At 36.3% G+C, this 70895-nt stretch overlaps 9 protein-coding genes and 1 pseudogene across 9 annotated transcripts in view; 5 read left to right on the top strand and 5 right to left on the bottom strand.

The window, feature by feature from the left end:
• LOC147569820 (RPM1 interacting protein 13-like) overlaps positions 1-2725 on the bottom strand; it is a 2952-nt gene extending 227 nt beyond the window's left edge. The window contains exons 1-3 of the mRNA XM_086672356.1: positions 2212-2725; positions 1615-1701; positions 1-149 (exon numbers count right to left, since the gene is read on the bottom strand). The exon at positions 1-149 is cut by the window's left edge and continues 227 nt beyond it. Of these exons, the coding sequence (XP_086528482.1) occupies positions 3-149; positions 1615-1701; positions 2212-2472 (495 nt within the window). The 5' untranslated portion in view covers positions 2473-2725 and the 3' untranslated portion in view covers positions 1-2. The remainder of the gene's footprint in view (positions 150-1614; positions 1702-2211) is intronic.
• Positions 2726-5738: 3013 nt separating this feature from the next.
• LOC147569819 (abscisic acid receptor PYR1-like) lies at positions 5739-6882 on the top strand. The gene has a single exon (XM_086656340.1). It carries the CDS (start codon positions 5873-5875, stop codon positions 6473-6475), a length of 603 nt encoding a protein of 200 aa, XP_086512466.1. The 5' UTR covers positions 5739-5872; the 3' UTR covers positions 6476-6882.
• Positions 6883-12041: 5159 nt separating this feature from the next.
• LOC147569818 (mitochondrial carnitine/acylcarnitine carrier-like protein) lies at positions 12042-15024 on the top strand. Its single transcript, XM_086656338.1, has 4 exons — positions 12042-12273; positions 12456-12507; positions 13613-14004; positions 14358-15024. The coding sequence occupies exons 3-4, from the start codon at positions 13613-13615 to the stop codon at positions 14857-14859; spliced, it is 894 nt and encodes a 297-aa protein (XP_086512464.1). The 5' UTR covers positions 12042-12273; positions 12456-12507; the 3' UTR covers positions 14860-15024.
• A 214-nt stretch (positions 15025-15238) lies between these two features.
• On the bottom strand, positions 15239-15791 carry LOC147569817 (uncharacterized). Its single transcript, XM_086656339.1, has one exon. The coding sequence runs from the start codon at positions 15771-15773 to the stop codon at positions 15393-15395; it is 381 nt and encodes a 126-aa protein (XP_086512465.1). The 5' UTR covers positions 15774-15791; the 3' UTR covers positions 15239-15392.
• Positions 15792-23880: 8089 nt separating this feature from the next.
• LOC147569816 (uncharacterized) lies at positions 23881-24812 on the top strand. Its single transcript, XM_086656336.1, has 2 exons — positions 23881-24195; positions 24293-24812. The coding sequence occupies exons 1-2, from the start codon at positions 23954-23956 to the stop codon at positions 24495-24497; spliced, it is 447 nt and encodes a 148-aa protein (XP_086512462.1). The 5' UTR covers positions 23881-23953; the 3' UTR covers positions 24498-24812.
• A 3215-nt stretch (positions 24813-28027) lies between these two features.
• LOC147569815 (phospholipid hydroperoxide glutathione peroxidase) lies at positions 28028-30991 on the top strand. Its single transcript, XM_086656335.1, has 2 exons — positions 28028-28515; positions 30378-30991. Exons 1-2 carry the CDS (start codon positions 28252-28254, stop codon positions 30618-30620), a joined length of 507 nt encoding a protein of 168 aa, XP_086512461.1. The 5' UTR covers positions 28028-28251; the 3' UTR covers positions 30621-30991.
• Positions 30992-35335: 4344 nt separating this feature from the next.
• Positions 35336-37178, top strand: LOC147569814 (protein neprosin-like). Its single transcript, XM_086663460.1, has 7 exons — positions 35336-35479; positions 35626-35712; positions 35888-36079; positions 36212-36379; positions 36470-36523; positions 36626-36772; positions 36850-37178. Exons 1-7 carry the CDS (start codon positions 35336-35338, stop codon positions 36877-36879), a joined length of 822 nt encoding a protein of 273 aa, XP_086519586.1. The 3' UTR covers positions 36880-37178.
• A 690-nt stretch (positions 37179-37868) lies between these two features.
• On the bottom strand, positions 37869-44333 carry LOC147569813 (pyruvate kinase 1, cytosolic pseudogene; annotated as a pseudogene).
• A 10616-nt stretch (positions 44334-54949) lies between these two features.
• Positions 54950-55741, bottom strand: LOC147569812 (uncharacterized). The gene has a single exon (XM_086663445.1). The coding sequence runs from the start codon at positions 55739-55741 to the stop codon at positions 54950-54952; it is 792 nt and encodes a 263-aa protein (XP_086519571.1).
• Positions 55742-65720: 9979 nt separating this feature from the next.
• On the bottom strand, positions 65721-67376 carry LOC147569811 (AT-hook motif nuclear-localized protein 21-like). Its single transcript, XM_086656334.1, has one exon. The coding sequence runs from the start codon at positions 66940-66942 to the stop codon at positions 66031-66033; it is 912 nt and encodes a 303-aa protein (XP_086512460.1). The 5' UTR covers positions 66943-67376; the 3' UTR covers positions 65721-66030.
• Between the last annotated feature and the right edge of the window lie 3519 nt (positions 67377-70895).

Genomic DNA, 70895 nt, shown 5'->3' with positions numbered 1-70895 from the left:
TGCTAACCAGTTTTCACAGTTGCTGGAACTGCTCTCCTAGACTCCCTCAAGTTCTTCCACTTCTCGTCATTTTCCGTTGCATCACAATGTCCTGAAATGCCATACCATACTTTACACGGAGCACTTGAATCACAGACATAACAATAGCACTGCAAAACAATAACCATGTTTTTAGCTGATTAATCTCCAAGTCATTAGCAAATTAATTTGTGCGGAAAAAGGTTGAAATACAAAGCACAAACGATATCTGATAATCAGTAAATCATCACAAAAGAGACAGGCTCCTTGATAGTTTACTAAATCTATTTGATGCAAGTCAGTGAGAAATTAGCAGTTTAGGAATTCAAATGACAGTTTTGAGTATTTTCGATCGCACGGTTTAACACTGTGATCATGAGAAGTAAGATGTTGTAGAACGAAGAATATGAGTAGCAGAAGACCAAGACAAGACTACAATTCACTGTATCCACTGCATGTAGAGCCATAATAGGCAATCAATCAAAAAGTGTCAAGATCTAACCAACGACATACGCCACCGACCAATCTAATGAAGCCCTTGAGAGCACACTTTTACTGAGAAACTACTCATCTCAGACCATTTCCCTCTCTTGCTATCAGCCCTGCCGCTCTTCACCTTGTACTTTTAATGGACTCCCCCAACTCTCCAAGTTCTATACTATTCTCAAGCCTTGGGTGCAAATGTGATGTTGGCAGTTTTAGAAGGTCTTAATCTGGGTTTTATTCATGCGCAATCTACTTGCATGATTCGAGTTCTTGCATACATTTACTTCTATAATAAAATCAGACATTAAAACAAGTATTTTTCTCAAATTCCGATTTTGTTTTGGGATACAAAGACAGGCATCAGTAACTAACTCCACTAGAGTAATAGAAGCATGCACAAAACAATAAAGTTACACAAATTTGAGTAAAATTTCAGAGTCAGACCTTAGAAACAACAAACAAGCCTCAGTCTAAATAGATGCATGCTTATGATAATAACAAAAACTCAAGGAATCTATGCCATAAAGGGTCATCAATCCTCCAAAAACCTAATTCTAACACCATTTCTAGGTTGTAAGTTCTAACAGGAAGAAGCTAAGTAGCAGACCAAGCAGATTCCATAAACCTTAACGGCGTACTTAAAATTTCTCCAAAATAATGGTTTGCATGATCTAAGGAAAGAAATCTGGGCATTTAGTAACAAATGTTGTTTTTCAGACTGATTATAAGATCGGCAAGTGCAAGCAAAGAAATCTGAGATAATTCTTTTTTCTCCTCTGCCTGTTTCCACGAGCCCCAAGGGACATCATCTGCTGCAACTCAACTATTTATCAACATTTTAGTTTCTGTTGCATAATTATATGGTCACTGGTTTCTTCATTATTATGTTTCATGATTATTCGTACTTTTCAATAGACAAAATTGCACGCTCAATCACAAAACACAAGCAATGCTTCAAAACTATGCATTTTAACTTAAGCACGACGAGGGTCGAATCTAAATACTCCATCGATATATTGAATTTACATGCTTTGGATCAATATATTGCATCATTTACTTGTAGAACGGAATGAAGGAAAATTTAACAGGCAGGATGCGATGTTAACAAACCTGTTGACAATAGCGACTATGAGGAGTCTTGTTGAATGGAAATTTCACACAGAGATGCCTCGAATGTGGATAATCCCTACATGCCACCTTCACCATCAAAAGCAACAAGAAATTGTTAAAGTACATCACTAAATACAAGAGATATCGAGTTAAAATAAGTAAAGTTTGGTAGTAGTGTTAATTTATCTCATTCTCTGAATCTGACTCGTCTAACTCAAATGTACCCAAAATCAGCAATTCAGACGAGTCAGACAAACACACATGTTTTGAAATCCGTCTCCTGTCAATTTAGACCTCGAGTCACATTTGACTTATGAAAATAGCACTACCATCCTTCGATTTCGTGGTCATTATGCATTAATTCACAAATTTCATTTAATAAAGTAGTTTTTTGTACTTGGGGATGTTATTTTGATCAGGGTTTCAAAATTCAAAATTTCCTATTCTAGGGTAACAACACTACAACTCACAAGTTTCAAAATGTAAAGTGAGGGTTATGTACTTAAGGCGATTATGAAAGAGGGTTTTCAAATTATCATCCAATTAAATCACAGATGAAGTTAGGGTTTCAGTTTAATGCTTTCTAACAGTCTTTACCTGACCGGTTTCAGCAATGACAACGAGATCTTGAGCGTCTTGGTCGACATCTTCGATAGAAAGTTTGTTCATAGACTCAAACGGATTAAAGTCTAAGATAATACAATCATCATCCTTGTTTATCTTCGTAGTTTTCTTGTATTCATCTTTCATGGCGGAATTTACACTAATCGTCGATAGAGGACTTCTTCCATCATCTTCTTCTTCTTCTTCATCAGATGAAGACAATATATCTATCACCGCAATTCCATCTTTTTCCATTCTCTTTGGGTTCCGGAGAAGAATCAACAGATTAGAGAAGTAGAAAATTCAGAAAGAGAGAGAGGAAGAGGAATAGGAGATGAACGTTGGAAACCCTAGATTGATTACTTTTCGAGAAAGAGGGACTCAAACTAGTACTGAAATTAGTTCGGCGAGTAATTGCGCCAAATGACAACATTTGAAAGAAGATCAATCGACGGATCGGGAATGCTGACAAGAGATCTTATTTCAATGGAAAACTCTGAGGGGCGCCTATAGTATCCCCGAGGGCTTTATTTTAACAAAGAAGAGAACTTTTGTAGAAATTTTACGGGCATCCACATCCATATCTGGCAGAGAGGGCATTATGTTTACAAAGAAAAGAAAATTTTTTCTCACGTATATTTCAGTTACAAACACAACTTTTGTCAACACTTGGTTGTCCAAGTGGTTGATAGTGTTGACCTAATCCAAAGAAAATTCAATGTGTATGTCATCTGAGTGAACCTCCTGTTAGTTATTATTAAAGCACCGACAATCTCATTGAGTTACTGCTATGTCGACTGCAAAGCCTAATGTTTGAAGAAGACCGACACGATTGTACCCCTCAAACGCACCCTTGGTGCTGATTTAGTTTATCAAATAGTATCCAAAACAAGTGCTTCTGTCGAATGAATGCTACATTCCTTACGTCCCACTAAAATGATTCGAAGAGTTTTCTCGATAGATAGAAAAAATGAAGACAAAAATAAGTGGGTAGAAAAATGATTTTAGAATAAAAACCTTCAACCAGGTGAAAACCATGCTGAAAGTTTCCTAGGTCCACAAAGATTTGATTCCCAACACATTCGAAATCCATTAGGTAAACCTAACTTTTTTTTTTTGTTGAAGGATTAGATAAACCTAACTTAATGGGTCTTTTATATTTAGACAAGTAAAAAATTTGAGTCTGGCCAGCAATTATATTGTTTTCAAGATTTCTAACACAAAAAGGAAAATAATTTGAGCATTGTTAACATATTACTAAATTAGATAAACCAACAATTAATTACCCCTAGGTCTCACTTTGTAGTTCACGCCAGCCTGATTAGACTACACTTTAACCTCATCTAGACAGGGCTTATTAGTTAAGTTCAACGTACTTTAACATGATTAAGACACTATTACTGATTAACCAGTGTTTGGATAATGACACTTTATTACTTGAACCTCTTTATAGGATTAGGGACGGTTGTTTAGTGTCAGCTTTCATTAGATCTACCACATTGCCTACCCTCTCATTAATTTAAGATTGCTCTACGTCACATATTTTTAGGAGCACAAAATAACAATGATTTTTATACTACAAGTAAATTGTTTGGAGTAGTAGTGATATTATCTTTTTTTCAGACTTCTATATTTCACCATTTTATACATGTCACCATCTTAAAATTTAGAGTAAAAAATGTAGGTAATTTTTGTATTTTTTGCTAATTAGATGGGGATGTTGGAATTTTTTTCTCTCTGTCGAGCGATAGATCACTGAGTTTATCAGCAAACCTAATTTCACTCAATGAGTACAGTATAATGTAATTCGATAAAGTCGATGTTTTGGAAAAACAAGAAAAAAAATAGTGGAAAACCATAAAAACATTCGCCAAACATCTCTCAACATCGCCAGCAAAAAGTTGTCGGCTAAAGATGGTCGACGACTTCATTATCTTCTCGTCTTCTATATCTCTCTCTCCCCCTTCTTTCCTTCTTCTTTCCCCTTTCTCTCTAAGTTCCGGCAAAGGAACTCGCTGGAACTCTTCGTCTGGATTTGGACTCCAGATCCATACTACGTTCCGGTTCTATCAGACGAACCTTCATCTGGTTTTTAGACGAGTTCCCGCGAAGAAGCCTCCTCTTCTTCGGAAGATAGAACATAGTAGCAAGATGGGGAAACAAAGGGATGGAGAGAGAAAGAGATGACGGTCGCAATATTGTTGGAGTTAGAGCATCTTCAATTCCAATGCAACACTCAATCTTAAAACTTTGAGTGCTACATATGATTTTTAGAATTTTTTTCTTAAAAACTCTCTCCAATGCAACACTCTACTTGGATCTCTAAGACGACGTGTCGAGAGTGGAATAGAGTTATCTCTAGAAGACACTCTATTTCTAGAGTGTCCTCTTGAGATATCTCTAATTGTCATACTCATCAATATTTGATTTTCAACCAATAGAAATCGAGTCTTCTATATTTTCTAAATGACTAATTATTTATATACAAAAATAATCGACCACATAAATAAGTAAAATAAGTTTAGAATTTTGAATTAGAGAAATAACAAAATTAAGGATCTCTATTTTCGCTAACTAAGAGTGAGAATCTGGATTGAAACATTTAAAGTGAATAGTATTTAGATGAAACAAAAATAAATGTTGTACGTCCAAGAATTTCTTTATTTCTTTATAACATCAAACCTTCACAAATATGAAATACTTTTCATATTTGTTGTTGATAATAGAAGGCCTAGGGTTTATTTACACGTGGCAGACAGTCACAGAAGAGGGCCTGCGCAAAAGGAACGTACCGAAAGTTTAATCTAAAACCAGGGCCCTAACCTATATCCCAAATTTTGAAGTGCCTAACCCATGCACCGTAGGTTGCGTAGGTTTAGATTCACTCTAACCACACACACACTTTTCTCTCTCTCTTTCCTTTTTCAAAGCACCCCACCCGCCCACTTGGTCCTATGCATGTCTTTCACTCTTCTTTTACCACCACGTATTACCCACAACCTTTCTGACCGTGGGCGCGTTTCACCCCTTGCGTATTTTAGCAAATATATCCGGACAACAGAAAAATAAAAAAAAATAGAATACTACTCATTTATCAAGACGGCCTCCCATCCCTCTGAGTGTCTCTGACCGAGTCAATCCCCATCCTCCGATCTGTCACTCAATAATGTTTATGTAAGCACAACCCCATCTCCCCCACCAGCTCCATTCCTCCCTTTTTCACTCACTTTTAACGTGGGTAAACTAACCAAACACATTATCTACCTCATATCACTAAACGCCGTTAAAAACAATAACTTAACCTGACTACATTGATTTCCTCACCCTCGTTTAATATCAAGTCAATGAATTTCACTTGTCTTGTCGTCATCACCAAGTTGCTTGATACCTCTCCCACACCCAAATATATATCAATATTTTTTATTTTAATATATAAATAATTTGGTGTATTTTTTATAAATACCCATAAATATATTCTTAATTTTTTAACTTATATATGAGCTATTAAATACAGACAATCATATTCCCACCCATTTCTCTCTCTCTTTCACTTTCTCTCTCTCTCTCTAGCATTTGCAGTACACACACTCTCTCTCTCTCTCTCTCTCTAAGATCTAGAAAGGGGGGAAAGAAGAAGAAGAAGAAGGCATTATTAATGGCGGAGAATCAAGAAACAACAACAACAACGACACACCAGGCAACAACTCTACCAGGATTAACAAGAGAAGAATTACAAGTAATAAATCCAATTATCAATGAATTTCATACCTACACTGTCGGTCCAGGAAAATGTTCTTCTTTACTTTCACAACGTATAAAAGCACCAATCGATATTGTCTGGTCAGTTGTTCGTCGTTTTGATAAACCACAAAGTTATAAACATTTCATCAAAAGTTGTTCACTTAAAGATGATCAAATTATGACCGTTGGATGTTTAAGAGAAGTCAACGTTATTTCTGGATTACCGGCTGCTACCAGTACTGAAAGGTTAGATATACTTGATGATGACCGACACGTTACTGGTTTTAGCATCATAGGAGGTGAACACCGGTTGAGAAATTATAGATCGGTAACGACGGTCAATGAATTTAAAAGTAGTGGGAAGATCTCGACCGTTGTTTTAGAATCGTACGTTGTTGATGTACCGGAAGGGAATACTGAAGAAGATACAAGGATGTTTGCTGATACAGTAGTGAGATTGAATCTGCAAAAGTTGGCTTCTTTAACTGAAGGAATGGCTTCATCATCATCATCATGATCTTTCACAATCAAAGGTGATTTTAAATCAAGGGTACTTTTCTGTATTTTGTTTTCTTTTCTGGGGTTTAAGTGGAATTTCAGAAACTTTCTGGGTTATTTTAGAGAAATGAAGAAAAATGACTAAAATACCCTTATGCTTTTCAGTGTGGGATTTTGGGGTTGTAGAAGCAAGCTTGGAAGGTTTAACTTGTATGTTTTGATGAAATGTACAGAAGAAAACTGTGGGAAAATGTCATAAATGCCCTTATCTTTTGTTGAAATCAACTGAAATTTGTGGAGTTGTTAATGTTGGTGAATGATGGGTAAAATTGTCAAAATTTCATGTGTGGATAGTTGTTACCTTTTTAAACTTGTTTTATGTCTTTTTGTTAGTGTACTTTTTTATTGTAAGGTACTTGAAGAAAATTATGTGTGTTGTGGGGTTTAGGGTTCTGTTTGGTTAGTACCCAATGGTGTGATTGGGTCTTCACGTTTTCAATCGTCTGTCAATTCCTTGGGAACTACAGTAAAAAGTAGTAGTTATATACCAAGTTTCATGGCTATTGTGTTGGGGGAAATGTCAAAATTGTCCTTGGTGAGATTGGAATGAGTGAGGTTTATTTATGGAATAGGCATTGTGAAAGGGTAGAGATTCATGTTGGAGGGGAAGAGCAGTTAGGTCAAGATCTATCTATCCAGTAAAGATAGGGTATGTGTTTTTAGAGATCAAGTAATTCCAGTTATAGTAACCCAATGTGTCTATTTAGGGCAAAAAAGATGCCCTTATTATCTAGTTATTTTATATAAGTGGCCTCATTGATTAAGACCACATGTGTGTTGGGTACATCACTATCTTGACCTGGGATATTACAGTAGTAGCATTCTGCGGCTGCCCTCATTACAACAATGAAGCAAACATAGCAAAATAATTTGTATATAATTCAACACATGATGTATACACTGATTTGCAGTACATGGGCGCTCCAGCGCCTTTCGGGATGCAGGAGCACCTTTCGGGATGCACTTGGTCGTGTTTTAGATATGGTCGTGTTTTAGATAGGGAGAGTCGTGAGTCCAAAATAATCAAAGCGGTCGTCATTGCGGGTCGCTTGTTTGGATTTTGTATGTCATGTCAATAATAATTATATTCGGAACAAATTTATAGAACGATTTGATTTGTAGGTTAGTTAAGAGTACTGATCATGTGCAAGGAGTCCTTTTTTTTTTTGTTGTTGAAATGCAAGGAGTCCTCAATAAGGACTAATAAGAATTCTATAATGTTTTGCCCGGGTTCTACAAAGACACATTTATGTATATGCATATGCAACAAATAAAGAGCACCACTAGTGCAACACTCTAAACTCCAAAATCAGGAGTGCAGAGAGGTCTCTTAAAGTTGTTTTTTTACTTGATGTTCAATGTAAAATCTTAATTGATTCCTTAAAATGATGCAGAAACATTTATTATAGAGTTTGAGACACACTTATAGGGTTATTTTCTAAATAGTCCTGAAGTTTGTGACCAGCTTCGCGCCTAATCCCATATTTATCAAAAATATCCAGATGGCTCCCTTTTTCAGTTACCGTTATAACTCCGTTAACTAGTCATCACTTCTCTCTCCTCCATCTCCCTCTTTCTGCCACCTCATCTTCTTGCCACCTCATCGTCTTTGCCGACGTAAGTCGTCGGCCGGCTGACGACCTTCAAACATTAAAAAAACAAATTTCCTCTCTCTCTTTTAAAAAAAAAAAAAATTTCCTCTCTCTAGATCTAGGTATGCGAACAGACCTTCAATGATCTTTTTTTTTTGATGAAAAACCTTTAATGATCTTAGTTATCTACTTTTGACACCATACACTTACAGTAATATGTTTTTTTCTTGAAAGTTGCAGCTCTAGATTATATACTTGTATGACTTTAAAAACATGGCTAAAAGGGAATACAGATATAACCATAGTCACCTGAGTTGGCTATACATGAGCTATAGACAGGATGAACATAGTTATGCATAATAATGAGAAAAATGTAGATGTGAGAATAGTCCTACATGTAGATGTCAGAATAGTCCTACATGAGAATCTAGCATTCTAACAAGCAAAAATATAATGTTTGGATTTTCTCAATTTATTACCAATTGATCTTGAGTTGGATGACCACAAATTTAACACCAATATCTTGAGTCAATGTTCATACAATTGTTATCTGAAATGTATAATAATAATAAAAAAAAAAGTTTCTCAGTTGTCCAGTCTACCTGTTTTTTGCTTTGCTAATGTAGAATTATGAAAGCAACATGCGAATGTATGAATATACAGTTGAGGGTGTTTTATATTTCGTTTCCTTTCTTGATTTAAAATGTAACTGAAAATGAAAGCTATATGAAAGCTATATGAATTACGATTTCACATCGGTACTATTTCCATAGTCCCGTGATATCATTTCAAATACAAGTTGATGGATATGTTCCTAGGATTAAAGTGGTCAACACTAAAAATGTTTGATGAAATCTTGATCACAAATAAAAAGGAAGCATATCCACAACCATAGAAAATTAAGGTGACCCACTAATCCTTTAAACCATAAACTTATTCCACACTTTTATTTAAAGTCGCTTTTAAGTATAATTGGTGCCTATCCATGATGTTGATTATCTCTGCAACTTGCCAACTTGTTACATAATTAACTACTCTAAATATGAAAAGACTCCATTTCCTATAGGGAGAATGAGGACAGAGAAAGGGACTTAATGGATCAAAAGCCTTTTGAGTATTAATTGTTGGGGGTAGTTAGTTTGGACTTAGGACCCATCAATTGTGACCTTTGGACCCTTCTTGTTTTTACAAGATAAACACAATTTTGTGGTTTTCTTTTCTTAAATCCTGAATTTTAACAAGTAAAACTAAATGATCCCTTCAACAAAAAAAAAAAGTAAAACTAAATGAGCATCTTTATGTTAAAAGTCAAGGTATATTTCTTACAAAAATTCCATTTCTAAGAACATCTCAAATACAAAAGTCAAAAGAATATGGAACCTTTTTATATTCTCACCATTCTAACCATCATATGTTCACATTGATTTTGACTTGGTCAAATTTTTTGACTAAGTCAAAGTGCTCCTCACACTAGTCCGATTGTCTATTTGTAACCGACCGATGAGGAGACGACCTTCAACAGAAAAAAAATCTTCTTCTCTCTTCTCTACCACCACCTCCACTACCACTTCTAACACCACCACCACCACTACACTCTTCTTCCCTCTCATTCTTTCTCTCTCTCACTCCCTATTGGTCTCCTTTACTGTAGAGAGAAAGAACAATAAATAGAGAGATAGAAAAAGCCCTAGTGTGTGAGTGATGATGGTGTAGCACTAGGTGGTGGTGGAGAGAGGAGGAGAATTTTTTCTGACAACGGTCTCTGGCCCACATTCTTCATCCAACAGAGATTGAGTCCGAACTGTAAGTGTTAGTGACACTTTGACTTGTTGAAAGTAATTTGATCTAAAATCTAATTGGGCTATCTATACTCTGTTCCAAAAACAGAGAAGTTTAGTTTCTCTCTACAGTAACTGCCTCCTCTCTCTCTGCTCTGTTTCTCTCTTTACCTTGATCAAATAGGAAGAGTTTTCCGGTGAAGGGTCTCCCTTCGCCGGAGTTTCCTCTTTTATATGTACATATTATATCTTCAATCCTTATTCTCTCATCTTCCATTTCTTTAGAGAGAGAAAGTAAGAAGAAGAAGAACCTTTACTTCCTCTGTTTGTCGCTCATCTTTCATTGAAGAGCATGATCCTCTCTGCAATTTCCCCCAAAATCACTACTACCCATAACCATTATAACTACCAAAATGATCTCTTTCACTCTCGCAACAAATTTATTCTTCCATCTAGTTACTTTTGTACACAGAGAACAACTATTCTACCTCTCTTGATTAAATGAAAATGAATGTAACTACTTCATTTTTCTATTATTCTTGGTTGTTTTAATTATTTTGTTGTGAGTTTCTGCTGTCTAACAAAGACGTTGATTAAGAAGATGAAAAAGAAGATTATGAACCATGCGAGTAGAAAAGACAAGATTATGAACCATGGTAGGTAGTGAAATCCAACTATTCAAGAGTTGATGATGGCGGTTTTTTTCTATGGTGGTGACGGTTTTCCGGTGATGACGACGGTTTTCCGGCGACGGTTTCCGGCGACAATGGCGGTTTGCCGGCGAATGTGACGCAGATTTAAATTATTTTTTCTTTATTCTGTATTATTTTATGTTTTGTTGACCTTTAGGGTCCTTTTATTCGTGATCTTTAGGATCCTTTCATCTTTTTCTTTCTTTTTCGTCAGAGTCTAGTCCAATTTCTTTCTTATTCACGAGGTACTTTGCACTTAAAGGTATGCAACTCTCATGAAGTTGGAAGAGAGAAATAACAATTTCATCCATGTAAACATTGTGATTGTATCACTTATGAATGGAAATCGATTCCCGTGGCTTCAAAAAAAAAAAAAAAAAGTAATTTGATCTAGTCAAAGTTTATGGAATGTAACATGGTAAAAATAGTGAGTGCAAGTAAAATTTCCCAAATAGAGATCTCTGATTGTTGTGTGTCTTATGTGATCCACACTTCAGCAGGCCCAACAATAGCGAAGCCAAGGGCAGTATACCAAAAATCAAATTTTTACTTACAAGAGTGACCTCCTTGCAACTATTCTTTTTAGAAAAAAAAAATAGAAGGCGAATGCACACCATAGGCAGAGAGAATTCGATTGGCCGACCAGAGAACAGACACAAAGAGAAGATGGACTAAGAGAGGAAGATACTTATGGCCTTATGGGGAGGAAAGAGTCTAAGGGCAAGAAAGATAGGGTTAGATATCCTAATCTCCTAATCTACTTATGGTCTTGTATGAGCTTGTGCATTTTACTAGCACTCTTTTTCCTTTTGTCTAATGTATACTACTCTTAGCTGCATATGTATTAACTAATGTTGGGGCCATGGGTGATTCACAAGGACACACCCAATACTTTTTTAATTTTCGTAGCATGGTGATGGGAAACCAATTAAGGTGCCTATACAAGGCCACTTTTTTTTTTTATTTAAGCCCGCCATTCTATAGACGCATCACTTTTCAACATGTTTTGTCAGTGACCGCCGCGAGCATTCTTTGATTGCTTCTTCTTTTGTTTTCATTTCGATTTTTTTCAAACTTCATAACAACCGTTACATTGTTCGTTCATTCAAGAAAGAGACTGAAGAAAGACTTCAAAAGATCTCTATTTCTAACTAGAATCCAACTATAAAATAATTTGTTTTCTTTTAATGATATTATTGTTCAATCTTGTTTTTGAAAAGTGTATATCATCAATATTAGATTGATTTCGAGTGGTTTAGAGTGATTCCGCAAGTAGTAACCGGATCTTTCAAATTTACAAAATTCGAGTGGATCGGACTCGAACCTCCGAGATAGAACCGTCCAAGAGTATGTTTACTCTGATAGTCTCCTGACTAACACAGATCATAGTCGATTTCTCAAAAAAAAAGTGGGGCCAGCTAGAGGCACTCACCATCTTATTTTGGTAGAACATCACCAACCAACCTACTTCCACTGAATCTGCTCCAATTGACTGCTTGTTTTGTTGTTTTGCCATAAAAAATAAATCATAATTTCCTAATTTGTCCCTCTTCTCTCTCTCTCTGTCTGCGAGATTTAGGAGTAGTTGATTTCCTCGCTTGAAAACCATATTCATATTCTTCCTTTTCCACCATCTTAATCACATCTTCGTTTCCTCTTTCCCTTGGCTTTTTTTTTTGTGTTTCAAAAATCTGGGTAAGTTTCAGTTTCTCTCATTATATTTGCAGCCACCACCTTATTGAGAAACACTAATGGAAACTCATCAAAATTTCCCAAATCTTGGAGAAAAAAAGAAAAGAAAATAGTGGGTTAACTTTTGGGTTATCTATCTGTAATTAACATTCATTTTGTATTGGTTTTTGGGTATTGTTTGTCAGATTGGAGTTGTGGGCTTCTTGCATACCAGGCTGCTCCTTCATTTCTTCTCTGGTAAAGGTTTCCCTATTTTACATTGATTTGTTAATTTATTTTAACAATTGGTCTAGGGTTGTTAGGTTGGGTTAGTATAACCTACATGAGCTGACTGGTTGAAACTTGAAACTGTGAAGATATAGTCTTAGCATCTGACTAAGCAAAGTAACACAAGCAAGTATATAATACATAGGCTTCTGACACTCACTGTCAATCGGTTTTGAGTTTAATACCGACAAACCTAATGGAAACAATCATGGAATAATAGAATGCGCGACATGATACACGTGCACTAAATGGCTCTTACTAATTTGTAACTAAATTAGGTTTAAACATAAATGTTGACCTTCAACCATTGTGTTTGTTGAGTACTGATTTGTCTACTAGCCCGAGTCTTATTTCGTAATTGTTGTTGTTCGTTTTCATACGGAGTGATACACCTCTAATATAATGATCACGATACAAAGGTTTAAATAAACATTTGTTCGGTTAGTACTATCTGGAATAGACATTAGTACATTACACCTCTTCTTGATAAATGTTTAGGCCAATAAATAGGGGACTTAAGAGATAATTTGGTGTATACAACTAAGTTGAGAAACAATAGAGTGCACATAAGGTTCTTCGGCAATCAGCATTATCAATTTTGTAAAAGCTTGTTCTTGGGTGTTGTCGACTAGTCATCAGGCCTCTTCGGTCTACACATGTCCTATGGTAGACTTGATTGTGGCCTGAAAGCTTATTCTACCACGCCCGGATGCATCAGTTTGTGTAGAATATTGTCTAAACGATGCCGATTACATCCTTGAAGTTTGTTACTCTCAACATGTTGATATGAATAACCTATTATGGAAATCCCTTAATGTTAACTTTCTTATTTTCCTTCTAGGAAGTCATTCTATATCTTTTCACATTTATTCTATAAAATGCAATTTCATCTGATTATGATCAGCTATTGTGCATTTGTGCTTCCACCTAAAGATAATCTCAACTTTATCCAAGTTATAATTTATTTGATTCAACTCGCTGAGTTATTTATGCTTAACGTGAAGGTTATCTGTAAGTAGTACGAAATGTTTATTTCTATTTAGTATCACTTTCTCTTTATGTTTGAATGTTGTAGATGGGGGACGTCGCCAAGGACTTAACAGCTGGAACTGTTGGAGGAGCAGCACAGTTGATATGTGGACATCCCTTTGACACCATAAAGGTTAAGCTCCAAAGCCAACCGACTCCTCTCCCAGGCCAAGTCCCCAAGTATTCAGGTGCAATCGATGCTGTTAAGAAGACTATTACGGCAGAAGGCCCAACTGGCCTGTACAAAGGCATGGGAGCCCCACTTGCCACTGTGGCAGCTTTTAATGCTCTTCTCTTTACAGTAAGAGGTCAACTGGAGACATTGTTGAGGTCAGAACCCGGTGCTCCACTTACTATTAACCAACAGGTCGTTTGTGGTGCTGGGGCCGGTGTTGCCGTTTCCTTTCTAGCGTGTCCCACTGAGCTGATTAAGTGCAGGTCAATTAGTACTTTGATTTTTCTTTCATTTACATTTCTTGTTCGGTAAAGTTTGGTTCTTGTTCTATTATAACAATACCCACAAATTGGTAAATAACTCATCTGTGGTTTCGGTTCTGGTACTCAAATAACACTGAATCTAGATAAACATATCCTGCTCTAACAATGTTTTCTTTTGTACTTGTTCAAAACAATTCTTACTCCGGAAAATGTTATAAGTTATACAAGAAAAAGGAAACAAAATCATGAATCTAAGCTGGTTTAGTTCTTATGATGAGTTTTTGTTTCTCGGAAATAAGAATCCTAATTTACACATTTTCATGTTTGGGTACGTTTGCGTAAAATGTGTACAGGTTGCAAGCCCAGAGTGCGTTGGCTGATCCGAGCTTGACTGCTGGAACTCCAAAGTATGGAGGCCCGATGGATGTTGCTAGGCACGTCCTCAGATCAGAAGGTGGTGCTCGAGGTCTTTTTAAAGGCTTGGTGCCCACATTAGCTCGTGAAGTCCCTGGAAATGCTGCTATGTTTGGTGTTTATGAAGCCATGAAACAGTTCCTCGCTGGAGGCCAGGACACCTCAAAACTGGGCAGGGGCTCTTTGATTGTTGCTGGAGGGATAGCGGGAGCTGCGTTTTGGCTCCCCATATATCCAACCGACGTAGTAAAGAGTGTAATTCAGGTAGATGATTACAAGAACCCGAAATATAAAGGTTCAATTGATGCTTTCAAGAAGATAACGGCATCGGAAGGAATAAAAGGTCTTTATAAAGGATTTGGACCTGCCATGGCTAGAAGTGTTCCTGCAAATGCTGCATGTTTCTTGGCATATGAAGTGACAAGATCTAGTTTGGGTTAAATTCCTTTATGATTCTTTTGTTTACTTTCACTGAGATGAATTTAGTGAAGTATTTACCACATTTGATGCACTCTTTCCTCTCTTAAATCCTTCAAATACTTTTATTGGGAACTTAATGTTCAAGTTTCAACTTCAAAGAATAAAAATAAAACGGAGTTTCTAATACTAGCTTCTTCTCTCATTTTTAGTGAACTTAACATTTTTCAGCGGAAAGGTCTTAATTGCGAAGCCACAAAAATAAGTATAGTTTAGACCAAGGTAAAGTATGCCGATCCTGTCCAGGGCATCTGAAAGGTCTTAACTGCGAAGCTTCAAAAACGAGTATAGCTAGTAAGGTAGAGTATGCCGATCCTGTCCTGGGCCTTGGACGAATAGACCATTTTCGATGTAAAAGATTTCATATTGCTGTATAATACATTGTTAAGAAGCATTCTATTGTGAACATTTTTCTTGTACAAAACACAAACTATTTTTTAGAGGATGACAATTTTTAGGGAACATTTTTTACATAGAGAGAATTTACCTAATTCAAATTATCCATCTTGAGAATAGAACTCTATAATTTCTACGAGATTGAGCTGATGAAGAGAAGAAGAATCATTGAACATCAACCATAGCATATGTTCAAATAAAATTGAATCAACATCAATAAAAATCACTCCTTTCATTTCATTTCCTTTTTCTACTCTGTTTCCCCTGTTTTTCTTTCTCATCATTTGTATCAAAATCTTAAATGGATATTCATCCAACACATATGGTTCCACTTGAAATTCTTTCCTTTCCTTTCCAACCACCACAGTTACTGGTCTTTCTGAATCCAAGAGCTCATTTTCTTCATTCAAATTCCGATATCCGAACTTAGAACACGAAGAACGCCTTAGCAAAATCCCTATGGGTAGTACCAAACAATCCATATGTTATATGTAGATAGAGAGGGAGATGATTTAGAGTGAAGATATGATTTCAAGAGTTTTAATTTGAATAGGAGTTGGAAATCTATAGTGGGTTTGTTTCCATGCTTTATTGGTTTTCTTCTAAAGTTGGAAATTAGGTTGGGGATTGAAAATGATAAAAGATAAGGAGAATAGGTCGTAGTAGAAATGGCCAACCAAACGGTCTACTTGATGTGCATTTATAAGATAAGTGTTTGTTCCTTCTCCGTTCCTTCTATAATGGGGTATTTCATTTTCATAAGCAATATTACAAGAAAATGACAAAAGGCTATTCTAGTAGTTCATTTTTTTTTGGGTTGAAATATTCTAATGTTTCATGGTTCATGGTCTTGTGACAAGTATTATACGTCTCTTCCAAGTTCTAATTATAGAAGATCGGCCATAGTGATTAAGTGAGAAACAACTGTAACAAGAAATAAAAGAAATTGAGTGGCTATTTCTTATAATTTTATTTATTATTTTAGAAGATAGCTATAGATAGTTTACTCGGTATCTGATTTTATTTATTTGACTTTTATTGGGTGGAGAAAGAGCCGTTGGGCTGAATTTCTTGGAAGTTAGGTCTAAAAGGAGGAGGAAAGTCCAATTAGAATGCCGACTATACTTTGTCCCACCTCCTTTCTCTATCATGAAAACTATGAGTCTGTCTATGAGTTAAGTTTTGCTAGTATTAGGTTTTCACACCATGAGTCTAGGGGTGGGAATTCTACCCGAAAGCCCGATACCCGTCACGTTTACCCGCGCCCGATAATGTCCATGGACGCCCGCGCCCGAAGATGGGTACTACCCGCCCAGCCCGATGATTTTTCGTGGGCGGGCTCGGGTGAAAAGCTCTGCCCGCCACCCCGCCCATACCCGAGCCCGATATGCTCACCCGACGGGTGCCTATATATGCCAATCACTTTGAGTGTCGATTATACTTCACTATAAAGCCCAAAGTAGATTTAAGGTTTCTCCCAAGATATATAAACAACACATTGAAACAACCCTAATAATTTACCACATTGAATCTGAGAAATTCGGTAGCATAGAGAGAGAAAAAGAATCTACGTTGTCTCTCTAGCCGTTTCTCTCTTATTTACTAGACCTTCTTGTGCCAACCTTCTTCTCTATTAAATAAGTTATTGGGATCATCTTCCACCTCTATGTAGTGGTCAAATTTTAAGATTATTTTGATGTGAAGGAAGAACAAAGAAGAACTAATGAAACATACAAAGACAAGAAAAAAAGTGGAAGACAACCAAGTCTCATGTTTGCATATATAGATCTATATCAGTTGTTGATTTCTTATGTTACGGAATCTGAGTATTTCTTTCATTCTTGATTTATAAGTTTTGTAAAGATTTGGTATCAATTTGTTTAGAGAAGCTTATTTGAACAATATCAAATTACTAGAGTTTCCTGATTTGGTAAAAAAATATCAGATAAAGAAACCCGATGCCCGATTTGCCCGAAGCCCGACTTGCCCGATGCTTTAGTGGGCATGGGCGGGCTTTGATCATAGGAGATTTCAGAAAAGCCCGCCCGAATCCGCCCGAGAACCCGAGTGGGCAGAGGAGAAACTTACCCGACCCGCCCGAGTCCGACTCAGAATTACCCGCGGGTGCCCATACCCGCCCGATTCCCACCCCTACCATGAGTACTGCATTTACTTTTGCTAGTATTAGGTTTTCACTTTTTAGCAATGCAATTTAAAGATTTAGGTTTTGCTTGTATTCCATTAGAGATTTTAGAGTGCCAATTTCACTCGTATTAGCAGTAATTTGAAGATCGTTGCCATAAACTCGCCATTTGCCTTTCTGATTATAACAACCAAATTCCCTTTACCTTTTCTTTTTTTTTGTTATATCTAACATTTTTGAGTTGTTCGAATATTTTTAATTTCTGAAGTTCATTGTAGCTTCCTTCAACAAAAAAGAAAGGTTCATTGTAGCTTTTGTGCTTCTTTAGGCACCCGTTAATTATAGACATATTCTTAAAACAAGAACGTTGTTTGCCAATCAAAAAAATATATTCATTTAAATATCAAGTTCAACAAAAAAAAAGTCCATACTTTACAATTAAATTTTTGGGTTATTTTCTAAATGGCCCCCAACTTTGTGACCAGCTTCCTGCCTGGCCCCCCACTTTACGAAAAATACCCATATGGCCCCCTTCCGTTATAACACCGTCACTCTCTCTCCTTCATCATGTTTTCTCTCTCTGCCAAGTCACGCCACATCATCTGTTACGCCACCTCATCACCTTCTCCGGCAGAGGTCGCCGACCGGCCAAATTTTCGGTCGGCGACCGCCAAATTTCCGGCCCAGATCTGGGTCTGTCCGTGATGAACAGACCTAGCTCCGGCGAAGGTTTTCCTTCGCCGGAGTTTAGAGAGAGAGAGGAGAGAGATTTTTAAATTTTTTTTTTAGAGAGAGAGAAAAAAAAAGTTTGAAGGTCGCCGGCCGGAAATTTGGCCGGTCGGCGACCCTGCCGGTGAAGACGATGATGTGGCCCCCTTCCGTTATAACACCGTCACTCTCTCTCCTTCATCATGTTTTCTCTCTCTGCCAAGTCACGCCACATCATCTGTTACGCCACCTCATCACCTTCTCCGGCAGAGGTCGCCGACCGGCCAAATTTTCGGTCGGCGACCGCCAAATTTCCGGCCCAGATCTGGGTCTGTCCGTGATGAACAGACCTAGCTCCGGCGAAGGTTTTCCTTCGCCGGAGTTTAGAGAGAGAGAGGAGAGAGATTTTTAAATTTTTTTTTTAGAGAGAGAGAAAAAAAAAGTTTGAAGGTCGCCGGCCGGAAATTTGGCCGGTCGGCGACCCTGCCGGTGAAGACGATGATGTGGCTAGTTTTAACGAGGTGGCAGAGAGAGAAAACATGCTCGAGGAGAGTGAAAAAAATTGGAAGAGAGAGAGTAACGGTGTTATAACGGAAGGGGGTCATATGGGTACTCGTAAAGTAGGGGGCCAAGCGGGAAGCTGGTCACAAAGTTGGGGGCCATTAGGGAAATAACCCTTATTTTTATTGTAACATGTAAATACGTTTTATGTTCTTCTTCTCCCTCTCCCTGTATCTATCTCCCTCTCCCTTTATATGTCTCTCTCCATCAACTATGTTAAAAGAATTGTCTTAATGAGGTATAAGGATTCAAATGGCTAGCGGGAGTAATCAAATTATTAACTATGATTCAAAAGTGACACCAGAAAAAGTTAGTTTATTTTATGTGTAACATTTGTATAATATTTGGTAGTTTATAGTTTAAGAAATCTCCTACAATTGATCAACTTTTTAAGAGAAAAAATGTGACGAAGCAGAACGACTTTCATCTTCTAATTGGGCTTGTACTAACTCTTTTTGTCTCTAGTGCAACAGTAGAACGATCTTTATCATCTATGCACATAATTAAAACAAGGCTACGCAACAAAAGGATGATAATTTTCTCTCAGATTCTTTGATTTTGTATATAAAGAAAATTGCTCACAAGTTTAGCACAGAAACCATCATAGATGATTTTAGAGATTTGAAAGAGCGGTGTTTTCCATTTCGATTTTGTATTCCCATGTAATTTTTTTTTATTAGTGTTTAATCTTTATGACTTAATAGATATTTTTAAGTGGTAATTTTAAATGAAATTGTTATATTAATTTTTCAAATTTGTTTACGACTAGAATGGTTCGGCTTCTCCCAAACAAAAATTCTGGTTCCGTGTCTGGGAAAGTGATAAGAAAGAACATTATAGCACAAAACTCTTCTAAATAAAAACTCTAAATTGTAATTTGTTTTGAAATTGAGTGCCATATCAAACGAATTTTTTTATAAGCTTTGTACTTTGATAAAACTACATATGACATCATTCATCCTTTAAAAGAACAGAAGAAAACACCTCATTTGTATGTTGAGTTGTACAAAACATTTTATGAATTCATTACAGGTTACATTTAATTGACGCGGTTGTCGCAAACTCTACATAGAATTAACGCAGTTGACGCAAACTCTCTTTGCTGATCGGACAGTTTCTAATGGTTAACATAGCATTTCTCATCACCATTCTTTGAAATGTAATTTTATAACTTCTTAGGAAATTATCATGAAATCATTATATTCATTAAATGAAATTACTATACAGTGTAATATAAATTAAAGAATTTTTGGGCTTATAGTCCAAAAAACGGATCCTAATAGTAGATATAGTCCTCTCTAATCCTATAAAGGATTTCAAAACCAGAAAAATAATATAAATGGATATCTAGTCCAGTTGCTCTAATCTAGAGAGAAAACACAAATCCCTAGATTACATATTAATTTATAATACCTATACTAACCTTTTTTATATATAAAATCTGATTTACATTCTAAAATCTAAAATATTTTTTCCCATTTTTATCTCCACATTCTCTCTCCAATCACGTTTAAATTCAAAGTAACCACTATCTTCAATATCTTCCGTAACTGAAATCTGGAAACTTTCTCTCTCTAAAAACGAAAGCTCCAATAAACCTCCATTAAACTCACTAGCAGCAGTACAAACCTCCATTGTTTCATCTTCATTACAGCAGCAGTCTAAAAATCTTAATTGTTTATCAGGTTTTAATCTGTGAAACTCTTTGTTCAAACCATTGATAAGATCTAATATTGTTTCTCAGGTTAAAGAATCATATTCTCTCTCTAAAAACATCAGATTTTGACAAAAATCTTGTTTGAATCTGTTTAACTTTAATTACTATTTTCATTAACATACTCGATTTGATGTTTATATTTTCTCTCTAAGATATTCATAACTTTTATGATCTTGATGTTTAGTCCTTCTTTACTGATTTCTTCAAATCGATTATGTTTTGTTTCATCCGATTATTATACCATTTTTCATTAGATTTAAGTTTAAGCTTCTTGATTTTCTGATATTTCTTCACCTCAGATCTTTGGTTTCGTACAATTTTATGAACCAGGTGTCATTTCTTACCTTTATCATAACAGAATATACAATATAGGTAAGTTACAGTAAAATTTCATACTTTCTAGTACATTACGCAAACATCTTCCGAACCATGTTTTTATAAGACTATGTAAAATACGCGTAATTTGTTATACATTATATATAATTTATAATAAATTCTAAAACATCGTATAAGTGCGCATAAATTATGTATTATTTATTTACCATCACGCGTACTTTTCACACAAAACAGTAGCCTTATTAAGCTTACCAAACTACTCAAAACCTTCAAATATTGTCAAAATTTAACAAACATTATACATAATTTACGGAACTGTACATGTAGTTTATAATACAATATATATAATTTTTTTTAATGTATGTGTATTTATGTGTGTAGACTTGATATAACAGATGAAATTTCAAACAGAATCATCAAATCAAAGTAAGTCAACGTAACTAAAACTTGATGGCTCGGATAAAATATTTACTGAAGTTGGTCAGTTGTTTCCTTGTGGTGCTAAAGCATTTGGATATGCTCTTCGACAACATAGTGTAACTGTTGTTTGTCCTGCTCAGACTACAAATGGAGAGTACATGGATGCGCACCATTTTTGAACCAGAGAAGATTTTGTACGTTTTTTTAGTAACAGAATGTAAACGATGTGTAATGTAAAAGAAATTATGTGTAATTTATTGAACAAGGCTCACATACATTTGATAAATTACGTTGTATACATGCCAAATGATGGTTTCCTCGTCATAAATAACACATAATTTACGTATTTGTTTCATAATTTGTATTCGATGTGTATTTATGTATGAGTAAAAACGAAAACAAATGCTGCTTTAATGTTCCCATAAAAATATACTATTTCCAAATCCGAAAGTTAAGTGAGAGAAAGTGATATATCTGTTTTGTATATTAACCCCCCAAATCACGCTAAATTGATCCCAGAAAATATACTCTTTCCAAATCTGAAAGTTAAGTGATAGAAAATTAATTGATTTGAATCGAAAAAAAATTACATAGTAAGATAGAGAAAATTGATTTGGTTTCCAAATCTGTAAAGAAGATAGAGAAAATTGATTTGGAAATATCCGTGGTGATGGCGTTTTGTTTTGGTTAGTATTTTGGTTTTCGATTGATTCGGATAATAGGAAAGAGAAAATTTGATTTCCAAATCTGTTTAGAGGAGAGAGAAATTATGATTTGTTTCAATCCATTTTTTGCTAATAAATCCCCCAAATCACGCCCAAATCTATCTTTCCAAAATGAGCGAAATTTGAGCGTGGGACATTGACGGTTCTGTGTTTAGAAAGTGAGGGTTTTTATGTACATAATGTAAAAGGACTAAATATCCATATTTTGAGAAGATTGGATCATAAACCTTTTTTAACATTATTTTGGTCTATATACCCATGGACCCTAAATTAAATTAGACCGGTGTTACCGGGAAATAATATTAAATTTCAGGATGCAAAGTTTTGATGGAAAGAAAAAAGTTTGAAACTTTTTGTTTCCTCTAAACACCTAAACCCTTATACTTCTCGGCTTCTTCCCTCTTCTTCCTTTCGCACTACTACCATCAACTTCAACGACCTCCACCAGAAATTCTGACGACACCTCCACCATCTTTGGTAACAATTCTTCCTCTCTCATCTTATCTTTTTTTTCATCCTCCCTTTCTCTCTTCTATCTCTATCTCTGGCGAAGTGGATGAGCCCCTTTGGTGGAGCCCTGGCTTCAAAACGAAACCAGATCTAGTTTCGTCTGGAAACCAGACTAGGCGAGCATGGTTTCATACCACACGAGATCCGACGAAGGGTACCTCCCCTTCGCTAGAGATAAAGAAGAGAAAGAGTAGAGAAAGAGAAGATGAGATTCCGACGAATTTTACCAGTCATTGATTATACAGACGGCATAATTTAGAAAGTGTGTTTGGGGGAACATTTTTAATTTTCCACCCTTTAATATTTTATTCTTTTAAAAGTTTTTTAGAGAATAAAATAGCTAACATAGTAATGTCGGACTAGCCGATTTAGATAACATAACTAACATGTTATATTTGGGGTGTTTTTTGGGGAACATTGTTTGCACCTGTAGATTCATGCTTCATCTCCTTATTTTTTTCTTCAATAAAACGAATCAATTTTCTTTTTTTTATTCGTGGTTAACAGAGATTGAGTGGAGCGGTACGAGATTTAGTCTTCCACAGTAGAGGTCTATACAAAGATTTGATGCACGCCGACCGTTCAAAAGAAAAAGGCCACGGCTTTGGGGAATAACGAAAATTCTCCGGGGAATAAAGTCTAAGGGAGCATATTTACTTTTAACCAAAAAATTTACAAAGTTGTATCTTGCCCCCTAATCTTCATCTTCATCTTCATCTTCCATTAAGTTTATCTTCTTCTTCTTCTCTCTAAAAACCCTAATCCAAGAAACTCAATAATAGTACTACAAATCAAAATTCTTAATAAATCAAGAGAAGAAGATTGAGGGATTAGGGTTACAAATTGAGTTTTAGAAGTAATATTCATACACCTTCAAAATTCCAATTAGTTTGAAACCTACAAAGTAATGTTATATCAACATTGGGTGAGTTGATTGACAATGATTTAGTATCCATTCCAACACGAATTTGATGGAAGAAGAACCCCGTTGGTCTTTAAATTCCTCAATCTTCTTCTCTTGATTTATTCGTGATTCTAATTTGTAGTACTACTATTAGGTTTTTTGGATTAGGGTTTTCAGAGAGAAGAAGAAGAAGATGAACTTAGTGGAAGATGAAGATTAAGGGGGAAGATACAACTTTGTAAATTTTCGGTCTAAAATGTAAATATGCTCCTTTAGTATTTATTCCCCGGAGAATTTTCATTATTCCCCAAAGCGGCGACCAAAAAAAAAAAGGTTGGGTAGTCGGTTAGTCACTTGATCATGTTCAAAAGATCGTATAGCTTTATAGGATATGTAATATTCACCCACGTGAAGTACGTGTCAACGGCGAGAAAGAAAAGCTAGGTAAAGTTTCAAATGCGAGTCCACTCCACAAACCCAACAAGTGTTAAGTTACGTGTCAGACGGACCTTGATTTTAGTAACCACGTATCCCCCAATTCCTACAAAACCATTCAATTCACAAATCTAACCAACCACACCACCTGATCCCATCAGGGTTTACAATCAAGAAAAGAAAATACACAGAAATAAAGAAACATGGATAAATTCAAAACATCCCAAATCCTCTTTCTCTCTCTACTTCTTCTATCTCCTCTTGTTATATCATCATCCTCAGAAGATATTAATGGAAGAGAAGATAAACAATCGACTAATTCAAAGAAACAAAACCCTAATGCTGCTGAAAGAGCTATAGGTATTTTACCACCTGTTGCTCCATGGATTACTATTACATCTTGGTTTAAATATGCTTGGATGAATCTCAGACCACCTGATTCTCAGTAAGTTCTTTTTTTTTTTTTCCAATTTAATTTTGATAAATTAATTTGAATCAATAATTCTTTAATTAATATATAGTATATTTTTTTGGGTATATAGGCCAATAAAAAAAGAAGGTTCGGAATCATCAGGAGGAAAGGTGAAAGAGGCAATTAGTAAGAGCTTTGAAGGAACAAAAGAAACAGCTGAGAAAACAGCAAAAGTTGCTGGAGATGTTATTCATAAAACAGCTGAGAAAGTAATCAAGAAAACTGTTTCAGGGAATAAAATAAAGTCATCATCATCAACCGACAAAGACCTATAATTAAAACCAAACGCTAGCTTATTTTCTAGTCCCTCCCCCCCTATGCCTAAAAATGTTGATTGATATGCTGCTTCCTTCCCAAAAGTAATTTACATGTTTTATAAAGTTATGTTGGAAATTAGGTTTTTCCGTTTGATGTATCAATCTACCTTGGTTTAAATTTAGGTCTTGCTTGTGTTCAATATCATCATTACTGTTAGAAGTCTCTATCGATTAAGACGAAATTAGGTAATATGCCCACCTTTGTTTAATTTTAATTCGTAGCACTCATGATGTAGAAGGATTTCTTCTTATAGTTCATTTGTTTTTTTTTTTTTTTTTATGAGAAGTATAGTTCATTTGTTTGTTTCCTCCAAGTCAAAAAGAAATACTATAATATTTTGTTGCCAAATTTACATATTTCATTGGCAGTATTGTAAGACCGTAAGCCCACATATCTTATTTGGGGCCAGTAATAGCTTACATTTTAAGTCTACCACCTTTTAGTATAACTGTCTACAAGATAAGGTGTTGGAATCGTCTCTCGGAAAACAATTTATTTGACATAATTTAGGCACACGTAGCATGTCCCTGAGATCTTTATCACGTCTTCAAAAATATATAATTGTAGTGTTCGTCTAAATTCATGATGAATTCAAGGTCAAATATATAATTGTAGTGTTCATCTAAATTCATGATGAATTGCGTATTCTAAGTGCTTCTGTCTAAACATTTACAAGTTTTTTTTGAAGTAAACATTTGCAAGTTTTTTTTTGAAGTAACCTTTCATTGATATGAAAGAGTTCAATACAATACAACAAGGACTGAATAAAATAAAAATTTAACAGAAAGGGGCTAAATATAGCAATAGCCGAAATTATGAACTGTCATACATTTACAAGCTTCGGTCTAAGCATTTACCTCAAATCCTCAATGGGCTGTCATACACACCAGCTCTGTCACTCTCAACTAAAAAAACACCACCGTCGTTGAATTTCACCCGAAAAACAGAAGTCACCGAAAATTTTGTACAACCCATTGGTTTTTGGCTTCGCGCAGTTTTAAAGGCCTGTGTTGTAGGTGGGAGAAGGAGGCGCCAATAAAACTTTTCGCCAGACTATTTTCCAGAATCTGACTTCTGTTTCATATTTTTAAATTTAATATGGTAGTAATATTTATTCTTTTATATGAAATTTTATTCTTTTATATGAAATTTTATTCTTTTATATGAAATTTTATTGCCAGAATCTGATTCATATTTTTAAATTTAATTCAAGTCATTTCAGAATCCGAATTAGGTTTGAGATTGAACCAACTACTTTTCGCAATTTTATTGCCATCGTTTGTCGGATTAGCTGAGTATTTATACTCGGGCTATGACGGCGATCCCATTTTCCAGGTGTCTGATCTGTTTCTACGTCGTAGAATTCGATCGGATATGGTCTCTTTATATGGAGAATACTGGCGGGATAACCCGGAATCATTTTTTGATTCCACTTGCATACATCCCTGTTTCTTCTCGAAACTTTGGATATATGTTTAATCCATCGTAAGTGTTACAGGAAGTTTGACACAAGTTTCATCTTTAAATCAACCAGACGGACTCTCAAGACCAGAAATCACAACATTCTCAAGAAGAGCTGCCAGACACCCAAGCTACAGAATGAAGACTGCGCTACAAATCGAAGCTCTATTATGCACTCCTCCAGTTCTGTTATTTTGTTGTACTTCTTTACTTATTGTAGTGTTGTTTTCTTAATTGATTATTGTAATAGAATCTTTTAGTTAATGTATCGTCTTTCAACAAAAAAAAAAAAAAAAACTACTTTTATCTAGACCCATGTTAGCCCAAGTGTCAGACGGGTCATTTTGGCGTCTGAGTATCATACATTTTTATTTAAAATAATTACATTTATGTCATTTTTGTAACTTTTTGTTTTTTTATTTGCCAACCTCATCATTCTCACACTTTACTTTTTCTGTCTCTCACTTCACTCTCCATTCCCTGGCTTTGCCTTTCTCTTTTATCCACCTTATGTTTTCTTCATCAATTGATGTTCTATGCAAAAGTAGGTGTGAGAGTTATTCATTGAGAGCTCGAAACGTCTAGGGCGGATGAAAAGATACTCAACCTGAAATCCGATATGGTTGACGCACGCCTGACCTGTCTATAGCCAGGGACGAAACTAGAACTAAAACCCAAGACTAAAAAATAAACAGATAAATCTTAAAGCAAAGTTTACAATTTATGTTGTCCCAAGGGATTGAACCTCGGTCACTTGTGTTTTTTTTTCTGACAGCCTCGGTCATTTAGATTAAAACAAACAATACTACCAAAAAGCCTTCATCACGTATTCTTTGTACTAATATTGACAACATACAAGAAGAGAGATAATTTGGTGTGGATCTCTTAAAACAATGTCCCTTTTCCAATTGGTTGCTAAAATGATTGAAAGTGTTGACATAAACTCGCAAAATCCTGGAGATCTCAGTTTTGATTCCCGGAAGAGGTGGAGGTTTATTGAACTTGGGTTAAAAGTATAGATAATGTAGTTAGATGGAGTTTAGATCGTTTATTTAGTTAGGCTTATTAGTTGAGTTTTCGATCCGTTTGTTTCAATATCTGATTCTGTAGATATTGTGCTTATCATATCTTTAATATATAAAATGTTCGTTATAATAAATTTCCTAGTCACTCTCTAAAAATGAAAAAATTGGTTAAAAAGATAATATTTGGATGAAGTCCCAATACTTGTTAGACGGATCCCTAAACTAAAGATATTGGTGGGCTGTTCAACAAAAAAAAAAAAAAAAAGATATTGGTGGGCTGTGGTGGATCCGCCAAAGAGTATGCGACGTGGCAAACGCGGCTGGTAGGGATTTTTTTTTTTTTTGATGAAGAGAAATACCATTAAACAAAAGCGTCTATTACAAACCAACTAAAATTCAGAAAAAAAAGATGCGACATCATTCCAAGTTTTCTTATGACCGTGAGTTCGACCCCATTTAGCTAAAGCATCTGCATAAGTATTACAATTCCTAGACACATGTGAGAATATAATTCCTGTAAATTTGTCCTTGATGTCTTTAATCTGTCGGATGATACTTTGAGATTGCCATTGAAGACTTCCTCCATTGCCATTGAGAGCTTGGATTATTGCCTGATTATCACTTTCTAAATGCACATAAGATAATTGAAGTTGCATCGCACATAGGAGACCAGTTAATATCGCTAAGCTTTCACATTCTTCTGCATGTTGCCCTCGTATAGTATCTGCTACCGCTATTATAAAGTTGGCATCTGCATCTCTACTAGCTCTATGGCGGTTCTCATCAATGGGCGTCCGGGCAGTACTTTCAATGTGAGCAGGGGTATTAGGCAGGGTGATCCTCTCTCCCCATTTCTGTTTGCCATAGCCATGGAAGGTCTTAGTCGTCTTCTAGAGAAAAATCAAAATGCTTCCTCTTTCATTGGCTTTCCCATTCCTCACGCGAACTTCTCGATCAAACATCTCCTTTTTGCGGATGACTGCATCATTTGCGGGCAAAACTCTCTTGAGAATATCTTGTAAATTGTCGTACCATAGAGGGAGGAGAAGAGAACGAACATCTTTCTTCCTTAGCCTCTTTCTTTCTCATCTTCTTCTTCTTCCACTTCTAACTCTCCCAAAAATTAGACAATTCTGAACCCTAAACCCACCACCAATTTGCTTTTTATCAGAGAGAGAGAGAGCTGATACCTCACTCAACTCTCTCACTTTCTCTCTCTACACAGATGAGATTTTTTAGAAGACTTGCGGGCATTTTGGGATTTGGAAAGGACGATCACCATGATAATAATGAAGATGAAGATGAACCCAGTAACAATCAAACTCATAATAATCGTCACCATAATCAACACAATCGTAACCTAAATCGTGGGGACGAACCAATTCGAACATCTAAAGGAGGGTTTGGAGTCAAAGTTCCAGTTGTTGTCGATCGACCTAATCTCGGACCCATACTTGTTCCTTGCAATCACGCCGATGGTGGAGTTCAAGTAATTCATTTTATCTCTCTCTCTAATTTCTATTTCTAGATTTTTTAGGTTAACTTTGTGAATCTGTCTTTGAAATTTGATTATACATTGTATTCAATTATGGACGATCTGTTGGTTCCATTAGATCATCATCAATATAAAATGATTACAAAAACTCAAAGTGAATTAGTTTTCACAAGATGAATTCCCTACTAAGAACCCCCAAATAATATTTTATTAATGGTATTAGGATTTGATGAATTTATTTGCAATTATATGCTTTTTATTTGTGTTAATTTTTCTTAATCTCTTTATGTTACTGTATCTTTGGAATAGTTATTATTGACATTGCTTTAAGGCCCTAGGGTTTTCAACAAACTGAGACTAGTTGTTATTTAAAGTTGAACTTTGTTACTAGTGAAAATCTTTTTCCAACATTCTATTTCACCCAAGATTGGGTAATTTACATGTGACCGTGGCGAAATAAAAATGAATTCTCAAGTATCTCTTGAGATACTGATTTGGTTTACTATTCGTTGTTAAGCCGAGGGACAATGATATGTTTGATCATGTAATCTATATCACTTATCTAGGAATTGGGATAATGTCTTCTTGAAGTTGCTAATTCTAAATTTGGATTATGTGGCCTTTATCTTAAAGTTGGTTTTTTTTTTCTATTTATGAAGTCATTGGGTTGCACATCATATTCGATATCTCGTAGTCTATTTGGTCAATGATTATCTAGAGGTGTATTAGGTTATCAGGCAGAACTCGTATAAGACTTGGATTTTAGCCTAACAGTGTAGAAGATACGATTAGTTATTGCCTGGTGAAATCTTATAAATCTCATAAGATGAAGTCACTTCTTGTTATGACTACTCCTTGAGTGCTGATTCGTTTATTTATGTGGTTTTACACCTCAAATGATGTTCATCCAGAATTAGAATGTTTCTCTTGTCAGTTGATTCCTTGACAAACATCTTTGAATATCATATTGTCGGTCTCGTAGTAATTATTAGCCTTCAGTCGTTCCCAGACACCTGAACCTAGTAATCCCTGCCGTCTTTTTTATGAGTTTAGATGCATAGTTGATGTTTTCCCTGTATGATCCCAAGTAAAGCTCTCAATATTGTTATGGATGGTTATTCTTCTGAGTTCTGAAGTTGTTTTTAGTTTTAAATCTCCTAGCAATACCATTAAAGATCAATCAACCAGGAATAAAGTAGGTTATCTACAGGATCAGAGTTGCGAGACATTATGTCCTTTGGTTTTCCCTGTTAATAGGGAAAGATTATGATGCCAAATTTACTTCAGACAACATGTATGTGGTGTTTTTTTTTTCTCTCAAGTTAGATCTGAAAATCATACTCGAGGTCTAAACTGACTCGAGTTCGTCCTGAAAAGAAATTGAATTACTTGTTTGAGCCTGAAAAAAGTGAAAAGAGAACACCAAACCGTTACTTGGGTTGTCAATATTCACTAAATACCAAGGTGAACTTTAATATAGAAATGTATTCCAACCAACCGAGAGAAACTTTATCATTGTGTTGTCTTGTAGAGTAGTTTTTTCCACTAGCTTATCTACCCATTAAATTAAAATGAACAACACTCTTTTGGACAAATGACACACGGATGAATAACTTGCTTTGCCTAACAGATACTGCTGGACGTACTAATATTCTGGCACATTATACTACAGGTTATTGAACTATATAGTATCTTGTTGGTGATTTTGTACCACCACATAGCGTTCAGAATGAACGGTTAGATGATCTAATGTTGAGAAATGAACTGTTAGATGACATTCTGTCGAAAGATTTTTGTTGACTTAGCATTCCCTTTCATTTTCTTCTGATAATATTGTATCATGCTTGTACATTCAGGGTTTAATGTGGTACACGAAGCGCCTTCGGATAGATGAAGACGGTGATGTTGCAGATGAGTTCCTTGACGAGGTCCTACCCCCGGCAGAAGTGTTATTAAGTACCAATGACAGAAGACAACTACCAAACAAGTTCGAGGTGAAGTACAACACAAAGCCAGCTAAAGTGAGGAAGCAGATGATTACAACTGATGGTAGAGTTCAACAGAGTGTTGAGTACCATGGAAAGCTACAATGGGTGTAAAATTTTCGCATCAGAGTGGGTTTCCGAAGCTTCAACTCTCTGTTAGATAGTGTCTCTGTCTTGAAAATTGTGGAGTAACAAACGGAACGGGTTCTCTAATCAGTATGTGGTGTTTTTTCATTATTTTGGAATGAAACGAGAAACCAAATAACCAAATTATCCTTATATCTTTTTTCAAGTGTTTTCTGTCAATCAATCATCTTCGGTCCATTTCGATTTGATTACAAATATAATGTGGAAGAAGTGTATTAATAGTATTTATTTGATTACAGACCTTAAAGTTTGTTACATCTGATTACTTACGGAGTCTAATGCACTGGAAATTTTCAGTGTTATGCTGCTTGAAATTATACTAGTGTCTTTTATCTTCAGCTAGTTGCCTTTTCTAAGTTTGTTATATCTTCTACTTGTGTTTTGAGAACTTCCAAATTCTAGTAAAAAGTTCTTAATCAAGTAACAGGCGTAGCGAAAAAGGTGGCGGTGCTGCTGGTGTTTGTTGGCCGATTTTCCAACTACCTCCGAGGAGAAATGTGTTTGAGGAGTAGTAATATAAATGTGGTGTGTAGAAGAAAAAGGTTTACACTCTCATTACACCTTTCATCCTTACTCTTTCTGCCTAGGCATTCCATCTTCCCTTGGATTCAAAAACATTGTATCGCCTATTCTAAACGTGGGCAGTGGGCACCTGCCCTTTACCTAATGAATATGTGGAGTCAGCTTGGCTTAAGATCGTCTCTAGACCAACATTCCTTCACTAGCATCTCTCATCTTCTATCAGAGTGGAAATGGCAGAAGCCAAGAAGGTTTACATTCTGCATACACATTTTTCTTCGACTCATTACTAGATTTCTCATATAACCCACACATATGCTGGTGGTGGGTTGAATCATTGCCGCTAACTTAACCTAGAAACTGATTTAATGAGTTGTTTGTGTTATTATTGTTGTTACCCTCTTGACCAGAATCTTGTTGTTGTTGTCGTCGTCGTCTTTGAAGATGTAAATCAGGACGATGAAGTTGAACCATACGCCATGCAGTATCAAAACCTAAAGTCATACCGTGTTGGGTTTTCCTCCTAGTGGGGAAACCTAGTTGGGTTTGGATTAGGAAACCAAACCCGGGTCCGAGTCGAGTTTCTTTGGGTCAGTTACTTATGACGGTGGAATTAGGATTAAGGGGGAGTCTATAAATACTACCTTAACCTAATTTAGATGTTCTGAGGAGCACCAAAGGGGGCAACACAATTAGAAATGCACAAGAGAAGACGGGAGAGAAGGAGGTTGCTGAGAAGAGCGGGGCAGAACTTTTTCAGCACGCGCAGTCTTCGTTGTTCGGAAAATCCGACGGTGAGTTATTCTCTGATTAAGCTGAAATTTGGCAGAACTGTTCTTGACATATTCATCTAGTATTTTTACGGAGGGATCGTTGATTGGTGTCCGGAATCCTAGTGAATTTAGAGTCGTTTTGGACTGTAAATTTCTGGGCTGTTTTGTTCTTTCTTGTGAGGGTTTCTCCGCGTTTCTTCGTGTTTGAGATTGATTCTTTTGGAAGAGTCTGAGTCTCGGGTGGATGTAGTCTGTAACTACTTTGCTTATTATAGTTGATTTGGTTGGACTACGAGTCCCGTGGTTTTTACTTCTCACATTGAGGAGGTTTTCCACGTTAAAAACCGTTGTCTTATTTACTTTCAGTTCTTTGTTTAATGCTCCCACATATTCTTCTGTATTATCCTCGTAACTAACACAAAGGGGAAAAACTTTATATTCCGCTGCGCCTTAGTGCCTGTTTTTCCCAACATACCGTACAGGGGAATGATGATGGGTGCAGCCAGTGCAACTACAACTAGGGGTGTACTCGAGTCGAGCCGAGCCGAGTAGTAAGATGTTCAAGCTCGGTTCGTGTATTTGACTGTTTGCTCGAGCTCGAACTCGTTAGAGTAATTGTCCACTTGTTCAAGTTCGACTCCTATAAGTTTGAAAGAGCTCGAGCTCGAGCTCTCATTGTTTTAAGCTTGTTTATCAAAATACTTCAAATTAAAACAACTTCATAAATTATCAAAATACTTCAATAATCATTTATCCCATACAATAATAATGGTTGATATTTCATGTACAAGTTTCAATAGTAACACGTAATTATGTACTCGCTCGCGATACACTAAAGATTGATCAAGCTTAGCTCGTTTACATAACCGAGTATGATTTTGGACTCGTGTTAAGCTCGTACTCGTTAATCTTCCAGTCGAGTATGAGCAATAGTCGAGCCAAACTCGAGCAACTCGTTTAAAGCTCGGTTCGTCTACACCCCTAACTACAACCCCTTTGCCTCCAATAACTTCTTTTTTTAAGTTAAAAGAAAATTAATATCATTTTTTTTTATTATAAGTTATTGTATTTCACAAAGGAGTCAGAACTTAGAGCATCCAACTTGCATTGTGCAAGTGAGGTCCCACTTTATTTCAACAAAAAGAAAAAAGTGAGATCCACGTTCAAATTGTCAATTGTCAAACTTTTATATTCAGTAATAATCTTTAGGGTTTAGAAAGAATAGATTACCATAAGAAGGAAGGCTTGAATCCCTTAAGATAATCGATTTCCTCTCTCGTGTTCTATCTCTTGTTCGTCTGTCGTCTCTCTCTCTCTCTCTCTCTCTCTCTCTCTCTCTCTCTCTCTCTCTCTCTCGCTCTAGCCTTCTAGATGAGAAACGTGTTAAATAGTTCTTAGGGTTAATTCCATTTTGCCCACCCAAAGATGGCCAACTCGCCAAAATGGCCCCCTAACTAACGTGTAAAGATAACCAGCTTTCGGTTTAGTCCCTTTTTCATTGTATTTTAATCCGTTAGACATTAGTAAGTTAGCATTTTCTTGCCACAAATACCCCTGACCGTATCTTCTTGTCAACCCAAAACATTTGGAATTCCAAAACTATTATAACATATCAAATAAATTCACTTTTTTCAATTTTTTCAAAATTTATTTGTTTTCCTCTTTCTTACATCGAGTAATGGAAAGCATTCGATAAATGGATGTGTTACTCAAGATCTCTCTCTCTCTCTCTCTTATCAAATAATAACTCTTGAACCAAGAAGAAGCCATTACTGAATCTTCACAACCCAAACTCAATTCACATATATATACTCTCTCTCTCTCTCTCTCTCTCGAGAGAGAGAGAGAGACATCTAGGAGGATGTTTTTGAAAAAAATCCTATATGGGTTCTATTGTATCTTGTTCTGGAATGGAGACTGAAACTCCTAAACCTTTCAGTAAAAAGGTAGTAACAGATTTACTCCTTATTTTTTTTCATGTTGAAAGATTATTTAATACTAAAATCAACCCCATCATTTTTTAGTCCCTTTTTCATTTTTTACTCTTTTAATCCGTTAGACATCAGCGCGTTGGCATTTTCTTGCCACAAATACCCCTGACAGTATCTTCTTGTCAACCCAAAATATTTGGAATTCCAAAACTATTATAACATATCAAGTAAATTCACCTTTTTCAATTTTAGGAATACACTCTGGATGACCCTCAAAATGAGAAGTACGTTAATGGTGATGAACGTAAAAAACTAAGCATTGACAAGATTACTCAAAAGATGAGTGTTTTAGCTCATCTTATGTAAGGAATGTCTGACTTTGGTTCCGCCAAACGTCGTGTCGTCAAAGGAGGTTATAAAAGCGGATACTGGGAAAGACAGTGATGAGACACAAAAATGTCTCATCTGAATCTCTTATCTAGGACTAGTTAGTCTATTTCGAGCAGTTACTCTGAAGAATTGTGTGTATTTCTTGTCCAAGTGTCTTCTACGGAATTGAGCTAAAAAAATAGACAACAACAAGAGAGGCATAAGAAGGGCATTTTGGTCATTTTTTAGATAAGAGTAATCTGATTATTTGATCAAATTTGTTGCTCGGATGGAAAGTAGAGTCCAAGACGAACCCGTAAGCGAAAACAGAAGTCAAATCGGAGTCTGGATGAGCAAAATAGAGCAAATCAAAGTGGGTCAAAGTCAATTGACTAAATTTGAAGTAAAGAGCCTTCAAGGGACACGTGGCGCGCAGGTGGGTAGTAGATCTGGCGGCGTGGATGAGTTGCGGGATACTTTCGGGCTACCCGAGTGTGTTCCGAGCTGTACTCAGTCGTGCTAAATCGATTGAACTGCTTTTGTTGTTTCCACGCACTTGGCTTCATCCTAGCGCGTGTCATTGGTTCTTAAACCGCCCGCAAAGTACTGAATCGTTTCTATTTGACAGCACGCCCCTAAGGGCAAGTCCAAGGTGGGGTTGGGGCTCCCAGCCCCACTGGGAGCCCCAACCCCAGGGCTCCCGGGTTGGAGCATAAGGGGGGTCTGGACGCGGGCGTGTGAGCGGAGCGCATTGGAGCGTCACGGGCGGTTCACTTATCTTCCAAATGTGTTAAAATATTTCTCAAATAGAAAAAGGCCTAAAAAACCAATAAAACATAAATTTCTTAATAACTAGTAAATTTTTTGAATGGTAGATCTGTAAAGGATCTCTATATCTTCCAAATGTGCTAATAATATTTGTTTGAAATCGTAATAATAGGAATTAACAGAAAATTTCAAAGATTCGACAAACAAATACCATAAATATTCTCTTAGAGCTCTCTCACTAAATATATATATATATATATATGTACGTATGCATACACATACATTATACCTATACCGTATGAAACCAAGGCTTCAAGCAAACATGGGTATCCAATTCTTGTTAGTGTTGGCACTTATAGTTTTATCTTTGAATCCTCATCATGTAGCCACTTTATCTATAGAAGAAGATTTGGAATTCCAAACACAACTTAAGAGTTTGAACAAACCCCCCATTAAAACTATTCATGTACTTTTCTCCACTCATTTTCTATTCTCCCTTTCACAAGTTGTTTCTATTTTATTTATTAAATAACAACTAGTATTACATCCAACTTTTGTTATTGTTATGTGTATGAACTAACATTAGGTTTCTCTTATTTTGTATATTGAAAGAGTGAATGGGGTGACATTTATGACTGCGTCGACATTCACAAGCAACCTGCATTCGATCACCCTTTGCTAAAGAATCACAAAATCCAGGTTAATTTATTATCAATCAATTTAAGTATATCATGTTTGTTCTCACACCCAGCTTACACTTAGCTATGGTCTAAAAATCTTTTTAAGTTTTTTTTTCCTCAAAGAAATAAATCTATATATTGTACCAAACGTGAAAATAAGTTGACCATACGTGTATCATGCATTTCTTTTTCAGATGGAGCCTAGTTCAGATCTAATTAGAATGAGAGATGCAACTTCCTTCAAAACTAGTAAAAGTAAGGAATCAAGTTTAAGAAGTCGAATAGAAGGATGTCCTGAAGGATCGGTTCCCATTCGAAGGACAAGCAAAGAAGACCTAATTAAAGCAAAATCTATTCAACCTAATGAATATGTTTCTGATGAAATTGTAAGTATTCGTCAATCAACTACATTTACAATTTTTATTCATCAATTAGTAGTTTCACTATTAAGGAGTATTTATTTATTGATATTGGTTGTTAACTTTAAGTAATATGTCTTGTTTAACTAAAATATTTAGAGAGCAGAGGTTGTGCACCAAGGGGTTGGGGACACCTATTTTGGAGTCAAAGGAGCCATAATTGTGTACAATCCCATTTTATATGCCCAAGATCAATACAGTTCTGCAGAAATTGGTCTTATTTCGGGACCTGACGAACAATACACCGGAATACGTGCTGGTTGGATGGTTAGTGTATACTTCATCTCTTAATATAAAGATGCCGATGTTGTTTGTGATGGTGGGCTATATTGGATTTGAACTTTTTAAATATATCAGGTGAATCCACAACTTTTTGGCGACAATAGGACTTGGTCGTTTATATATTGGACGGTAAGTTTGAACAGAATTGACACACATTTTATTCAATGAGGTTTAGTTTGTTTTTATTTTCTAATGGATAAGTTGAAAATTTGATGCATGGGTTTGGAGCAGACTGATGCTGGTCGAACCACAGGTTGTTATAATGTTCTTTGCAATGGTTTTGTGCAAGTTTCCAATTCCATTGTTCCATCTTCTCCAGTGGCAAATATATCTGTTAAAGATGGAGTTCAATTTGAAATTCAAAATTATGTATTTCAGGTATTTAAATGCCTTACCTAAACATACATGTACATTTACCTCAACCAATTGTAAAATACATATCTCTCTCTCTGCAGTCGAATGAAACAAAGGATTGGTGGATATGATATGAAAATGAATTCGTCGGATACATCCCAAATGCACTTTTACCCTTAATTTCAGTGGGTGCGACAAATGTTCATTGGGGTGGACGTGTAAAGATTGGAAGTATGAAAAAAAGCGTTGCGATGGGAGCTGGAAATTGGCCAAATTCTAAAAGTTACAGTCACGCGTGTTATATCTCGCATATGAAGTATGTAAATGAGAAATATGAAGAAGTAAACCCCAATGAAGATAATATGGTAAAGCAAGTGGGTTGTAATGCATATAAGTTGGAATATGATGGGTACAAAAAGGGTCTGGAGCATATAACTACCTTTGGAGGACTTAGTAATTTCACTTGTTAATTTAAATTTTAAGTAACATTTTTTGCTACTTACTATCTTATTTTTGGAAATGACAAAATATTTATTGATATAATATATAAAAATGATACTAATTACTATTACAAATTTACATTAAGAAATTCTCAACTTAAGAATAATATATCGAAAGCAATTTTCTCCTCAAAAATGTCTCTTGGTGTCCAGTCTTCCTAACCAGTCGTGTCCAGTCATCTGGCGGACACTACGATAACTACCTCTCAAACTTATTCATGAAAGGGATCAACATAAGTTTCTCATTATCTTGTTGTGAGATTTGTGTTGTGAACAACTCAGGAAATAGTGTGGTCTATAGTAGGTTTAGGGTTTGATGTGATTTCTTGCCTTCCTGGCAGAGGCAACAACATGAAAAAATACTTAGAATTCTCATCGCCTAAGTTTATGGAGCTGTCTCTAGATTTTGTTTTCCAATAGTGTTCATGTTGATTATAGGTTTCTTCCATTTACTAAACAAAGTATGAGCCTATGCCTAGGAGGATCTTGATCCATTGTCAAAATTATTGTTTCTCCAGGTTAGTTCAACCGAAGTTTCAAAAATAAATACAAGTAGAATAACTTAGAACACTTGGGAAGGTAAATCAGACAATAACATGGAGAACTTCTAATCCTTGAGCTCAATGATCGATCTTCACCACCGAAGAATCACCTACTTTCTGGCAAACAAGTACTCGGTCATGGGACTTGATAACCCCGGAAGCTTTGCCGTGATCAAAAGCAACCTTCAAAATTGACTCGTTCGTGGCACTTGTTGATTCAGCTGGGTGCCTAGGATCTGCAAGCATGGGAAAAGACCTCTGACAACAAGTGATTGCCTGGCCTCAAAGGCGCCGGTGAAACTCCAACGAAGTTGATTGATTTTGAGCCGAGAGACAACAACTGATAGCACAGACATTGTTGACCTGTACTTTGCGATTAATCTTGCAGCCTGTAAGAAGTTGAACTAATCGAATATCAATCTTATTAGCTAGGTTATTCCAAAAGTACAATTACAATGTATATGATATCCTTATATAGTCTTTAGAGAGAGAGAGAGATTAAACAGTATTAGAGAGAGAGAACTAACTAACATTAACTAACTAATGGAATAGTTAGTTTATATTAACAGCCTAGATAAGAGCGCCCTTAACACGAGTGCCTTGTGGTAAAATAAGAGTGCCTTCAATTATAGCCGAGTGTGCCTCTATCCGTATGTTAGTTATGGTAGTTAACTTCATCTTCTCCAACTCTTTTATCAGCTGCATCTTCCTCTTATCCTCTATCTCTCACAGCCCCCCTCAAACGAATGATTCGATATTGGGGAGAACCATGAGTTTGCTTCGAATGAAATCAAATTGAGAGGAGAGAACACCCTTTGTAAAAATATCAGCCAAATTTGCTTCAGATGAAACAAATTGAATCTCCAAAGTTGAACTCATAACCAAATCTCGAATGAAATGGTAATCAATCTCAATGTGTTTGGTTCTAGCATGGAATACTGGATTAGAAGCAAGATATTTGGCCCCCATATTGTCACAGGAAATTCGAAAAGGAACAGAAACTGAAACCCCAAGTTCCTCAAGTAGATAGGACATCCATAAGAGCTCAGATGTTGCAAGAGACAGAGCTCTATATTCTGCTTCTGTGGAAGACCTAGAAACTGTTGTCTGCTTCTTTGAAGACCATGAAACCAAAGAAGAACCAAGAAAAACACAATACCCACTTGTAGATCTTCTAGTATCGGGACATCCCCCCCAATCAGAGTCAGAAAAGGCTTGTAACATAGAAACATCTCCTGACTTAAGCAAAATACCACCTCCAATGGTGCCTTTCAGATACCTTAGGACCTTTTTGAGAAGGATTAAGTGAGAAGTCCTAGGCTCATGCATAAATTGTGATAAGTAATTGACACTATATGTCAAGTCAGGCCTAGTCATAGTAGCATATTGCAGACCCCCAACCATGCTTCTATAGAAAATAGGATTGTCAATAAGCTCACCATCTAGCTTAGAAACCTTCTTGCCAGCTGAGATAGGTATTAGACTGGGTTTAGAGTCAGAGAGTCCTGACTTTTCCAACAACTCAAGTGTATACTTAGTTTGAGTTAAAAACAATGAAGAAGGCTCTCTACTAACCTCAATTCCAAGAAAATAATGAAGATGTCCAAGCCTCTTCATAGCAAATTCTGTGGCCAGGACAGCAAGCAGTTGATCAAGCAAGGAGTCTGATGTACCAGTGAGGATGATATCATCCACATAAAGCAAAAGCACCATCATTTGTTCACCAGATTGAAACACAAACATTGAGGTGTCTGAAGCACTTTTGGAAAATCCCCAATTCAGAAGATATGTAGCAAATCTTGTAAACCAGGCTCTTGGAGCCTGTTTAAGCCCATAGATGGCCTAGTGCAGATGACACACATGATCAGGATATTGGGAATCAGAGAACCCTGGTGGTTGTCTCATATAAACTGTCTCAGTAAGATGCCCATGAAGGAAGGCATTTGAGACATCCAACTGCTGAATAGGCCAATGTCTAGAGATGGCTAAAGTGAGAACAACTCTAATGGTTTGTATCTTAACAACTGGGCTAAATGTCTCCATATAGTCAATGCCCTCTTGCTGATTATACCCTTGAGCTACAAGCCTAGCCTTGTACCTTTGGAGAGACCCATCTGAGTGACATTTAACCTTGAATACCCATTTACACCCAAGGACATTCATATGGGTGGTTCTTGGTATGAGTGACCATGTTCCATTTTTGAGAAGAGCTTGAAATTCCCCTTCCATGGCCTGTTTCCATTTTGGGTCTTTAATTGCAGTTTTATAGCTTTTTGGTTCTGCTATAGATGAGGAAGAGTGAGTGTTCACAGTAGGAAGAGCATGAGGTACTGAGAAATGAGCTACATGGTTAGGAATGGTCTTGGGTTTAACAATTCCACTCTTGAGTCTTGTCTGCATAGGGTGTTTAGTGATATTGGGTCTTGGATCCTCCTCTTCTCTTAAGCCAGAACTTTCTTGAGAAGGTGAACCAGTAGGAGATGAACCCTGGTCATCTATTGCAGGAGATATGTGTTCTGATGATGATACAGTAGGTGAAGGGTATACTTGATCATCTAAAGAGTATGTGGAGTGATATGAAGGAACAGACATATCAACATTGATTGGAAGAGGTGGAAGCTGTAATGCTTGATAAGGAGAATTTGACTCTTTCTGTGATTTTGAACTTGAAAGGGACTTGTCTATTTCAAAAGGAAAGGTAAACTCATCAAAGATAACATGCCTGGATATGTACTCTCTACCTGTCTCAATGTCTAAGCACTTATATCCCTTGTGTGTTGGGCTATACCCAATAAAAACACACCTTGAAGACTTAGGACTTAACTTGTCAGGCTTAATGTTTCCTAAGTAAGGATAACATAGAGAACCAAACACTTTTATCATAGCATAGTCTGGACTTTTATCAAATAACATTTCATAAGGAGTTTTATATGAGAGAAGCTTACTTGGAGTCCTATTTATGATATATGTGGCAGCAGAATAAGCATGGAACCAAAACTCCTTAGGCATAGAAGCCTGAAACAGCAGTGTATTTCCCACAGAGGTTATCTGTCTGTTCTTCCTTTCTGCTCTCCCATTTTGTTCAGGAGTGTAGGGACAAGAACTTCTAAAGGTAATTCCACATGACATAAGATGAGCATAGAAGTCCCCTTTACTGAGTTCAGGAGCACCATCACTTTGAAAGCACTTGATAGATAAAGAAAAAAGTCTTTCATTTTGTGTCTGGAAGTGTTGAAAGCATTTCAAGCTCTCTGACCTTAGCTTCATAGGGTAAATCCAAAAAAATCTACTATAGTCATCAAGAAAGAGTATATAATATCTAATTCCTGTCTTAGTAGTGACAGGTGATGGCTCCCAAATGTCACAGTGTACCAACTGAAGAGGAGCTGTGGTTGAACTTAGTGATGTAGAGAAAGGAAGTCTCTGACTCTTCCCTAATTGACATGATGAACAGACATCTTTGAAGTTCTTAGATGTTATCCTAATCCTCTTCTCCCTTTCTAGAAGTAAAATGACCTCTTGAGATGCATGGCCTAACCTATTATGCCATGTTTCAGCTGTTCCTCTAGCCAAATAGGCCATTTCTGTGTCTTCTTTAGGTGTGACATAAGGGTCCATCTGAAAATCAATACTGTAAAGATTGTTTACCATTGGTCCTTCTCCCAAGACATCCTTGGACCATAAATCTCTTATTAAGAAACCCCATGGGAGAAATTCAACACTGCAAAAGTTCTCTTTTGTAAATTTTGAGATAGACAAGAGATTCTTTTGAATTGTTGGAACATGAAGCACCTTCTTGAGATGAAATGTGTGTGAACCAGTAGCTAAACTTGCTTGTCTGTACTAGCAATATGTAAACACTTTTCATCTCCTATAAGAACACCATTCTTTCCTTGATAAGGAGTAATATGTTCTAAAACTTCTTGAGAATGTGTCATATGGCTTGTTGCTCCTGTATCAGCTATCCATCTCTTATCTTTATTGTTTATAGAGATATAGCTGCTTTCTTGTGACTCACTCTCAATTTCTTCCTCAGCACCAAAGTGAGCTTGCTCATCTTCTAGTTCAAGAGGGTCAGATTCCTCTTCTTCTTCCTCTTCTTCTTCATCTTCAATTTCTTGAAGATGTAAATTTGCAAAATTCCTACTTGCTGATCTTGAAGCTTCTGAGGAGAAGTCCTTAAACCTAAGCCTGCATTGTCTGGCTGTATGTCCCCACTTATAGCATATCCCACAAGGTACTGTGGTGAAATCAAAAAAATTATTCCTATTTTGAGAGGAAACCCTTAAATTGGGTCTGAATGGTGTCTTTTGACCATTTTCAAGAATTTGGGTCTGATTAGAAGGCCTCATAGATGATGATCTTGAGCTATTTCTATTCTGTACTTTCTTGACAAAGTATAGCTCACTTGAATCATTATTTGATTCTTGCTCCTTCAACCATTGTTCATGATGGATCAATCTGCTTCTTAATTCACCAAAACTCAGATTACTATCTCTATTTTGTATGGTAATAACAAATTGAGAGTATTCTCTTCCTAAACCTTGAAGAACTATTCTTATTGACTCACTTTCACTCACTTTATCATTCACAGCTACAAGAGAATCAGCAATATTTTTGATTTTACTCAAGTATTCAGATATGGGAATCGATCCTTTCTTTATATTTTGAATTTTATTTCTCAAAGAAGACTTCTGTGCTTCAAATTCTTGAAGAAATACTGTTTCTAAGTAGCACCATATCTCCCTAGAAGTCTTTAACCCTAGAATATCAGATGCTATAGAATGTGTAATTGTGGCTTTGATGCATGATTTCACAAAGCTATCGGTTTTTCGCCATTGAAGGTAAGCTGGGTTTGCTATATCTCTTCCTTCCTCTACAATCAATTGAGAGGGTTCACTATAGGTGCCATCGATGTAGCACACTAGGTCATTGCCAATTAAGGCATTTTCAACTTGATCTTTCCAAACAAGAAAGTTCGATCCATCTAATCTCGCAGATATTAAATTCATAAGATTTGGATTGTAAGATACCTGATTTTGATTTGAATTCATCTTTGATTGCTTGAAGTTTAATGATGATGATAAAGACTGTATCTCTGATTCCTTGATGACAGAAGATCAGCTTTCTTCCTTGTTCTTGATTTCGGTTTGCTCTTCGAAAATCAATTTTAGGGTTTTTTGCTCTGATACCATGTAAGAAGTTGAACTAATCGAATATCAATCTTATTAGCTAGGTTATTCCAAAAGTACAATTACAATGTATATGATATCCTTATATAGTCTTTAGAGAGAGAGAGAGAGATTAAACAGTATTAGAGAGAGAGAACTAACTAACATTAACTAACTAATGGAATAGTTAGTTTATATTAACAGCCTAGATAAGAGCGCCCTTAACACGAGTGCCTTGTGGTAAAATAAGAGTGCCTTCAATTATAGCCGAGTGTGCCTCTATCCGTATGTTAGTTATGGTAGTTAACTTCATCTTCTCCAACTCTTTTATCAGCTGCATCTTCCTCTTATCCTCTATCTCTCACACAGCCCTTCCAGAGGAGGTGAAGACAATAATTACGGATGCCTTCACTTTAATTGCAGCTCGACCTGCTGACGAAGCAATAGATTCCAAGTGAGTCATGGGTTCTCCGACATATGTCATAGATTCTCGAAATATAAATCTTGATTGCAAACCTTTTCAGCCTCAACACAAATTTTACCAACAGGGTACAATCCTCTAAAGGTCTCGGCTCCAAGAAGAATAGCATCAGTACCAATAACACGGCATTAGCAACATCAGTTGCCTCAGCACGAATTGGTCTCAGGTTGTCAGTCATACTGTCGACCACACGTGTAATGACTGCAGGTTTTCCGGTCATGTTACACTTGTAAACTGCAGCCTTTTGAACTAAGAAAACCTTCTCGAGTGGGACCTCGGAGATCTATGCCAAGGTTTCCTCGAGAAAGGATAATTCCATCTGCTTCATGGAGAATCTCGTCGAAGTGAGTTAATACCTCAACACTTTCAATCTTCGCGAAAATTTGAGTTTGACTCAAGTCACCTAATTTTGGGAGAAACTCGAGAGCTTGTCGAGCATCTTCTGCATGCCGCGTATACGATAGGGAGAGGAAGTCGATATTGTTTTTAACGCCCCATGTGCTTATGTTTTCTTTATCTTTGTCAGTCAATGTTGGCAAACAAACTGGTGTCCCCTTTCTTCTCTGCCTTAGCTAGTCCATCAAAATTGATGGGTAATCTTTCTGAACTTGCTTCTTTATCTTGATCCGGAGTCAGATTGACAAAGCCATCAGCTTTAAGCAAAATTGGTCCCTCACTCTTGTTAACAACTCGCAATTCTGCTCCAACGGTATCTAACCGCGCACCAGATATCCCAGCCTTGAGACATCCTGAAATAACCTCGACAGATCTCAATTTTGCACCTAGTGTTCCGACGATTCTTATCATTGAAGAGTAAAAGTTAGCTTTTGAAGGTTCAAGGATGGAAGCCATCCTGATAGGCTCTTCGAGGAGCAAGTGTGTTATATGCATTTTCGAAAAACTAAGATTTACAGTTCAGACTTGATTCGTTCACCGGGAGTTCCCTGGATCCAATCGGAGAAGATCAGCCGCTGCCGAACAAGAAGAAGAAAACAAAATTCTCTCCCCCACAGATTTTAAAGAGAGTATGAAGAGAGTTGAAGTAATTCTTATTCCACTTGTCTAGCAATAATCTAACTTGTGATAGTTTTATAGTTAACACACTGTTGACTTGTTGAGGTGGGTCCTCATTGGGAGTTCCCAAACTTTGTGGATTTCCACTTTACATTTGAGGGTCTTCTAGCCAGCCTTTATGTGCACTAATAAGGGTTTATGGGCAGAGGCAACAAGAGCTAGATGGTGAATTGGGTATCGGGATTCAGGGAACCACAAATTCCGATTCGATTCTTGGATATTGTTGGGACCCCCTCTCATGTTATTCCAAGTAAAGAGTTCTGAATCCTATGACTAATGGGTTGAAATTCTCTAACAGTTGACGTAATCCCCCCTATTTTCTCATTGACATCCAAGATAGAATTAATGTCCCCGACCAAGACCCGTGGTACTCCTTCAACGAGAAAAAAAAAACTCGTGGTACTATAGATGCAACTAAAGAGACTTAACTGCAACTTGTAGCCTCTTGAGTTGCAGGCCCATTCGTTTCCACCTTCTCATCAGTATGCATCATATTCTCCGCTCGTGTTTCTTATTAGTTGCATGGGTCCTGATTTTTTGTCTGATTCTCTGCTTCTAGCGGTGTAACTGTACGTTCTTTAAATTTGAAAGGTGACCGATCCAAAATTCGACATGTCTTATAGAGAGAAATCGGAAATGGTGTGTAGTAGAAATCAAACCGTTTTTGAAATCTACCCTGCACTTTTGAGCCATGGTACCAATTTGCAGTGGTTGCTTAACATTAAGGTTAATCTCAAATTTGATTTTGTCTTTAACTAGTTTGGATCATTTGAGTTTTATCACCTCTCCTAGAGGCAATATGGTGAAGGTCTGCCTCAAATTGTAAACATTTTGGAATGTTTCTCAATTCAACTGTGAAGGTTTCATCATTCATCTCAAAAGTTGTTATATTGGTATTTGTATGCAATTTTTTGAGGATCAGAAGGTTATGAGAAATAACATAGGGTTTATTATCAAACACAGATTCTATATGAAAGGAAAAAAACCATAAGCATTGCTTCAAATTTCGACATTGGTATATATGTTGGACTACAAATACTGCATACATTTGTAAGACAAAACACAATAGACACAATGTATTTGTTCAAATACCACTACAATTCTTCTAACAACTACATTGATAATATCTCATATTTTTGTTAAACTAACAAGGAAAATAACCTAAAAGCACTCCTACTTACTAAACCTAAGATGAACCCTCTAATGTTGATCTTGGTGCTGGAGGAGAGGAAGATGAGCCAGATGAAAGATGGGGTATTTCTTCATTGGGTACATCAACAACCATCTCAACCTCTCCTCCATTTGGATTTGGATTCGGATTTGGCTGTGCTTCATCTTCTTCATCATAGTGAAAATACCACCCCAATGCACACAAAAGAGCTAATCCTACCAGGGCTATCATGACCCAAAACACCCATGGCAGTACCAAACTTCTGGTGACTGGTGCATAAGTTTGGACCGGAATCCTCATTGGTGGTGCAGCTTCATGAGTTTGCTCCATGAGTTTGGTGATTGATGCAGGTTTTGTAGGCCAAAGAGGAAGAAACTTCAAAAAACCTTAAGAAATACAGCAAGAAATTCTAGGGAGAAGATCAAGATGTCTCAATTTATTAAGCTAACAGGACAGAGATATTGAAGAAAGTTTGAAGCTAAGATGTAGAAATTGAAGAAACTTTGATTGAAGCTGAAGAAGTAAAATGTTTTTAAGGAAAGATAACTACTTTTGGGATGTTTAATTATAGTTACTGATAGATAGTTACTGAAAGATAACTCTACCACCAACATTTTGGACAATCTTCCTAGACCTTGCTTGGTAAACTTCTCTTTTTTCAAGTTATTGTGCAATCCTCTTAAGATTATTAAAATGATTGATAAACATACTAGTGTGGGTTTAGTTGTATAAATTCTCCTAATGTGGTAGCTTACTTCATTCAATAACCAGAGAAAGAAAATGTTATAGGGGAGATATCAACTCCATTCTTAGCTAGTCTGGAAAGCAATATTTACAAGAGTGAGTCTAAAACAACTCTCATTTTAGAGAAACCACCAATCGTCTAATTTTGAATTTCTTATTGATAACATTGCTCAGCGACCAGCAGCTCGGCAACCGATGATAAACAGACAAGGCCTCACTGCGGTAAGTGGGCATGTATCTGGCACCCTCGATCAACAACAGCCAAGCCGAAAGGATGCTTTGAGCACCAGGATGTCGGAAAATGTACAATATGTTTTAGTCCAAATTCAAAAAAAATTCAAATGCGCCAAACTTATTGATGCAGGGAGATTTTCGGAAAATAATTGAAGAATCTTAGATATCTAATAATCTAGTTATTTTAGTTGTTTTACAATTTTAGGAAAGGATTATTTTCCAAATGGGCCCCAACTTCGTGACCAGCTTCCTGCCTGGCCCCCTACTTTAGCAATAATTCCCGTATGACCTCCTTTTTCCGTTATCTTTAACATTCCGTTACTCTCTCTCCTCCATCTCATTTTCTCTCTCTGCCACATCATTTGAGCACGCCACATCATCGTTTTCACCGGCAGGTCGCCGGCCGGAAACCTTCAAACTTTTTTTTTCTCTCTCTTCTCTATCTCTCAAAAAAAAATTAAAATTTTCTCCTCTCTCTCTCTCTCTCTCTCTAAACACTCCGGCGAAGGGAAACCCTTCGCCGGAGTTCGATTTGTTCAAGAATAGACGGATCTGTTCTTGAACAGATCGAACTCCGGCGAAGGGTTTCCCTTCGCCGGAGTGTTTAGAGATAGAGAGGAGAGAATTTTTTTTTTTTTTTTTTTAAATTTAGAGAGAGAGAGAAGAGAGAGAAAAAAAATTTGAAGGTCGCCGACCGAAATTTGGCCAGTCGGCGACCTGCCGGTGAAGACGATGATGTGGCGTGCTCAAATGATGTGGTAGAGAGAGAAAATGAGATGGAGGAGAGAGAGTAACGGAATGTTAAAGATAACGGAAAAAGGAGGCCATACGGGAATTATTGCTAAAGTAGGGGGCCAGGCAGGAAGCTGGTCACAAAGTTGGGGGCCATTTGGGAAATAACCCTTTAGGAAACTAGTATTTTATTTTTTAGAAGTTGCTATTTGAATTTGACTAGGATTAGGAAACCCTGGGCCTATATAAAGAGGGTCTAGTAGTTGTTTCATTCATTCGATTCAATCAATAAAATTTCAGTATTTTAGAGAGAGAGAAGAGAGAGAAAAAAAAAGTTTGAAGGTCGCCGACCGAAATTCGGCCAGTCGGCGACCTGCCGGTGAGACGATGATGTGACGTGCTCAAATGATGTGGCAGAGAGAGAAAATGAGATGGAGGAGAGAGAATTTAAAAAAAAATTAGAGAGAGAGAAGAGAGAGAAAAAAAGTTTGAAGGTCGTCGATCGAAATTTGGCCAGTCGGCGACCTGCCGGTGAAGACGATGATGTGGCGTGTTCAAATGATGTGGCAGAGAGAGAAAATGAGATGGAGGAGAGAGAGTAACGGAATGTTAAAGATAACGGAAAAAGGAGGCCATACGGGAATTATTGTTAAAGTAGGGGGCCAGGCAGGAAGCTGGTCACAAAGTTGGGGGCCATTTGAGAAATAACCCTTTAGGAAACTAGTATTTTATTTTTCAGAAGTTGCTATTTGAATTTAACTAGGATTAGGAAACCTTGGGCCTATATAAAGAGGGTCTAGTAGTTGTTTCATTCATTCGATTCAATCAATAAAATTTCATTATTTTAGTATTACTTCTTATAGTTTCAGTTCTATAGTCTTTAAACAGAGTTCTAAGACTTTTTCTGAGTTTCATAAGTTTTAGACGAAGATCTAATTCTTTGACGGATTTTTCCGCTTCGTCAGTTGGTATCAGAGCGAGGCTTCGCCTGGTTTGGTATCATCTACTCGAAGAACACTTTAGAACACATCAATGGATTCGCCAAAGATGCATCTAAAGTTGTTTTAACAAAAAAAAATCATACACATTATTTTTCCATCATCTATTTTTTATCAATCAATATGGAGAGAAATTATCATGGAAACAATTTTTCAATTCAAGTTCATCTACGTAGAGATCATAATGAGTACAAGATCAATGAAGAGATACCAATCTTCAATGGGTATTTAACTGTAGAAGAGTTCTTCGATTGGCTAGATAAGGTCGAACGGCAAGTTAATATGGCTACTACTATTCTTAATGAGCATATAGTTAAAATTATTGCTTGTAGATTTAAAGGGTATGCCGCAGATTGGTGGGATCAATTAAAACTTGTAAGGATGAGACGGGGAAAAACTCCAATCCAGAGTTGGTCGTCTATGAAAGAAAACTTGAGGGAGTGGTTCTTACCTCCTGATTATCAACAACAGTTGTTCAGGATATACTAGAATTGTAGACAAGGGTTGCGTTCAGTTGGAGAATATTACGAGGAGTTCTCACAATTGGCTCAAAGAAACATAATGGAAAACATTATAGAACCTAATAATGTTCTAATAAATCGATTTCTGAACGGATTAAAATTTAGCTTGAGATGTGGTTTGAGAGAAGAGGTGAAGTTAGTTACTTTATGGACTATTCAAGACGCATACAACTTGGCCTTAAAAGCTGAAGCTAGGGAACGGGACTATAGAAACTTCGGATTTCAGAAAGAAGAACAACCTTGCATTAATACCAAAAAGGTAAAAGAAGTTCCCTTAGAGAATGTTGAACCACCACGAACTGTAACCATAGATGACTCAAGTAATATTATTCACGAAGCAAAATCTGACATTATTGTGTTCACAGATAAATCTGCTAATATCAATTTACATAATAAGGAATTTATTTCTGGAGAAGTTGTTCAGGCAATTGAGTTAAAGGAAGTGGTTCAGAAAATTGAGTCAATTGAAGTCGTTCAATAAGTTGAATCAACGGAAGGTGAATTACTTCCCAAGTCAGATTTTGGTCCAATTGAATTTCCTTCATACGAAGAATTTTATGAATTTCAAGTTGTTTCACATGAATTGATAAGTAAGTCTTCGTCGAAGTTCATAGTTTTCAATAACTATGCTCATGTCTATACAAGTTTATTTTTGAGGTGAAAAGGGAGTTTGAGTCACCTTACAATTATAAAAAGAATTTTTTATTGTGACATAACCAAGTCTTCAACTACCTTTGGAGGATACGGTGGTTTCACTTGTTAATTTAAATTTTAAATAACAAAATATTTATTGATATAATTATCTTATTTGTGGGATGACAAAATATTTATTGAGATGATGCAACACAGAAATTTTCGTTACGAATAGAGAAATTCTCAACTTAATGTAGAAAGCAATTTGGGAGATTTTGACAATGACCCCCACTTTATATCGATATTAGGACTACACTCTAGTTTTTTTTAACTTTTGATTTACACCCACACCCACAGAAAACGTTAACTTCTAGTTAAATGTCAGTTGTGTGAATCACACATGTGAATCAGGACATAAATGCCCTTATGTATGATTTTGACCCCCACTTTTATTTCGATATTAGGATTACACCCCCATTTTTTTTAAAATTTTGATTTATACTTCACGTGGACGAAAAACTTTAATTTCTAGGTAAATGACAGTCGTGGGAATGACACATATGAATCTGGACAAAAATGCACTTATTTACATTTTAATTTCCACCTCAATACCTTCATCTTTTTTCGTCCATTAATTAACTTCATCGACCATCGACCACAGACAACTATTCCCTTCATCGACTGCCACCACCATCATCATCATATCATCATCGTCGTTATCTTCTCCGACCTACGCAAAATTGGGTTGCTAGAAACTGTACGAACCAATCAACTAGTCCATCTTACGTACTCTATTAATTATCGCATAAAAGGAGTAAAATAACCTACAAACATAATCAGGATTCCTATAAAATCTTCTTCTTCTTCTTCTTAATCAACTCTTAAGTTTGATTTCTTCTCTGAGCTGACCTCTAACTCAATTAGTTTTCATCTACCAAAGAAGACATATAACTTTGATCACTGACTAAACCCCTTAAGGGTGATGATGGTGGTTTGTGAAGATAAAGATTGTGTTGGTGGTTGTGTAGGGATATTGGGAGTCGATGAAAGGGATCGGTTGTCTGTGGTTGATGAAGTTGATTAATGGAATAAAGAAGAAGAAAAATGTATTGAGAAGGAAATTAAAATGTAAATAAGAGTACTTTTGTCTTGATTCACATCTGATTCACACAACTAAAATTGAACTATAAACTAACGTTTTTCGTCCACTTGGGGGTATAAATCAGAAGTTAAAAAAACGGGGGTGTAGTTCTAATATCGATATAAAAGTGGGGGTCAATGTCAAAATCATACACAAGGGCATTTTTGTCCTGAACTGATATTTAACTAGAAGTTAACGTTTTCCCTCCACGTGGGGGTGTAAATCAAAAGTTTTTAAAAACATGGGTATAGTCTTAATATCGATATAAAAGTGGGGGTCAATGTCAAAATCTCTCAAATTGCTTTCTACATTAAGTTGAGAATTTCTCTATTCATAACGAAAATTTCTGTATTGTATCATCTCAATAAATATTTTTTCATTCCACAAATAAGATAATTATATCAATAAATATTTTGTCATCCCACAAATAAGATAATTATATCAATAAATATTTTGTTATTTAAAATTTAAATTAACAAGTGAAACCACCGTATCTCCGAAGGTAGTTATATGCTCCAATCTGAATATCAGAAGGAACTATGTATTGACTGATAATCTTTATAACGAAAGGTGGAAGTAATGCTGTAACTAAGATAGTGAAAATGCTAAACCAAATTTGTGTAGTTCCCGCAGCGTGAAATAAGGCCCTGCAAAAAATATAACGGGGTCTACTTATCAGTTTCTTCTTACGTTCATCTTTCAGAAACTTGGAAATTCAAAAAGAATCTAACAATAATGAAGACACCATATGGACTTGTTTAAACTTGGAAATTCCCCAAACATGATGCCTCAACCAGAATGTCGGAAGGAGAAGGTGTTTTTAGCCGCAAGAATGTCGGAAATAAACCCCCAAAAAAAGTCTGAAAAATTTAAAGCAATTCCAAGTGGCTTGGGCTGGTTTTGAAGTCTAGCAATGTTATGATGCTATTCATGGAAGGTTTAAGTACATTCCTATTAAAATTCTTCTACCACACCTTTCCTTTATTTTGAGTTTTTTCTTTTAATTGCATGACACTTACGGCTGAAAGAATTAATATTATATATGATATGTGAATGAAACAAAAATAATAATATGTGATATGTGACATGTGATTAAATATTATCAATAATAATATATGATATGTGACATGTGATTAAATGTGAAGAAATCTTGAAGCTAAAGAAGTAGAAATTGAAGATATTTTGTAAGATGTTACAGAGGAGGACATTAATTGACCTAATTATAATGTGTTATGTGTTATGTGTCATGTGTTAATGTGCTATGTGGCGTGTGTTAATGTGCTATGTGTCATAATCTGTCATCATGTTCAATTCCTCTTTCAACTGAAAACTATTACATATATATATTAAACATTGTTGTATTAATAATCAGATAAACTACATTAGTTCAAGTACTATCATCTTTTTCATTTCTAACTGCATAGATAATAATCAGTATTTGATTTTTTTTTTCCATAAACTCACAACTAAAATAAACTCAAGAACACTTCTACATAATAATCTAAGATTAACCCTCTGACGGTGATGGAGAAGTGGATGATGACCCAAGCGGCATTTCATCGCGGGGTACATCGATGACCACCTGCACCTCTCCTCCATTTGGATTCGGTGGTGGTGCTACTGCTTGATCTTCCTCTTGACTTCTAAGCCACCAGATGATCCCCAACAAAAGTGCGATGCTTACAAGAGTTAGCCCAATCATCACCAACCACCTCAACCCCACATTGGTGATGGCTGGTGGTGTATCAAGTGGCTCGACATTCCTCATTGGTGCAGCATTGGGACTTGGCTCCATACTTCTAAGTTAGAGAAAGTTTGAAGAATGAAATTTGAAGAATGAAATTTGAAGCTGAAGAAGTGCTATACATTGTTATAGAGGATGAGATATTTCAAGAGGCTATGAACTTGAACTCTAGAAGTGCTATACATTGTTTTTAGGCAAAGAACCACTTTTGGGATTATTTACTTTTGGTTACGAGATAATGACTTTCGTTGAAGCGTAAGTAGTAGTTGGTAAAGTAGCTGCTCTGGTCCGAGACTTATTCACCTGTGTGCGTGACCAAGGTTCAAGCCCCTTCATCAACTTTATGTCAAGGTGATTCAAATAGTTAGATGAATGTGTTTGGACATCATAAATTACTCTACAATAACATGTTTTAGATCATGTAATTACAAACATTATATATATGATTTTAGTGGTTTTATCTTCCTAAAAGCAATTTCATCGTAATGTTACGTTCAATTTAGAAGATTGAATTAAAATATTGCTCAAAATTATCAACATTAATTTTTGTGACTGCAATGGCTTCCTTCAACTTCTTCCACTTTAAGATTTTGAGAAAGAAATAATACAAATGGATTTTGAGAAAGAAATAATGTAGCGCCCCAAATCCCAAATCTCAAGCTAATCGCCTTGAAATCGAAGATTTGAGACCTTCAAACTGGATCCACGAGCAACACCTACCATGAGTGCACAATCAATACCTGAAAAACAAAGTAGTTGGGTTAAAACCCAACTGCAGTAGATTTCCTCAAACCTAAGTCTCGGGTAGGCAAGCTCAATCCCCAATCAAGGAAGCATTGCATTCATATTCATTATTGGCATTATCTGAAATTTAACGGTGAATACTAACATAATATATCAGATATATCCAATCCCTCTCGAAACGAATAATTTATGTCATTTGATTAATTATTAGGTTTTCCGGTTCTCGTATTTTAATCTAATACTAACCCTGATAATACAACGATCTTTCCTTTTTTTGTGTTTTCAGCAGATTGAAAATATCATGCCTTTAACTAAGGTAAACCTTTATAGCCACAAACTTGACATGTACGTCGACAAACACATTATGTCGAAAGACACAATCATCAAACTCTCGTTCAGGTATCTCAGACCAATACACAACAAACATTGACTCTTATAAAGAATTACAAACAAGCTCACCAAACAATTCAAGTCAACAACACATGACAAGTCAGAAGGGATGATGCTCATAGTAGATCCTCACGTGGATCGCAATCTCAAACAAGCAAATAAAAATAATAATTAAAAAACATAGACTCACCACTAGAAGGTATCTACCTAGGAGATACATTACCTAAAGAATAGAAACCATGTGAATTATCTCAATAAATTCGTCCATCGGAGACTGTTCTGACACCTTGTACGAAAACAATCATAACTTCTCACTCGAAAATCGGGTTAATGAACCGTTTAAACTACTAAAAACTAGACGAACAGACCTTTCCGACCATATAATAATCACATTTAGATTCATTATATATCTACACCAAATTCAATTTTAATATAAACGACGTGCAGTAAACACTGTTCTGACACCTTGTACGAAAACTATCGTAACTCTTCACTCGAAACTCGTAAACAAACCGTTTGAACTACTAGAAAGTAGACGAAGTAAACTTTCCAACCATATAAAAATCATACTTAGATTCGTTATATATCTACACCAGATTCAATTTTAATATAAACCGACGTGCAATAGGCACTGTTCTGACACCTTGTACGAAAACTATCGTAACTCTTCACTCGGAACTCGGATTAATGAACCGTTTGAACTAATAGAAAGTAGACAAACAGACATTTCCAAACATATAAGAATCACACCGAGATTCTTCATATATCAATACCAGATGTAAGTTGAATTTAGACCGAAATACTGTCCTCTCTATATATTTTATGAAATTCTAGATACAACTAGTCTCTAAGCCATTTAATCGTTCTTTCACGTGATTAACAAAACTATACCTATCATGGAATAAATTGAAAGAGTCTACAAAAAAATTAGGAGATAGGAAATCTACCTCTTTTCGCCTTAGATGACTTTAAGACCACAACCATGGCTTGTTCTCTCACTAGAGAACCCTATTTCCATCACTTTTCTTCTTTATTCCTCCTCCCTTCACTAAGGAGCGGCTGCACCCTCTTTCTTTTCTATAGGGTTTCCTCAAAAGTGAAGAGAAATAGGGTTTTTAAATCCACTAGTATTTCATCTAAACAATACTGACCTAGACTTTTATTATTTCCACCCAATTTGGTATATCAAGAAAATAGGGGTGTTACAAATAATACAAAGAGATTTTGCATAATACAAATAGATTATATCAACAAAAATTGTGTAGCTATCACGATTTTAAAAATTTCGTAGATCGTAAAGTTTTCTGTCTAGCAATTTTGGGCTTGCCCTGGCTGATTTAGAATCTTTTTTTTTATGAAAGGAGGTTAATACCTCAATTTATTAAGTACTTGAATTTGAATCCATGTTGGAACAATCTGTCTCCAACTGACTTACAATAGAATTTGGAATCTCATAGATTTCCGTACTTTGATTTGAAACATTCGTATATGCAGATTTTGCTAAGATATGAGCTACCTTATTTGTCTCACGATAGCAAAAATTAAACGAAGTATTTTGTAACCTTGCAAGACCCTCGAAAATTTCCATAACATTTGGTTTAATCTTCCATGGGATAACCTCCCTATCCTTCGAGCAAGCCTTTATGATTGTCAATGCATCTCCTTCTAGTATATACTCATATTCTGGCATAGATAGAGCAAGTTGTACTGCCAACTGAGCTCCAATAGCTTCGGTCTCCATTGCCGATGAAGATTTGAATTTCCTCATCAAAGCCATAACAAAATTACCCTCCTCATTTCTACACACAGCAGCTGCACCTCCCTTATCATTCGAAAACGCTCCGTCGAAGTTGATTTTTAGACAACCCGGTGACGGTGGTTTCCAGTACTGTATTTCTTTCTCCACTTGTATATTCACCTGCTCTTCACTATTTATTCTCCCAACCGAGTAGTTTGCTTGCATAATAGAAGCCTCTTTTATTATTTTGTACACATCTGGTTGTACTCCATTAAAGACACAAGCATTTCTTGCTTTCCATAAGCACCAAATAACATATAACCGATACTCAATAACTACTTCCTCTTCTTCATTGTTTCCCATCCAACGACAGATTAATTGTTTAAAATTTTCTTCCCCTTCAACTCGTAAATTTAAGGGATAGCTCATCCACATTTCCCTTGCCTTCTTACATAATCGGAATAGGTGATCATCATCTTCTTCCTCCTCACAAATAGCACATATGGTAGAAACTTCATTATTGTATTTTAGTATTCGTACCTTTGTTGGTAATGTATTTTTGAAGTAATCTCCATAAATCAGTTATAGAAGCTGATTTAGAATCTTGGTTCCTTTTATATATCTAGCAATATAATAAGGTAGGAGGGTATCTTTTATCTATTAATATATGATGTGTGACATGTGATTAAATGTGAAGAAATCTTGAAGCTAAAGAAGTAGAAATTGAAGATATTTTGTAAGATGTTACAGAGGAGGATATTAATTGACCTAATTATAATGTGTCATGTGTTAATGTGCTATGTGTCGTGTGTTAATGTGCTATGTGTCATAATCTGTCACAAAGAAAGAATTAGATCAAGTATTGATATGCAAAGTTCATAGAAGAGCAAAATATAAAGGTTTTATGTAACTTTAACGAAGAATCGCACCACAACGATTCACTTGTTTCCAATCGAATAGAAAGGAAAGAAAAAAAGAAACTATTTATTATGAATATTGGTGAAATTTGGGTTCTTAGCTATTACTTGATTGTCACAAAGTTCCTTACTTGATGAAGTTGATGGACTAATGGAGTTCTTCCCTGTTAAGTGTTGAACCAAAGTCATAAAATGTTGTGCATCTGCATGAATGATTTTAGGTATTTCCTCGTAAACTACAAGAGGCAACTTTTTTATCTATTTTCAATCTTTCAGATACTTCTTTTCCATCTTTTCGAGTCGTCTTTGATCCTCTATGATTTTAATCTTGATCTTGTTTTTGCCCATTCATTTCTGGAATTTAAACATAAAAGCTTGACCTATCATACATATATTCAAAGAAGATATGTATTGATTAATTTGATCAAGAATATTTATATAGAATTTTAAATAGGTAAAATGCAAGAAAATAACAATAATGGATTATATTACTTTTAGGGTTGCACCCTCGATCAACAACAGCCAAGCCGAAGGGATGCTTTGAGCACCAGAATGTGGGAAAATGTATAATTCTGTTTTAGTCCAAATTCAAAAAAAATTCAAATGCGCCAAACTTATTGATGCACGGAGATTTTTAGAAAATAATTGAAGAATCTTATATATCTAGTTATCTTAGTTGTTTTACAATTTTAGGAAACTAGTATTTTATTTTTTAGAAGTTGCTATTTGAATTTGACTGGGATTAGGAAACCCTAGGCCTATATAAAGAGGGTCTAGTAGTTGTTCCATTCATTCAATTCAATCAATAAAATGTCAGTATTTTAGTATTGTTTCTTATAGTTTCGGTTCTATAGTCTTTAGACGGAGTTTTTAGACTTTTTCTGAGTTTCATAAGTTTTAGACGAAGATCAAATTCTTTAACGGATTTTTCCGCTGCGTCAGTTGGTATCAGAGCGAGGATTCGCCTGGTTCGGTATCATCTACGCGAAGAACACTTTAGAACACATCAATGGATTTGCCAAAGATGCATCTAAAGTTGGTTTAACAAAAAAAAAATCATACACTTTATTTTTCCATCATCTATTTTTTATCAATTAATATGGAGAGAAATTATCATGGAAACAATTTTCCAATTCAAGTTCACCTACGTAGAGATCATAATGAGTACAAGATCAATGAAGAGATACCAATCTTCGATGGGTATTTATCTGTAGAAGAGTTATTCGATTGCCTACATAAGGTCGAACGGCAAGTTAATATGGCTATTACTATTCTTAATGAGTATATAGTTAAAATTATTGCTTGTAGATTTAAAGGGCATGCCGCAGATTGGTGGGATCAATTAAAACTTGTAAGGATGAGACAGGGAAAAACTCCAATCCAGAGTTGGCGGTCTATGAAAGAAAACTTGAGGGAGTCGTTCTTACCTCCTGATTATCAACAACAGTTGTTCAGGATATACCAGAACTGTAGACAAGTGTTGCGTTCAGTTGGTGTATATTACGAGGAGTTCTTACAGTTGGCTCAAAGAAACATAATGGAAAACATTATAGAACCTAATAATGTTAATAGATCGATTTCTGAACGGATTAAAATTTAGCTTGAGATGTGGTTTGAGAGAAAAGGTGAAGTTAGTTAATTTATGGACTATTCAAGACGCATACAACATGGCCTTAAAAGCTGAAGCTAGGAAACGGGACTATAGAAACTTCGGATTTCAGAAAGAAGAACAACCTTGCGTTAATACCAAAAAGGTAAAAGAAGATCCCTTAGAGAATGTTGAACCACCACGAACTGTAACCATAGATGACTCAAGTAATATTATTCACGAAGCAAAATCTGACATTATTGTGTTCGCGGATAAATCTGCTAATATCAATTTACATAATAAGGAATTTGTTTCTGGAGAAGTTGTTCAGGCTATTGAGTTAAAGGAAGTGGTTCAGAAAATTGAGTCAAATGAAGTCGTTCAAGAAGTTGAATCAACGGAAGGTGAAATATTTCCCAAGTCAGATTTTGGTCCAATTGAATTTCCTTCATACGAAGAATTTTATGAATTTCAAGTTGTTTCACATGAATTGATAAGTAACTCTTCGTCGAAGTTCATAGTTTTCAATAACTATGCTCATGATCTATACAAGTTTATTTTTGAGGTGAAAAGGGAGTTTGAGTCACATTACAATTATAAAAAGAATTTTTATTGTGTTTGCTAAACTCTCATTACATTTCATATGCTTCTTTCCTATGTGGTCTTCAAAAGTTGTCCCTCCATCAATTAGATATCAATAATGTCTTTTTACAAGGTGACCTTGATGAAGAGATTTTTGTACACCACCCACCAGATTTTCTAATAAGGGGTCACGAGTATGTCGCCTCAACAAATCTCTTTATAGCCTCATACAAGCCTCATGTCAACGGTTCTCTGAATTATCTTCCGCTCTCATAGTTTTGGGATTGTTCAATCCCTTTCCGACTACTCTTTCTTTCTCTATAAGACCGACACTACATCGATTTTCGTTTTTCGTTTTTTATGTCGATGGCATAATTATCACCGGCAATAATGATCATGTAATCTCCACCCTTAAGTCCTTTCTTGATAGAACATTTTCCATTAAAGATTTTGGTCACTTCAATATTTCTTGTGAGGGGTCTCGTCTACTAAGGGCATATCTCGATTTTGTCTCCAACTTGAGGGGAAGTATTAAGAGTAAATGGATTGGTTCCTCGATCTACTCTAATCAAGCGCCCGACCCAAATCGACCTGGTGGGATGGGATCACTAGCCAAGGGAATGATCTGTAGTGATCATGTGAAGAGGTACGTACCTCTTGATAATCGACTTGGATGAAGCCGAGGAAGATGAAGAGAGATTGATCCCTCGGTGGAACCGAGAGGGACAGCAGGACCTCTCGGGTGAAACCGAGAGGATGATGATGAAGATAATCGGGTGAGACCGAGAGAGAAGGTTAGAGAACTCGGTTGAATCCCGAGAGTTGATCCTAGTCTTCTCGGTTGGAACCAAAGATGATGATAGCAAAGTGTTAATCGTGAGTGAGAGAGAGAGATAGGTAAATACCTTTTCTTTATTCACAATAACATGATTTTACATTATGGATCTAATTTTTTATATAGGTTTACAAGAAGTGTTTAAGAAATATAAAACTATATCTAAGTATGTGTTTATCTAAACTACATCAATCTTGGTAGTAATAGGAATCCTAATCCTACTAGGATTACTATAATTAAGTGGACCTAATCCACTCGGTTTAGCCGAATGGAGTGGACTCTAACACTCCCCCTCAAGTTAGAGCGGGAATGGAAGTAACGCCTAACTTGCCAATAATGTTCTTGAACGGTTCTGCTCCAAGTGGTTTGGTGAAGATATCCGCTAACTGGTTGTCTGAAGTGATGAAGCGAGTGGCAATGACATTGTCTTTAATCTTCTCACGAACGATGTGGCAATCTATTTCAATATGTTTCGTACGTTCGTGGAATACGGGGTTATCAGCGATATGGAGTGCAGCTCGATTGTCACAGTAAACTGTCATCGGGTCTGTGTGATCAATTCCAAAATCAAGTAATAAATACTTGAGCCATTGTAGTTCACAAGTGAGAATGGCCAAAGCTCGATATTCTGCTTCTGCAGATGATTTAGCAACCGTTGGTTGTTTCTTTGATTTCCAAGAGAGTGGACTATCACCCATCATTGTAAAATATCCAGTAGTTGATCTACGGGTTGAAGGGCAACCTGCCCAATCTGAGTCACAGTATCCTGTGATATGAAGAGAGCTTTTTGCTGATAAGAAGATTCCTTTATCAAGGGTGCCTTTCAAGTATCGTAGAACGCGATGAGCAGCGTCTAAGTGTACTTGACTAGGTGTCTGCATGAATTGACTAAGATTATTTACTGGGAAGGTGATGTCTGGTCGTGTGACCGTTAGATATAGTAATCGGCCAATGAGTCGGCGGTAGACCGACGGATCCTTTAAAGGAATACCGTCGGTAGGACTAAGACGGAGCTTTTGATCCATAGGAAATTCAGAGGGACGTGCTGCAGTTAAGCCAGAATCTTTTAGAATGTCAAGAGCATATTTCCGTTGACATAGGAAAATGCCCTGCGATGAGCGAGATACTTCAATACCGAGGAAGTACTGTAGACGGCCTAAATCTTTTAGTGAAAAAGATTTGTTAAGAAATAATTTTAGCTTGGAAATAGCATTATCATTATTTCCAGTGATGATTATGTCGTCTACGTAGACGAGAACAAAGATTTGAGTGGAGTGCGAACGGAAAGTGAAGAGAGAATAGTCGCTTTTAGACTGAGAAAAACCTCGTTCAATAAGAACGGATGAGAATTTTGAAAACCATTGACGGGAGGCCTGTTTAAGACCGTATAAGGACTTATGAAGACGACATACTTTAGACTCCCCCTGAGATGAAAAACCGGGAGGAAGTTTCATGTAGACTTCTTCATGGAGATCGCCCTGGAGAAAGGCGTTATTTACATCCAACTGGTGGAGAGACCAGCTTTTAACGGCGGCAACAGATAAGAGAACACGGACAGTAACGAGTTTTGCGACTGGGGCAAAAGTGTCGTTATAGTTGAGTCCCTCGATTTGGGTGTAACCTTTAGCTACTAGACGAGCTTTATAGCGTTCGATGGAACCATCGGAATTGAATTTAATTTTGTATACCCATTTGCAACCAATAGGTCGCTTGCCGGGTGGAAGATCAGTGATGGACCATGTCTTGTTTTCTTCCAAAGCGGAGATTTCTTTGGCCATGGCTTCCTTCCAATGAGACGATTTCATTGCTTGAGTGAAGGAGGTAGGCTCGGTAGTAGACAATACAGAGGAGAGGAATTGTTGATGAGATGTTGAGAATGAATTGATGGAGAAGTAGTTTTCAAGTGGGTACTTGACGGAACTTGTGTTGGAACACACATAATCATTCAAGTGGGACGGTGGTCGGCGAGATCGTGTTGGACGGCCGGAAATCTCAACCATCTGGTCGGAATTAGCCTCGGGCGGTGTTGGGTCCGTCGAGGGGGCGTCGGGTATAGGACTGTCCATGGCTGCTGGAGACGCTTCTGATTGGGGAGTGTCACTAGCAGCCGCTGAAGGCACCTCGGGTGATGGTGCCTGTTGTAATGGACCGGGAATGGAACCCGGTCCAGCAGGGGTGTCTGAAGGCACCCCTGAATCGGTAATCTGCCGAACAGCAGCTCCATCGGTAATCTGCTGGACGTTAGGAACAGCAGCTCCATCGGTGATGGTGCTGCTGTTTGTTGCCGAGTCAGTGGAGGTCTTGCCGGTCGATGGAAAATTGAAGGTGTCATCATCTTCGATGGAAAGGAATGGTTCCGGATCGGAGTGGTTCGGTGTAGTCGAAGAGTATGAGGGACACATTGGAAATTTGTTTTCAACGAACGTGACGTCTCTAGAGACAAAAATTCGTCGTGTGGAGATATCGTAAACACGATAACCTTTTTGTCCATTGGGATATCCAAGGAATATACCGGCGGAAGAGCGGGCGTCCAACTTGGTTTTAACCAAAGGAATTCGAGCATAGCAAAGACATCCAAAAACACGTAGATGTGAAAGATTGGGAGCAACACCCATGAGGATTTCATGGGGTGATTTTCCATCGAGAATGGGTGTCGGTAATTTATTGATTAAATAAACCGCGGTGAGAACACACTCTCCCCAAAAAGAGAGAGGAAGGTGAGCTTGGAGTCGTAATGAACGTGCGACTTCAAGGATGTGGCGATGTTTACGTTCAACTACCCCGTTTTGTTGGGGTGTATAAGTACAACTACGTTGGTGGGTAACCCCTTTTTCGACAAACCAACTTTGTAGAGAGGAATTGATAAATTCGGTTCCATTGTCCGATCGAAAAGTCTTTATTTTACAATTAAATTGTGTGGAGACATAGGTAAAAAAATTCATAATTGTCCTATTTGAATCGGACTTAGAATCCAAAAGAAATATCCAAGTACAACGTGAATAATCGTCGACAAGGGTGAGAAAATATCGACACCCGGAGGTGGATGGGACCGGAAAAGGTCCCCACAAATCCGCATGTACCAACTCAAATATGTGAGAGGAAGAAGTGGTACTAGTTGGAAAAGGTAAACGACATTGCTTAGAAAGTGGACAAACATCGCACGGTACTTTATTAGATAAATATTTAAAATTCAAACAAGGAAGTTTGGAATGGAAATATTGAAAACGACTAAAAGATGGATGGCCTAAACGCCAATGCCATAAAACAAAAGACTCATTACTAGAACTATCTTTAGTAAGACTAGAAATCGAAAAAATTGGACGCTCCGTGCGAAGGAAATAAAGATCATCATGAAGACTACCATGCCCAATCGTCGTCTTCATTGTTCGGTCCTGAAAAAGACACAAATTCCGGTCAAATAAGACGGTACAACGAAGAGATTTAGAGATTTGAGAAATAGAGATAAGATTAAATTGAAAAGATGGAATGTGAAAAACATCTTCAAGATAAAATCTATTGGAAAAATAGACAATACCAATATGTTCAACCTTTACCCGTGAACCGTCCGGTAAACGGACGTATAAATCCGGTGGTGCAAGGGAATAAGAAGAGAATCGAGATATATTTGAACAAATATGCTTGGCGGCTCCCGAGTCAATGACCCAAGGAGGATGAAAAGAAGAGTAGTACTTACCGGTAAGGTTGATTAGAGGGTCCTTGTTGGTGTTGCCTTGAGAATTGGTTGTGGACGGTTGCCTATTGCGGTCAAGGAGTGCCAATATGCCTTGGTATTGCTCATTAGTGAAGGAGGTTGCTGGAGGCACCCCCTGACCGGTTTTGTCAGAAACCGAGAGATTGATGGACTCTTGTCGTGTGCGGGTTCGTCCTCTTTGACCATAGTTGGGTGGATACCCATGTATCTTGTAACAAGAGGAAACATCGTGTCCATGGATTTTGCAATTTTCACAAAAAGGACGAGGATGTTTTGGACGTTGTCTCTCGGTTCCATTAAAACGAGTTTGATTAAACTCATTGTTTCCAACGGCAAGTGCCGAGTTGTTGGAGTCAATACTCATAGGAGTGACTAAGTTTTGTTGAACCTCTTCTTGTTTAATAAGTGAATGGATTCGAAGAATCGAAGGGAAGGGTTCAATCAATAAAATTTGACTCCTAATAGATGAAAATCTATCGTTAAGTCCTTGAAGAAATTCCATAGCCCTATCTTGATTTGTTCTTTCAAGTAAGGAACGACCATGTCCACATGTACAAGGCTCGGTGATAATCAAGGAATTGAGTTCGTCTTGAAGAGCCTTGAGGTTGGTGAAATATGTAGAAACATCGGAGTTGTCTTGTCTAAGACAAGAAATCGCTCTCTTTAATTGGAAAATTTTAGGAGCATTACGTTGATGGAAACGATCATAGAGATTGTGCCATATATCGGAGGCCGTTTCATCATATAAGATGGATGATCGAAGAGGTGGATCAACGGAATTGATGACCAACTAGAAACGAGATCATTACATCGTCCCCATTGTTCTAGTTCATTAGGATCGGTTGGTTTTTCGATGCTTCCATCAACAAAACCTAACTTAGCTTTAGCTCTTAAGGCTTTAGTCATTCCTCGTGACCATGAGGGATAGTTATCACCGGTTAAAAGTGGTGTGATAAGAATAGTAGTGGGAGAATCCGAATGGTGGACATCAAACGGCCCACTATTGATGTTGTGATGAACTTGAGAGGTTTCCGAAGTTTCGGGAGTAGTCATCTCTTAAAAAAATTTGAATTCTAGCTCTTATACCATGTGAAGAGGTACGTACCTCTTGATAATCGACTCGGATGAAGCCAAGGAAGATGAAGAGAGATTGATCCCTCGGTGGAACCGAGAGGGACAGCAGGACCTCTCGGGTGAAACCAAGAGGATGATGATGAAGATAATCGGGTGAGACCGAGAGAGAAGGTTAGAGAACTCGGTTGAATCCCGAGAGTTGATCCTAGTCTTCTCGGTTGGAACCAAAGATGATGATAGCAAAGTGTTAATCGTGAGAGAGAGAGAGAGAGAGATAGGTAAATACCTTTTCTTTATTCACAATAACATGATTTTACATTATGGATCTAATCCTTTATATAGGTTTACAAGAAGTGTTTAAGAAATATAAAACTATATCTAAGTATGTGTTTATCTAAACTACATCAATCTTGGTAGTAATAGGAATCCTAATCCTACTAGGATTACTATAATTAAGTGGACCTAATCCACTCGGTTTAGCCGAGTGGAGTGGACTCTAACAGATCATGATAGAGTTTTTTTTTAAATCCTTTATTTTATCTCTTTTGCTTCGCATCCTATCTATACTTGTAAATCTCCACATATATGAAATACACAAGTTAATTTATTTCTCCTTTCAATCACTTTGCCTATTTCTTCCTCCTCTTTATATTTTTCCCCTTATCAAATTTCACATGTCATAGTTTCATCAATTCATTAATACAATTGTTATGTGGAAGTCCAAATTCAACAATAATAGACACAGAGATAAGCTATGCTGATCAGTAATAGCAATTAAAGATGGATATTTTTTGTTAGGTCATTTCCCTCTTCTTCTTTTTTTGAAACATGACTAGGTCATTTCTAAAGGACATAATGTAGCAAACAAATTATTTGAACAAGTTAATGCATGGATCCTAAGAATTTTCGTGTAATGTTGATAAATGCTATATCCTTTTGATTATGTCTATAAATTACATTCAATACCTATACGAATAAAAACTATTAAGCTCGGCGAGATCAACAAAAAGGGCTACATGAATTCATGAGTAGTGCTTTGTTAAACGTCTTATTTCTTAAGCAAGAAGCCATTAGATACAAAGTGTGTCTATACTAAATACCCAAATGATAGTAATCAATTCAGCAGTTTGAATTACAGCCTATACGTACAAAAACAGTTGTGGAGTAATATTACCTTTCCAAAAGTTAAAGGGTGAAAACCCTAGAACTTGTATTTCTTTCACTTATCTAACATTAGGAATACTAAGAATTCTAGGATTTGTTTCATTGAATTGTGTATTTAACGAATCAAACGATCGTAGTGATTGACAAAGTGTAGCCACTGGCTTTATCCATGGATATAGGTGGTATTATCCGACTAAACTACACTATATTATCGTGTCACTAATTCAATTTATATCTCCGGTTATCTCATAATCGTGAAATTGTAATGCAAATCAAACAAAAGAAAACAATTGTGAAATAAGAGTATAGTTTATAGGAAGAAGCATTAATCCTTGGTATTATATGAGAATGAATTTGACAACAAAAAAAGAAAAAGAGATATTTCAGGTTAACTCAAGTGAAGTCTAAGTGGTGATGAATTTTGAAACATACTAAGTATAGAAATCCAGCCCCCATTTATAAACAACAATCTATTAAAAGCCACTACATAGTACTAATATATATATATATATGAGGGTTGCAAATTAATTGAATAATAATGATGGCACAGAATTTGCTAGTTGATCAAAACCAAATCTTCAAACCAGTTGGTTTATAACATAGAAGAAAAGAAAAATGAAAATCAAAACCAACAACAAGAAGAAGAAGAAGAAGATAGAAAATAGAGAAAAGAAAATAACTAATTAATTGTACATGAAGATGAAGGATAATCCATTATTTTTTTTCTAACCTTACTCGTCATGATGATCAGGCCAAATTGTGTTTATCTTGATCTTGCTCAATGTCAATCATCCGATCTTCAATCAAACTAAGCCAAGAAATCCAGATCTATAACCCACCATTAGATCTAGGTCAGAAAGGTGGTCGGTTAGCGGAAGACTGGTTTCCGGCCCAACCATCAACTGGTAACTGATTACCCATGTTAAGTGGTAAATTAAATAAAGGAAGAGCTGAAGATTGATCTGGAAATGGATTATTAACACCACCACCACCTCCTCCTCCACCACCACCACCACCAGATGACTGAGAAACTTGTGGTTGCAACTGTAGTGGATCGTCTTCATCTAAAGGCAATCGTTCATAAGCTACGTTCGTAAACGAAGCTGCGATAACGATAACAGGACCGGCGGCAATCAAAGCACCAACCACACTTCCTCCAACAACTTGACCTTGACCGCCAGCTAAAAATATAGTCAAACTGGTGGCACCTGGTGGCGCCGGTGGTGGTAAGAAAGAACCAGATAGTGATAAAATCTCAAACCTACCATGTAAAGTAACAATAGCACCGGCTGTTGCCGGTTGTCTTAAGCTAACGTTCGTTACCGTTCCGCTACCACTTAAAATACAGATCCCACGTTGACGTCGACGAGCATAAGTCGAAACACAATCAAACACATCACAACCATTTCCAACTTCTAATATATGAGCTCTCAAAGTATTTGCACTTTCTCTTGTTATAATTACCGGTGGTTTAGGTTTGTTTTTTGAACCAGCCGGTCGACCTCTAGGTCTACGAGCAACCATATCACCACCACCACCATTACTACCACCGGAATTAGCTGCAATAAGTTCAAGACCTTGGTGGAGATGGTGGTGGTCACCTCCACCACCAACTCCACCTAGAAACTGATTTAAAGAGTTGTTTGTGTTGTTGTTATCGTCTTGATCGGAATCTTGTTGTTGTTGTTGTCTTTGAAGATGTAAATCGGGACGATGAAGTTGATGAACATAACGAGAAGCAGTACCTAAATCTAAACCAGCCATACCCACATAAAAAAAAACTAAACAAAAAAGAAAGAAAGATTAATTAAGGAAGAAGTAAATTAAATTAAAAGAAGTGAATTTTTAATTTTTATGTATATGAATAAAGAAGAGAAAAGAAAAAGATTGGATTAGAGAAATAGAAAGAAAGAAATAGTTTGAGAAAGAGAGAGAGAAAGTTAGAGGAGCTTGAACTCTATAGATTGAATGGAATAGAAAACTATGAAAGGGTTTGATAGAGTAGAGAGGAAGGGATGAAGAGAGGATGATAAAAAAGAAGCAAACATAACCATTCTCTCACACCAATTTTATAGATTTAAAAATTGTCCATGTAAGAGAGAGAAAATGAAGAGAGAGAGAGAGAGAGAGAGAGAGAGAGAGAGAGAGAGAGAGAGAGAGAGAGAGAGAGTGGTATATGTTCTTGGTTGCTTGCTTGTGGGTTTGAGTTTAGTTTTTGCAGTATGGGTACTAAACTAGGTTGTCTTTTAGATTGTTGTCCCTCATTATTATTGTATTTAAGAAGGTCTCTTTTGAGGTTAGAAAATTTAGGGTTGAGTCCTTAATTTCGACAATGTTTGACCTTATGCCTCATTTAAAACATAGTATTCACCAATATGTAGTAGTAGCTTGACTTTCATAAATGTTATGAATAATTTTGGCTTCACTTTGGAACATGGTTTACATTATGGTCTGGTGGTTACTAGGCAAAACCTAACACCCCACCTATCTTAAATGAGACCATGTAAAAAACAGTTATTTCACGATATTCACATGTACAATTCCAATTTTGCTCACTTCATTGTTATAGTGTCATTCTAAGAAAAGATTGTGGATCCTCAAAAATCCATTTTTTGGCCACGTCTAGCTTATACTTCGGCATGTTGGTCGCTATTTTTACTAGAGTGGGAAGGATATAATAAATACAAATTATTTAAATACGAAAAATAGATGGAAATTGAACGAGGAAGTAAGTTCTCGTAATCTTTATTCTTTGTTTTGTTAATAAAACTTTATGAACGGAGCTCCAAGTTCCTTTCAAGTTCAATTGGGCTCAGCCGAATGTCATACAAATGGAGAAAATTAAGGAGAAGCTCGTTCAAGTTAGAAATGTAACCTCTCATATACTAATTTCTCACGCTGAAAAATATCTTGCGTAAAACACTATCGTTGCATTAAGAATTAAATAGTCTTCAGTATTGTCTATGGCATTACCTTTCTCTAAAAATTTTGCTTCCCTAACATGGCTCTTGGAACGATATTGATGTTTATTTTTTTGTTGTGCGGTAAAATCATAGATATTTTGTAAAATTTTGATGAAAATGTGATTTGTTGTCAGGACCTTCGTTTTTGTTGTTTGTTTTCTTGCAAAAAAATTCATTTGATTTCTTCTTTTCCTATTTCTTGTGTTATAGTGAGGTTGTTCTGTAAAGATAAATCATTACACTCACATTGTTTAGCTTTTTAAACCGTTGATTTCAGGAGCGGAGTTAGTATTAAGAAGAGGCATAATTAAAATAATTTAGTAAGTGAGGGACCTAAATAAGAATAAAGTTTCTAATCAACATTCATAAACCGTGGTTAGAAGGGAAGTTGACCAACTTAACCATGTATTAGAGTTAAGCTTAATTAACAATTAAAGGAGATTCAAAACGAGGTGGAGGGATGGGCAAGTGGGGGTGGTGCTGCGGCGGATGGGCCCCACCTTTTCTTGTCGTCTCTTCTCCTCCCCCCACTCTCATCTCCTTCTTCTTTGGGTCTCCTCTTTGTCAGCAGCCGCTAGCTGCCTTGACTTGACCAACTCTCCTTTATTCCAATACTAACCCTCTACTTGCCCCCTTGGTTTCTCCAAAGGACCAAATCTATCCACCCACTAAATTCTTTTTCCTTTACACTTCCTTTACACCCAGGTGTGGAAGAGGAACATCCCAAATACTAGATAACCTAGAACGAAAACCCACTAAGTTGACAAATACAACTGGATCATAACGTAGAAAAGAACAAAAACTTGGATAAAATCTGGGTAATTCAATTTGTGGCCCAGTTGTACTTACTCACTTTACAGGTTAAAAATGCAGACTTCTCCAGCATTTCTGTTTTGATTACTGAGTTGAAACTCGAATGGACTCTACAATACTTGAAATTAAAAGTGTTGGATTCAATTGTATATGTGATAATAAAGTAGTTTTATAAATTTTATTTGATGTTCAGCACACCGATCGACCCGTCTAAATGAATGTAAGAGAAACTGGGGTGAGAAAGGGCTCTTCTAGTAATCAAAATTAAGGTGAAAAGGAGGCATCCTTAAGTATTACTTTTTTTTTTTTTTTTTTGTTGAGAGACCTTAAGTATTACTTGATCTAGAATAAGCTAATTCTATGTTTATTTTAGGGGATATAATTATTTTCTCCCACAAAAAATTGCATATTTAAACTCACATTTTGGAGGAGACAGATTATTGTAGTTCCCATGAATGATGAATAAACATCTCTTTTTTTTTTTTTTTTTGTTGAAAGATGAATAAACATCTCACTAATCCAAAACCTGACATGAAGGCACCAAAATAGATTATCTCAATTTCAGGACCACTATATTAAATTAAAACCTAAATGGAAACCAATTTGAATATTGCAACCCTAGTTGAATGTGATATGCAAACACACATATATGGATACATATATTATAAATTATTTATATATATATATATATATATGTACTATTTTGGTATAGTTACTTTTAGTGTAATTAGTTTTTGATGAAGTATAACTGAAAATGGTTAAAAGATAGGTAGTGTGAAAAATAGTTTGAATTTTTTCTGTCATGTAAAATATTTTATTCAAGAATAAGTGCATCAAGAACTGTTACATTAAAAAAAAGGCTTCTAATTCAATAATTGACAAAATCAGACTACATTTTCAAAGAATTTAAGAACTTGTGAAGGGATATAAAATTTTTAAGTTGTTAGTTTTTAAAGAAGAATTAGAATCCAAACTACTAAATTTACATGACATATTCACTAGTTGCAATAATTCTTAAATATAATAATTTATATTCACTATTAAATTGATAACTATAAAGCTCAAATTTTAGACCTATTAATATTTCAATCAAATCAAATAGAAATCTAAAGTGACAAAACCTATTACCACTTTATATATATATATATATATATATATATATATATATATATATATATATATATATATATATATATATATGCATGGACTACTTAGTTTATAACAAATAATTTTTATCCCTTTCTACCTTTAGACCATAATTAGAATTTGCACTTTTAGTAGTATAAATTTTATTATAGCTAGGTTTTGATTTCAATATTAGAGAGATTAACTCAATTTAGTATATCCGAACCAATAAATGTTTTAAATTCCCAGGTGTTACTTGTGAATCTTCCAACGGACTGATTTTATATCGTATTGCCAATAAAACTATCTAGGTAGCTCGCCTATTGACCTCTTATTTGAGTGTGTGAAAGACAAGAGAGAGAGACCCGTATTAAGCAATTTGGTCGTTTGTCGCATTTTCTCCGCTGTATCTGTAATGATACAGTTAAGTAGGAGGTCCAGTAGACAGAAAAATTATCCTCATTCTAAAATTTAAGCTAATTTTCTTTACAAAGTGAAGATTTGGTTAAGAAAATGTGCTTCTCTACAAACCAAGTCATCATTTTACCTTGACAATTTTGGAGGGGGGTCGATTAAGAGGGTCCACCTAAAGATTTAAAATAATATTACCCAATAAATAAGAAGGAAAGATGGAAAACATGCTATTAAGTCTTGTTTTGTTGAAAACCTTGAAAAAGTTAAACTAAATCAAACAAGTTTAGATCAAGTTGAAGTGTTGTTAATAGACAATTAAATCCCACTAACTATTGTTCTTGGTGGTTACCAAAATAGCTTTGTCCTGACCACTCTTACCTAACCTTAATTTTCCTTTTTTAT

Source organism: Eschscholzia californica, unplaced genomic scaffold, assembly GCF_041429995.1.
Source record: "Eschscholzia californica isolate CP2 unplaced genomic scaffold, dmEscCali1.0.p SCAF_1, whole genome shotgun sequence".
Lineage (NCBI taxonomy): Eukaryota > Viridiplantae > Streptophyta > Magnoliopsida > Ranunculales > Papaveraceae > Eschscholzia > Eschscholzia californica.
Note: the sequence above shows the minus strand (reverse complement) of the source record. Positions and strands in the feature narration are given on the sequence as shown.

Bases quoted from the DNA above. Each gene is read 5' to 3' on its own strand.
- LOC147569814 (XM_086663460.1), top strand. From the start codon at position 35,336: ATGGGTATCCAATTCTTGTTAGTGTTGGCACTTATAGTTTTATCTTTG. The intron at 35,480-35,625 runs GTACTTTTCTCC...GTATATTGAAAG, and splicing joins CCCCCATTAAAACTATTCAT to AGTGAATGGGGTGACATTTA. The intron at 36,524-36,625 runs GTAAGTTTGAAC...GGTTTGGAGCAG, and splicing joins GGTCGTTTATATATTGGACG to ACTGATGCTGGTCGAACCAC.
- LOC147569819 (XM_086656340.1), top strand. From the start codon at position 5,873: ATGGCGGAGAATCAAGAAACAACAACAACAACGACACACCAGGCAACA.
- LOC147569812 (XM_086663445.1), bottom strand. From the start codon at position 55,741: ATGTGGATGAGCTATCCCTTAAATTTACGAGTTGAAGGGGAAGAAAAT.
- LOC147569816 (XM_086656336.1), top strand. From the start codon at position 23,954: ATGGATAAATTCAAAACATCCCAAATCCTCTTTCTCTCTCTACTTCTT. The intron at 24,196-24,292 runs GTAAGTTCTTTT...TTGGGTATATAG, and splicing joins CTCAGACCACCTGATTCTCA to GCCAATAAAAAAAGAAGGTT.
- LOC147569818 (XM_086656338.1), top strand. From the start codon at position 13,613: ATGGGGGACGTCGCCAAGGACTTAACAGCTGGAACTGTTGGAGGAGCA. The intron at 14,005-14,357 runs GTCAATTAGTAC...AAATGTGTACAG, and splicing joins ACTGAGCTGATTAAGTGCAG to GTTGCAAGCCCAGAGTGCGT.
- LOC147569815 (XM_086656335.1), top strand. From the start codon at position 28,252: ATGAGATTTTTTAGAAGACTTGCGGGCATTTTGGGATTTGGAAAGGAC. The intron at 28,516-30,377 runs GTAATTCATTTT...TTGTACATTCAG, and splicing joins ACGCCGATGGTGGAGTTCAA to GGTTTAATGTGGTACACGAA.
- LOC147569817 (XM_086656339.1), bottom strand. From the start codon at position 15,773: ATGGATTGTTTGGTACTACCCATAGGGATTTTGCTAAGGCGTTCTTCG.
- LOC147569811 (XM_086656334.1), bottom strand. From the start codon at position 66,942: ATGGCTGGTTTAGATTTAGGTACTGCTTCTCGTTATGTTCATCAACTT.